This window comes from Nelumbo nucifera, chromosome 8, assembly GCF_055504915.1.
Source record: "Nelumbo nucifera cultivar China Antique chromosome 8, China Antique-T2T, whole genome shotgun sequence".
Taxonomy (NCBI): domain Eukaryota; kingdom Viridiplantae; phylum Streptophyta; class Magnoliopsida; order Proteales; family Nelumbonaceae; genus Nelumbo; species Nelumbo nucifera.
In genome coordinates, this window is record NC_142656.1 from 14,570,091 (window position 1) to 14,641,680 (window position 71,590).

The 71,590-nt window shown below is 37.1% G+C and overlaps 5 protein-coding genes and 2 non-coding genes across 7 annotated transcripts; 1 reads left to right on the forward strand and 6 right to left on the reverse strand.

Annotated features, from left to right (window-relative positions):
* Nucleotides 1-16,590: 16,590 nt before the first annotated feature.
* LOC104592429 (protein BUNDLE SHEATH DEFECTIVE 2, chloroplastic-like) lies at nt 16,591-19,478 on the forward strand. The gene is made up of 5 exons (XM_010251800.3): nt 16,591-16,754; nt 16,855-16,952; nt 17,193-17,256; nt 18,517-18,613; nt 19,241-19,478. Exons 1-5 carry the CDS (start codon nt 16,697-16,699, stop codon nt 19,317-19,319), a joined length of 396 nt encoding a protein of 131 aa, XP_010250102.1. The 5' UTR covers nt 16,591-16,696; the 3' UTR covers nt 19,320-19,478.
* A 604-nt stretch (nt 19,479-20,082) lies between these two features.
* Nucleotides 20,083-20,155, reverse strand: TRNAR-CCU (transfer RNA arginine (anticodon CCU)). The gene has a single exon. It is a non-coding gene; the product is annotated as a tRNA-Arg (tRNA).
* A 1,328-nt stretch (nt 20,156-21,483) lies between these two features.
* On the reverse strand, nt 21,484-23,327 carry LOC104592430 (embryo-specific protein ATS3A-like). The gene is made up of 3 exons (XM_010251801.3): nt 22,326-23,327; nt 22,120-22,227; nt 21,484-21,949 (listed from the first exon to the last, which is right to left on the reverse strand). Exons 1-3 carry the CDS (start codon nt 22,524-22,526, stop codon nt 21,683-21,685), a joined length of 576 nt encoding a protein of 191 aa, XP_010250103.1. The 5' UTR covers nt 22,527-23,327; the 3' UTR covers nt 21,484-21,682.
* A 4,936-nt stretch (nt 23,328-28,263) lies between these two features.
* On the reverse strand, nt 28,264-33,050 carry TED4 (Plant heme oxygenase (decyclizing) family protein). The gene is made up of 4 exons (XM_010251802.3): nt 32,401-33,050; nt 29,351-29,574; nt 28,699-28,806; nt 28,264-28,594 (listed from the first exon to the last, which is right to left on the reverse strand). Exons 1-4 carry the CDS (start codon nt 32,834-32,836, stop codon nt 28,502-28,504), a joined length of 861 nt encoding a protein of 286 aa, XP_010250104.1. The 5' UTR covers nt 32,837-33,050; the 3' UTR covers nt 28,264-28,501.
* Nucleotides 33,051-41,363: 8,313 nt separating this feature from the next.
* TRNAP-AGG (transfer RNA proline (anticodon AGG)) lies at nt 41,364-41,435 on the reverse strand. Its single transcript has one exon. It is a non-coding gene; the product is annotated as a tRNA-Pro (tRNA).
* A 1,781-nt stretch (nt 41,436-43,216) lies between these two features.
* LOC104592432 (peroxidase superfamily protein) lies at nt 43,217-44,926 on the reverse strand. The gene is made up of 4 exons (XM_010251803.2): nt 44,650-44,926; nt 44,191-44,370; nt 43,922-44,084; nt 43,217-43,839 (listed from the first exon to the last, which is right to left on the reverse strand). Exons 1-4 carry the CDS (start codon nt 44,854-44,856, stop codon nt 43,418-43,420), a joined length of 972 nt encoding a protein of 323 aa, XP_010250105.1. The 5' UTR covers nt 44,857-44,926; the 3' UTR covers nt 43,217-43,417.
* Nucleotides 44,927-50,771: 5,845 nt separating this feature from the next.
* Nucleotides 50,772-54,311, reverse strand: LOC104592434 (SPX domain-containing protein 1-like). Its single transcript, XM_010251804.3, has 3 exons — nt 53,810-54,311; nt 53,275-53,401; nt 50,772-51,454 (listed from the first exon to the last, which is right to left on the reverse strand). The coding sequence occupies exons 1-3, from the start codon at nt 54,104-54,106 to the stop codon at nt 51,012-51,014; spliced, it is 867 nt and encodes a 288-aa protein (XP_010250106.1). The 5' UTR covers nt 54,107-54,311; the 3' UTR covers nt 50,772-51,011.
* Between the last annotated feature and the right edge of the window lie 17,279 nt (nt 54,312-71,590).

Sequence of the window (71,590 nt, forward strand, 5' to 3'; positions counted from 1 at the left end):
AGAATAAGATGATCAGTCAATTACCGGCAGCTATGACTGCACCATGTATATTGACATGGCTTGTCGCTTCGATGTGAATTCCGTCAGTGTTGGGGCTAGTTTCTGGAGAGTTGATAAGGAGTTTAGTGAAGTGGATCTTGTTGCTCCACCCAACCTTGATATGGAACTGTGGGCTATTGATGAACTTCAAATTACTAACAAAAACCTCGCTGCAGGAGTAGATACTGAACATCTATCACCCATGGAAAGAAAAATTTGTTAGGTATTTGTATTTTTTTTTTTATAAAAAAATACTGAAGGTGCTACACAAGCTGAGGGATAATACGACCCTAGAAATTAAGTTGGGGTGCATTTGGATTGAGCTATTGTATGAATGAAATTTGGGGTTTAGCCCAAAAGCTTTTGTATGAATGAAATTTTGGATTGAGCCATTTGAAATATGAAACTGGGCCATGCAAAGAAAAACTTGAATGGAGGTTAAACAGCAAAGAGAAGCTTAGGGCCGTCAATGGATTGGGTCTGGGTCAGAATGAGTTAGAACCAAAATCTATCCAACATGAAATATTGAGGGTTTGGAACCGAGCCAAATCTGATAGGGTCTGTATTTTTAGACACAAAACTGAACCAATCGATTCTCGAGACAATCAGATTGAACCCGACTCATACCCATTGACAGCCCTAAAGAAGCTCAATATAGTGATAGATTTCATCTGGGCTTAATAAGCCCACACAAATATTAAGATGAACATGTCCCTTTACTCCTTTTAGGTTTCAGCATTTATCTATTTACTTGTACATGTTTTACATATAAGTTATGGAGTTTGGTACCAACCGTAGGTGCCTGAGTGGTGCATCCCTGAAAAATAAAAGAAAAATAGCATTTTAAAAACAAAAGCAATAGCACTTTTTCACCAAACACTCATAAGCATTTATTCTCTAAATACTTATTTATCCAATAAGCATTCGCAAATGGGAGCTAAAATAGCACAAACATTAAAAAAATATATATATTAAAAATACCGGTTTTGGTTTATTCCTGCAAGACTGGTCCCACCAGTTATAGCCTCGACCGTTTATCCAGCCAGTACCGTCCATCCAAAGGCCATGCACATCTTTGAACGCAAGCCATAAATCGATGTCCTTGCCATTCCACATAACAGGATTCTCTGGGGCCACGATAGTCCCTAAAATCTGGACCCAAAAGGAGTATAAAACTATAATAAACATGAACACTGCCAGCTTTTCTTAAGTTGGTGAGTAGAACTTCGGTTCCATTACCTTAACACCGACAGTTTTAGACTTGCAAGGGCCCTGAAACAGTATGGGCATAAGGAGAAATGTCTTCCCTTCAGGGATGACCATGACAGGGAAACCTGAAGCTTCCCCACAGGCTGCAGTCCATGCCTTTGAGAATGCCTGGAGTTTGCTAGTGAAGATGAGAAACATTCTTGGCAAAAGAGAACCAAATTTGAGTTCGTTTGGCTTGTTGTTTGAATTGGAATCAGAATTAGAATCGGAATAAAAATTAAATCAGTCGAAATGAGATTTCATTCCCAAAGGAGGGTTATATGGGGAAATGCCATTCTACTAAGAATGGGAATGAATGGGAATAGAATTCTGATTCCGTCCAATTAAACAGTTAGAATCGATCATTCAGATTCTGATTCCATTCCAGACCCTTATTTCCACAAACCAAACTGACCCTTAGTTAAGTGCAAGCTGAAATTTACATAGGTATCATCAGCCGTGCCATCGCCAATAGCTCCGTAACTCATAACGTCGAACACAGTCATGGCATCCTTCATTACTCGAGCTGTAACCGAACAAGCAAGGCCAAGAACGACAATAATGGTGAAAATACCCTGCAAAAGAAAAATGGGTTTTGCTTAAAGAAGTGTAAACCGTTTCCTCATGGGGAGTTGCTTCTCTTTTGATCGAGAAAATGAAAGCAAGAAATTGAGATTTTTTTTTTTTGGTTCAGTAAGAGCTTCTCACCATGGTAGCTGTGAACTTTAGAGCTTCTTGATGTCTGTGTATTTGGTCTGATAGCTATCTTTTTATCTCCCTCCGATTTAAATAGGATCTTGATCAAGTTGTTGTGGAAACTTATTAATTATTTGATTTAAGATGATTTTTCCTCATCAATCAAATAAAAATTACTAAAACAAATAAGGGTGACAGATGAATATAAATGGTGTTTTATGATTTGAACTGGAATGGGACTTCCTTTCTCGTTTTGATGGAAGTGAGAAAATGAGGAAGATACGGAACACTATGAAAAAATATAGAAATCAAAAGGGAATTTGTGTGAAGTTGGGGTAATATTGCGAGGTATGCTACTTGGCAAAAATAAGCCTCCCTAATTGACTCTTCCTATTATAGTTACAGACATTTGCTTAAAATGTATTTTCATCATTACCCAATTTTATTTGTGTTAACTCACATTTTCTTATATCCATGTTAAACTTCAATGTTTTGCAAGCTGCCTGTTGAAATGGTTACCATCTAATCATACATTAATTGAATAGCAAATTCACAACCTTTCGTTTGCTGTCAAGTATTCAATATGACAGTAAACCTACAACAATGAGCCTCAGTAGATGAATGTGCCTTCATTAGGATTCTATGGTTGATTTGTTGAAAATGATCCATCATTAATTAGTCTCTTTTGTCTATATTTAATTACTTTAGTTATTTTACAAGTGTAGAAATTGTTATTGTATGGGACTTAACTAATTAAGAGAAGATTGGTTTGGACATAAAAATGATTTAAGCATTTCTATATGGGTCAGTAAGATTGCATATAACATAGGAAAATTATCTAACACCTCCCCTGACTTTTTGATACCTCCAAGCATACCTGAAGATTTTGTGAGTCACATACTTCTTCTTCGAGTTGTTGAAGAAACATGAGCTTTCATGGAAAACCAGCTCCTCCTCTCTCCTAAGGTCAAAGAACTGACACCATTTCATCTACTTTTTGTTGATCACTTTATTCAAATTCATAATACAATAGGGAATCACATTTACCTTTCATTGGTATGCTAAATTGATCAAGACAAACCATTCAATGAACCAAGATCTAGCATATTGTACAGTTTCTAGTGCTCATATGTACATGTGCTTCCCTATCTCTGTGATCGCGATGAAGGTATAAAACCAGAATAACAAAAACACCCATAGTGACACAAAAGCCACCGGGGGCCTGCGATGAGCCTATAATTCATCGCATGCCTGTGATAAGCTCAAAGTTATCACGGACCTGCAGTGGACTTAAGAACCACCGTGCGACTGCAACAAGTCAAAGTCACTCGCGATAAGACATCTAGCAAATTAAGTGAATACGTCAAATTAGCTTTAGCGTCATCCATGCCACGTCAATATAGGAGACTCGTAAGGAGAAATAGCGCACGTGTATCACGAGAATTCTCGGACGAAAAGGAACTTCATCCTAGGAAGATCTCGCGTAACACATGGCAAACCCTAATAGTGTCCTCCTAACAAACCAACACCGTATCAAAGATTTTCTTTCTAAGTAGGAATCAAACCCCCTTTTCTGGTTCCTTCTCTTCAGGGCCTTGAGGTCTCTCCTTATAAAAATGGGGAATAAGGTGTAATCGACACAATTCTATCAACCCTGATACCTCTATCTATTTGTAAGTCACATACTTTACAAATAGTTGAAGAAACATAAGCTTTCAAGGAAAACCAGCCCCTCCTCTCTCCTAGGGTCATAGAACTGTCACCATTTCATCTACAATTTATTGATCACTTATTCAAATTCATAACACAATAGGGAATCACATTTACCTTTCATTGGTATGCAAAATTGATCAAGACCAACCATTCAATGCACCAAGATCTAGCATACTGTACAGCTTTGGTGCTCATATGTAGGGATGTAGGGGTGAGCATTTGGTTTGTTCGATTAAAAATCAAATTTAATAAAGTATAATTTTAAAATCTGAATTTCTAAATGAAAAAACTGAACTGAAATTGAATTCAGTTAAAACCGAATTTCGTATTATTTATTCAATGTATTAATATATATTATAATTATTAATATACATATAATATTATAATATAATATATAATATATAATATATTATAAAATATTATATATAATATTAATGTTATAATGAAATTTGGTTACTTTGTTTTTTTGTTAACTGAAATTTTAAATCTGAAACCAAAATTTAACCAGTTTAAGTAAAAAACTAAAACAATTAAACCAATTTATTCAAAACTGAAATAATTGAACCGAACAAGTCATAATTTCAGTTCGATTTTCAGTTTTAACCAAATAATGCTCACTTCTAATGGATGGGAAAAAGTTTGACTGTTTGGTAACCTTTACCAATGACACCCCACTCATTCCCTTGTTTGTCGTTTTAATTAAAAAATAAATTATAATTACCATTTTACCCCCACCCATGCTAACATGTCATGCACATGAAGCTTTAAAACAATCTTGGCTGTTTTATCCAAATAGCAAAAATTTACATTAGAAAGTCTTTGTATGTATTATGTCTATATATATAATATATATATATATATATATATATATATATGCATGTATGTATACTTTTTTCCCTTTTTGTTTTGATAAACAAAACCTTTCAAACAGTGTAATTTTCAGAAATATAGAAAAGAATGCACAAATTACTATATAATGTTTGATTAACTGAATTTTGAATGTAATTTTCTATTAATACAGGGGCGCTTACTAAATTAGAGCAATGAATTGAAGGTTTTACAGTTCAGGGTCAGATTGGCAGTTCCATCACCGTCCACAGGGAATCACTACACGCCTAAGCCCCATACTTACTTCGTATATACATATACATATATATGCTATCTATAAAAGAGCAAAGCCCCTTCTTTCTGGAATTTTCTATCCCCTTGTCTAAACATATAATGAGCATAAAAAGGGCATATATGTCCTTTATTTTCATTTTAGAAACTGTCCACTTATAACTGTTTAGAAACTGTCTATGAATTATAAATAATTTTGTTTTAGAGATACTGTCATGTGAAAATGTACATACATGTTCGTGTGTGTATATATATGACTCAAACAGTTGATACTTTTATTTGGGATAGGATATGATATGAACTCGGATCAACTTTAAAGTCTCATCTAGGCTACTGGAAGAGTGCAAATGTTGGTTTAGTAAAATTTTAAATGCAACCAAAGTGACAGTTTTTATAAATTTTAAGATTTAAGACATTTGCATTCAAAACGAGAGTAAAATTTTGCATTGAAAGTTGGTCAATGTATAAAAATTGTGGATTCTTGATAAAATTGTTTTAAGAAGGTTCCTACCTAGTCGGTGTGTCCTGATTTTTTTTGCCGATTGTATTGCTTCTGATTTTTCCTTTGCACCAATGGACTTAAAAAAAAATGGTGGATTCTTATCTAAGAATTTATATTTGCGCCCATTACAACAAAAAACCATTTGACAATAAGGTAAATTTATTGCATCTGCATGGATCAGGATGCACTCTGCATACTCTGTACACATTTGTATTAGCACTCTATTTGTATTCTTCCCAAACAGAACCTAATGCTGCAATTGGTGCTTAGGCAGTAAAACAATTGTTATTCGATAATCTGGCTCAGGATCAGAGTTTCTTCTTGACTTTTCTTATAAGTTGCCAAGCATGTATGCATAGGACTCATCTTAGAATTTCATCACTTCATGGAACGAGTTAGATGAATGTTATTGATTCATTCAGAATTTCCAAGTGAATGTGGTTGCTTAAGCAATGAATCTCAGTCAGTCACCAAAACCACAAAGAATTTCATCTTGATTCAATCCCATTGATTCAGAAATTTAAAGGAAAAATTCCAGATTACAACCTTATACTTTAGGAATATTCTTATTTTAGTACCCAATTTTTAAAATGTCACTGCAATAACTCCTAAAAACTGTCAGTTTAGTGCAAAATTGTTAACTGGATAAAAATGCCGTTTGTGTGTCATCTGATTTTTTTATCATCAATCACTCCTATATAAATCAACTTAAACAAATGCTGAAGTCTAAAAGTAAATCCATAAGCCAAAAGGCATAAAAAGGCACTGAAATACATTCCGTCCATACCATAATACACTTTATTTCAGATGGATCATTTTTTTATGAGGAAATCACCGAGCACATTTAAGAATTGTCGCTTTAAGCCGACACTTTATTTCAAAGGACTGATTTTGGATTGGACCCCGTCCAGTCCAAAACCAATTTGAACAGATTGAACAGACCAACGAGACATATTAGATATTGGATAAGCCAATATCTTGTACTTTGATATAAGATAAGAATAGATATATATGTGTCAATAGACCGGGTTTGAATTGAAACTAATCTAAATCAAAATGAATTTAAACAGATTTTACAGTCCAAACATTGAGTTGGACTGGTCCAAAATAGTCTAAAATATTCATTGAATTGGACCTGGTCCATTTACAATAGACTCACATTGGACTGAATCAAATTAGACCAAATCCTGTTCAGTTGACACACCTACCGACAATTCCAGGGATAAAGAAAGTGGAAGTAACAATGGTTGCATAAACCCTCTATAGAATCCCATACCATTTTCCCCTCGAATCTTCTTGATCCTGGAGACTCCATGGTTGGGAATCAGTCTAAGAACCACCCGGCTGGCCGGCCGAAAAGGAATGACATCATCCATCTTCCCCTATCCTTTCAGATGATAAAGAAGAAAAACCCAAACTTTTAACATTTTGAAAGTACCCCATCCAACAGCTCCTGCTAAAGCATCACTTCTTCAATGTTCAGTCAAATAACTTCTTCACTTAAAAGATCAATTCTTCAATGGTCAGTCAAATAACTTCTTCAGTTAAAGAAGAAACACAGTGACCTAATCATACCCCACCGGTAATTAACGCCTGAAGGCCCTAAACTATACATACCTTGGTGATGTTTGGTACTATTTACATTTATTCAGTAAACGTTTATTGATGGTGCCACATAGGCACCATCTCAGCATTTTCTCTTTTTTACTCTTCTGTATACATCAAAAATGTAAAAAGTGAACTTTGGTTTATGTACATGTCAGTCATTTGTAGAAATTATTTTTTGAAGCTTCCACAAACAGCCAGGCGTTTATTCATTGTTACGCTGAAGTGGTGCCTAGTGGCGCCCAGTTGTCATAAACGGTTGTAATTATTGTATTTCTCGATTTTACCAGCAAATAAAGTACAAACATTTATTCAATAAACATAAATGGTACCAAACACATACTTTGTGGTTGTGATCACTCAAGTCACTGATGGTCGTAATAGTATGTCTGTATCACTCACCAATGCTAACATGTCTTCTTTTGAAGAATAATTTTGATATTTTAAAAGTTTTAAGTCGTAGTGACACGTTTTGAAGTTCAGATACAACCTAAAATACAATGTATTAATATGAAATTTTCCCAAAATTACAGACTTGTTTCCAGGTTGTTCAATAGACCAGTGACCAATTACTTGTCATATCTAATGTAGACATACAACTATTAACTTTGTTGTAAACCCAATGAATGACTTCCACGTGTTCTCTGCACACTTAGTGGTCTTCCCATGTGTGTAATGAACAGCCCCTTGTTTAGACGTTAGTAATGGGTATTATTTGCTTTTTTTTTGTTTTCTTTTATTAATTTCTTTACACGCTTATTTCCACCCTTGTTTTTACCTCTTCCTCTTCCTAACCCCTTTTTTCCCCAAACTCTAACTGACTTATTTTGTTACCATACCTAATGGTGCGCGATCTAGATATTCCTAACTGAAAGACGATTCGAATTTCAGTTGCACGACGAGTTGGACCAAACTGCAAAATTGTAGATTAGAGAATTTGGGGTGGTTAACTCGGCAAGGTCGCTCTGATGCTTAAGTCAGTACTATACTGTGGGTACGAGCTGAGTACTTGAGTGCTTGAATGCTAGTGAGTAAATAATCACGCGTACTTTTGCCTTGGGGTTTCATGTCCTTATATAATGGAGTAGTTGTGGGCCTTACGAAAGAGCTTCGGGATCTCCGGGCTGTGCGGATAAGATCTGTTCCATTTTTAAAGGAGAGAAATGTGTTGATAAGGTTTATCATTTACCTCCGATTTAGGCGCAGCTAGGATGAGCCTCGTCGTGATCCGAGAAACTCGGGGTCCGTTGGGGAGGCCTTTGGAGTCGATTACGTGGCGTTTTGGCTCTTTAGCTCCGAACTGGTACTTCGGTTCTTTAGCCCCGAACTAGATTGGCTGTTGAGGTGTCTCTATGCCGAGGTGGTTTTTGGGCCGAGGTGGCTGAACATGCGAGCTCCGAATAGCTTTTGATTGATTCTCCTTCCCTTTGAACCACGCTCAGAAAGGTTTTTTTGTAACTTCGGGCACTTCTTGCTGGTAATGAAGTGCACACTAAACAGGTCGGCAAATTGGGACTAGCTTTTGATGGAGCCCGGCGCGAGGTTCCGATACCAAGTTCGGACTACCCCCCTAAACGTAGTGGAGAAGGACACACACATGCAGGACTCGTCAGCCCCAACTAGGTGCATCTGAGACTACAAGAAATCCACATGATCGTTGAGGTCAAACGACCCGTCATACTTGTCTAATGGGGGCACCTTGAAATCTTTCGGCATCGGAGTCGCCAAGAGCTCGAGAGACAAAGGAGATGACTAGCAAAGTAATGAGGTGCAATCTTCGTAGCCACTGAGCTCACTTCTTCCTTTTCTTTGGCTTGCTCTGCTTGCTGGTCTGGCTTTGCCGGCAGACTATTTTTGGCTGAGGAGTGGCGTGTCTTGCGACGTCGCCGCTGCTGCTTCTTCACCGGCTCGACGTTGGTACTGTTGATTTCGGTCTGGTTTGGTATTTCAGCATCACTACGGACATTATCGCGAGGTAGATCATGGTTCCTTCTTGCCGGGTTCTCTTGGTTGTGGGGTTTGCACTGGCTATCGCGAGGGATGGAGGGGTCCTACCTCGAGTTCGCACCTCGAACTCCGGTCTAGTTATTATATCTCCTCGCGAGCCGTTATTTTCCTGCTAGGAGTGCCGAGGCGGATTAGCCCTGTTGAGCTGACTATCCCCGGACTTGTTTCTAAAATTTCCTTGCGAGACTGAAGGAGTGTGCTGATCGTTTCTCCTCTCACGGGGTGAAACTTGACCCCTGGGAGGAATCGGTACTTGTGAGGTCCCCTCACCCCAATGGGGGGACCGGTTGACGTTCTAGCTGGTTCTAGGTTGATTTGGGTTCTGGCCCTGACGCGACCCTGGGTGCCGGGGTGGAATCGGCTGCTGGTTCGACTGCAGTGGTGGGAACTGCTGCTGATATTGTTGGTACAGATAGTATTGCTGATACTGCTGAAATTGTTGGACCTGCTGCATCTAGATCTGTATTGTCCAGACGCATTGAACAAGGTCATGGAATTGGGAGTGTTCGATTCCAGGAGGGACCGCAGATGGCTCAGAGAAAGTCGCGCCCACTGGGGGAAGCGGGACGCTCACTTGCGTAGTGCCCTGTGGTACAGACAGTAACGAGACTCCTGAAACTGTAAAAGGAATAGTAAACTGGCCAATGCATACCGGAGGACCTGGGGGAAGGTTGATTGCTTATATCACCCCCCGGTGACGTTCATCTCGATACTTTTTTCGGTGTTGCTGGAAGAATCCATTGGGATAAATTGAAAAATAAATTTGCAACTAAAGTTGGGATGACCTTTCGATCGTTTCTCATAGACGGTGCCAATTGATGGTGCGCGATCTTGATACTCCTAGCTAGAAGACGATCCAAACTCCAGTTGCGCGGTGAGCTGGACCAAGCTGCCAAATAGTAGATCAGAGAGCACGGGGTGGCTAACCCGGCAAGGTCGCTCCAATGCTTAAGTCAATACTATACTGTGGATGCAAGGTGAGCACTTGAGTACTTAAATGCTGGTGAGTAAATAATCACGTGTACCTTTGCATTGGGGTTTCATGTCCTTATATAGTAGAGTAGTCATGGGCCTTACGAAAGAGCTCTGGGATCTTCGGGCTGTGTAGATAAGATTTGATCCATTTTTTAAAGAGAACAATGCATTGATAAGGTTTATTGTTTATCTTCGATTTCGGCGGAGCTAAGATGAGTCTTGTCGTGATCCGAGAAATTCAGGGTCTATTGGGGAGGCCTTTGGAGTCGATTACATGGCGTTTCAGCTCTTTATCTCCGAACTAGTACTTCGGTTCTTTAGCCCCGAACTAGATTGGATGTCGAGGTGTCTCTACGCCGAGGTGGTTTTTGGGCCGAAGTGGCTGAACATCTGGTCTCTGAATGTTGCAGGCTGAGTTCGTTTGGCTGAGTTATCACCCCTCAAGCAGATCGCGTCTACGTATCCCCTTCTTACTAGGTCGTGCTAAATCACCCTTCATCAATACCTGAAGCCATGACTTCCTAGAGACAGAATACTAATGCGAATAGGATTCAATCCAAGAAATTCAAGTTTTGTGAACAACAATAATTTCCAGTACAAAGTCTTTCTTTGGGCATGTGAATGATGACTTTTAACATGAATTTCTAGCCGAAGTCACATAAAAGCTTAACACAATCATATAATAATTTATTGTTTTTAATGGATTTAGCTTATATTATTGCAAAAAAACTCATATAAATTATTTGTCATTTGCAAAAACAGGGGAAAATCGTATTTGAATAATCAAATGATTTAACTTATATTGTTGAAATCCACTAGTATTCAAAATAGAATGAAGACTTATACAATGACAAATATCTATACCAGAGTTTGGAGTATGTTGATCCTTCTATGAAGTGTTCAGGTTACATTGAATGTTTGTATAGCAAAAAATCAGTAGATTAAGGTTAAGGGAAGGAAGAGAGGTGAGGAAAAGTGAAAATACGAAGGAAAGAAAAAAGCGTGCAATTTTTTGGCTCATGCATTATAGGCCATATAAATAAATAAAAATAAATAAATATTATTATTAGAATAACCATGGCCTGTGTTTAAGGCATACATGGGCGGGTTTAACTATCATATGGAAAAGATATGATATCTGAAAAACTTTTCATCAGTCAATTGGAATCATAAACGTGGTAGTCAATTAAGTATTATTTACAAAAATTCATGGGTGGATTTTGATTGGTCAAAACTCTTCCCATTCCATATCTTTTCCGCATCATAGATGGAGTATTCGATTGTCACAAAAGTCGGTGAGAAATATGGGGATGGAGTATTCGATTCAAGGCTTACTTAGCAGTCCAGTAATTGAATGAATTTCTCCATGTTGTCCTTGTATGATCGAGCATCGGATTCAGACTAAGCAGGTGGAAGGTTTCGCTTCCCTTCGAGCTCTGCTAGGGAGTTGTTGAGCACCTCACTGTAAGAACAAGGTGGTTTTAATCAGGAGCTGACTTCGGTTACGTTTCTTCTGTTAGTCCTTTGTCTGTGTTCGAATAGAGCGAAAAACGATGGAGATCATAGAAGAAGGAATGGAGAAAGAACAACCAAAAGCACTGATCAAGAACTCTAAGAGAAGGATTGACCTCTATGCAAAGGTAATCTCGGATAAGCTCCTTAATGTATCAGAAGTAATAGAACAAATCAAAAGCATGTGGTGGTGGGTTAAAGGGGAGATATAGATAGAATGAGCAAGTGGCAACCTTTTGTGGATTTTCTTTTTTAGAGAAAAAGATAGAAAGAATGTGTTGAGGGATGAACAGTGGGCAGTAAAAGAGTACCCACTCGTTTTGAAAGAATATATTGATGATACCTTGCCTTTAGATGTAAAGCTAGACACTCTGGATATGTGGGTAATAATTCTAAACGTACCAATGGCCTACAAAACCAAAGAATCTGGAGTTCTATTGGCTTAGACTGCTGGAGAGGTGGTGGACATGAAACCTGAAGAAGATAGAAGGAAAAAAAATAAAGAATAATGGAATAGGGGTTTGAGAGTAAGAGTGAAAATAGACATTACAAAACCACTAGCAGTGGGAGCGAAAGGAATCCTAGAGGACGGGAAAGAAAGTTGGTTCTCATTCCAATATGAGAACTTACCAATCTTCTATTACAAGTGTGTAGTGTTGGGGCACTTGGAAAGAGCTTGCAAAGAAGCTGCAGATACCTGCAAACAAATTGAAGCTTTAACTACAAAGATGAAGGAACAATGCCTGAACGAATCCAAAGCCTTGACTGGGTACGGGCCATGGCTGAGAGTGCAGAATGCAAAAATCTTACCAGAACCCCAGTGAGAAGAAAGCTCTTCAGTGAAGAATATGACAATCAAGAGGGGAAATCCCTCATGGAGAAAACTCACCAGAGTTTCAATGTAGTTTTATCTCCGACGAAGCAGGTCAAGTAGAGAAAAGGTGGCTTGGAAATGAAGCAACATCAATACTTGCTGCACAAGCTTTTCCTTTTCTAGCTGCCTAGGCGGGAAAAGTAAGACAGACATGGTTATTGACCTACACAAAATGGGTAAGACGTGTCTCACTCTGCAATTAATACCAAACTTGGAAGGTGAAAAGGTTTTTGTCGAAAACAGGGGAGAAGGAAGGTTTATTTCTTACAAGAAAATAACAGAGGATGAGCTGGAAGCTTCCTCCGAAATTAATGCAAATACTATAGTCAATACAGACATTAATAGCAGTGCCAATCGAGGAGAGAAAGAATGGGAAGATGAAAGGATGGGCACACACGAGCAACGTGAAACACTGATTACACATAAGAACCTGAACCGTCAAGGTGTGGGATCCCCCTTGACAGTTCGATAAGCAAAAGAGGCCCAAAGGAAAATTTAAGCTTAGGTTGTCTTTTTTTTTGTGAAATAGAGTGTAGTCTCTTAGGTTGTAGAAACAAAGGATTAGAATTGTTGGGGTGTAGATGCCTGGGGTTTGGGATGCAAGCTTAAGCATTCATGTTTTAATAGCAGATAAAAACTTAATTCACACCAAAATTGTTGAGGTTTCTAACTAACCAAGAGTGGAACTGGACCTTTGTTTATGGAGAACCAGATAGAAATAAAATAGTGCAATTTATTGAGAAAATAAACTTCATAGCAGATAGAAACTTAGGGCCTTAGTGTTGCATGGGTGATTTTAATATGATTTTTAACATGGATGATAAAGCGGGGGAAAAGCAATCAATGTGGGGAAGTAAAGAGGAATAGAAATTTTGTTTATAATTGGGGTTTGGAAGAAATTCAAAATTCGGGACCAAAATATACTTGGAATAATAAAAGGGATAAAAAAGCAAATGTCAAAGAGAAGCTAGATAGAGGGCTATGTAATATTCAATGGAAAGAAAGATACCCTGATGCAAAAATCTTTGTCCTCACAAACCATGGCTCAGATCATCTCCTACTATGTTTGGACACAAACCCAGTAAATTTTAAAATAAAAAAACCATTCAGATTTGAAGAAATGTGACTCACCCATAAAAGTTTTGCAGAGCTGATAAAAAATTTTTGGACAAAAAATCGCAATGACCAAATAGTCCCCAATGTTCCAAAAAAATGTGAATTATTAAGTAAAACCCTGAGAAATTGGAACAAGAAAGAATTTGGAAAAATCCAAGTGTGTATAAAGAATCTTAGAAGGGAGTTCACTTTGAAAAGGGAAAAAAAGGGATATAATTATGATCAAGTAAAAGTAAATCAATTGGAACAACAATTAGATGAGTGGTTAAAAAGAGAAGAAATCATGTGGGCTCAAAAATCTAGAATTAACTGGCTAAAGTTTGGGGATAAAAATACAAGTTTCTTCCATAATCAAACAATTATGAGGAGAGTAAAAAACAAAATCTTGAAACTGAAAGATGAAAATGGAGAGTGGATAGAGGGACAAGAAAATATCCAAAAAATCATGGAAAATCACTTTCTAGAAAATTTACACCTCTTATAGGCCTATAGACATGGAAATGGCCCTACAAGGCATCCAAGAAATTTTAAAAGAAACTCATAGAGAAAGTCTAGAAATGGATGTCTCAGAAGAGGAGATTAAGGAAGTCTTGTTCCAAATGGCTCCTAGAAAAGCCCCAGGACCTAATGGTTTTCCGAACTTATTTTTCCAAACTTTCTGGGAGACTGTGAAGGAGGACGTAGTAAAAGATGTCCAAGTTCTTTTTTTTTTTTTAAATCAAGAGAAATGAATAGAAATCCTAATTCAAATTTCATAGCACTAATTCCGAAGGCCAAAAATTTAGAAGAAGCTTCTCAGTTCAGACCAATCAGTCTGTGCAATACTGTTTACAAAATAATTGCAAAAATTTTGGTAAATAAGATGAAACCTATTCTAAATGAATTAATATCAGAAAACCAGAGTGCCTTTATCCCTGGGAGAGCTATAACTGATAATATCTTAATTGCCCATGAAGTAATGCACTACATGACTTATACAAAAGCAAAACAAGGTTTCATGCTAGCTAAGTTGGATATGAACAAGGCTTATGATAGAGTTGAATGGGATTTTCTGAAGTTAACCTTGCAAAGGATGGGTTTTGGTAATAAATTTATTGATTGGATCATGAAGTGTGTATCCATAGTTTCCTATTAGATTTTAAAAAATGGATCCCCATCAAGGAAAATTTACCCTCAATGGGGTCTAAAGTAGGGAGACCCCTTGTCACCTTACCTTTTCCTGCTGTGCTCAGAAGTCTTTTCATCTATAATAAAGGAAAAAGTGACCGAGAAGGAGCTCTCTGGAATTAAAATATGCAACTTAGCTCCAATAATATCTTATTTGTTTTTTGCAGATGATAGTTACTTTTTCTCTAAAGAAAATCCCAAGGAAGCTAGTGCCCTGCTGGAAGCCATCTCCCTCTTTGAAAGAGCCTTTGGGCAACATGTGAATTATCAAAAATCTGAAGTTTTCTATAGCAAAAACATGCATCCTAAGTTCAAACAGATGGTTTCAAAATTTCTTAAAGTTTAAAAAATAGAAAAACCCTCTATTTATTTGGAATCTCATCCTCTTGTCAATAGGAAAAATAATCAAAATTTTGAATATATCTCAGAGAGGGTAGCAAACAAAGCCCTCAGTCTGGGAAAGACTCATATGGAAAAATTAGCAGACACTACTCATGTTTTATAGAGCATTTGGAAAGATAGAAATTTGTTTTATTTTGAAAATGAAAATCCAAATCCCCTTGTTGTCATCTCTCAAATTTGCAAGTCAATAGTGGAGAGATATCATCTCTGGTAGCAGAGATCAGAAAGCTCTTCCAAGACTAGTCTAAACAAAAAGGATGTTTTTTGGATTCCACTAGATCAGGACTGCATGAAAGTCAATATTGATGGTGGTTTTTTAGAATCTTCTAGACAGTCTTCTTTTGGATTCATTATCAGAGACCATTTGGGTGTTGCTGGGGTGCGGGTTTTGGGAAATCAAAAGTTTTGTCTCCATTGAAATCAGAAGCGCAAGCCCTTCTAAAGGCAATCACTTTTGCAAATAAAATGAACAAATCTGATCTCATTTTTTAATATGATTGCAAATATTTAGTTGATTGGATAAATGATGCTAATGGCTGTGAAGACTAGGAAATCCTCTTTTGTTGCAGGGATATTAAAGAAATTACTTCTAGAAGAAATTTCACAGTTCAATTCTGTCCGAGAGAAGCTAACCAAGTAGCTCACACAACGGCCAAATATGGTTTTTCAAGAGATTTCAAATCTAATCTTTTGTGTGTCTCCACTATAGTAAATTTAGACTTGGTTTTCTGTAATATTTTGTAGTTTTTTTTTTTTTTTTTTGTCTCTTGTTTTGTTTTTGCTTGTTGTTTTTTTTTGGGTTTTCCTTATGCCGGTCAATGTTTGTAGTTGTTGTTTTCTTCTTGAATGAGATTATCGGGTTCCTACCAAAAAAAAAAAAGATTTTCCCTACACCCACCACGTATGCAAAGAATAGTAGCGTTCATTCATTAGGTTTACAGCAAAGTCAATAGCCCTAGGTCTACAGTAAATTAGGGGTACATGTGCGAGAAAAATTGAAAAATCAAATCAAGCCAAAAACTAAACTAAATCGAATAAAAAATTCAATTAACTGAATCCGTTGATTTGATATTTTTAAAAAATTGAAGATACCAATTCCGTTTTGATTAACTAATATAGAAAACGAATAGTTAACCGAATCAATGAGTACATATATTTTTATATATTTTATATTTTTTATATATTATAAATTAATAAATATGCATTATATAAATGTATATATTTATAATATAATATTATTTTTTATTTAAAATACAATATTTTATATAAAATTGAGTAGCCGAACCAACGGTTAATTAAATCGATTCACCGATTAATCGATCGGCCTCGATTAACGGTTTTTCAGAAACCAGTAATACCGGTTCGGTTTAAAAAATAGGCGTGGTGGGCACCCCTGGCCCTGAGCAAATCTCGAGTGAGAGAGGAAGAGAGAATTCGATGACAGAGACCCCGGATTTAACTCTCTCCTTCCTCCCCCTTCCCTGGAATAATATCGATTTACTGAAATACCCATAGTCTCTAACAGAAATTACAGTAGTGTATTTTCATGTGTCTTCGTCAATGGAACATACTAATAAGGGGTATTTTAATATTTTTGCACCAGTTTGTCCAAACTCTAAACGCGGGAGAGAGCCTTATCTGATACCACCACCACCACCACCTAAATTTTGGAAGCTCGTAACTCACTTGAAGAGTAACCAAAAGTACTTAGAAACTCTGAAATGGCGAACGCTATCTATTTCTCACCTGTAAATACCTTCAAGCCTCCAAATAAACCAGGTATTCCCTCACTTTATCCTTTCAATCCTACCCCCAAAACCTACAAGTGTTATATCAGTATTAATTCCTCTTCTGGTGTTTAAATCTGTGAATCTTTTAGGGCTTTTAATAGGTGCATCTAGTGGCCGAAGTGTTCTTCGGGTCGACCAGGTGTTTCCAAACTCTCAAACTGCTAGGTTTCAATCCATTGAAGCCAAGGTTCGTGGTTTTTCCTCTTTTTCTATTTTCTGTTCTTTCTAGTGAGTTCGTGGTTTTCACATGGTTTATTTTCTTCGGTATTATTGTTTCGGAGTTGTGAGTGTTTTGTTTCTGTTATTATGTAGATAGTGTTGCACTTTGTTTCTTTTTTTTTTTTAATTTTCTTTTCTGTTCTTTCTTTCAGTTATCACCAGATTTTATTTTTCTTTTTCTTCTGAATTTATATGATTTGTTTGGTAGGCTGCAGACAGTAATGAGAGCACGAAATCAAACAGCCTATTATGTGCTGATTGTGATGGAAATGGTAAGCAGTTTAAGTAATTTGTTGTAGTTGTTTGTGTTTTTACCCGAAATTTGATTCTCATGTATTCTTTGCACTATGGAAATTATATAATGTTCTTGATAGTTCTTTTGGTGACCTCTCGATTATGTATCTATTTATTTTTCTGTTAACTGCTTATCGATATTGAGTTAATACGTGATGCCAAATGCAAATCCTAGAAGAATTGGAGGATGCTTGTTATATTTTGGCATGAAAATGAATTCTAAAGCATATGCTTTAGTTATACATTTTCACAGGAAACTTGCATGAACTACAATTAAGAATCAGATTACATCTTAATGTTTCTACTTCTGGAGTACCATCTGTGGCATTGGTAATTGTAGGATCTAACCACCATGGTAAGCAAAAAGTTTGATTCAGTGGGATAGAAACAGGAATAACTCATATAGCGCATTGGATACAGACATAACTTCTGGCATTTCTTTTGCACAAAGTGGCTGCTCTCAGTCTCAGACTCAAAGCCATGTTCTCACATTTGTCAGCCTGAGATTTTCTCGTTACACCAAGCAATGGTAGTGGATGTGGTTACCATAACTACTAAATGATTGTAAACTACATTGTTTAGTAGATATGGGACATTGTTATATCCAATCCTTGTTTTTTCTCATTAATTCACATAGCATCTTGCCTGAGCAAATACATTTTCTATGTAGGTGTGGAATCTCTACGTATTGTATCCACCCAAAAATAAATAAAAACAAATAAAAAAAATAGGGATAAATCTGAGATAAGCCACATTTAGCTTATGCTCTCATCCTATATAGCTTGTTATTCTTCTGCCTTTAATTCATTCATTTGTATGCCAATCTCCAATGTTGAATCTTTGTGCCAGCTGATGGGAGTGCATGTAATTTGTACCAATCTTCTTCTGACTCTCTAATTAGATTTTCTTAGTTTTCTAGTTACATTCTTCACAGGATTTCTTTTTAAAATGGAATTATCTTTTTCATCCTTCCTGGCTTAGGGTTTGTCATAATAAGTGCTTTGTGTATCCTGCCAATTAAACTAGCTCCTGCAAACGTTCCTGATCGATTTCATGGAGTACAAGCAACTTAATTTGTTCAGTGAAAAGATATTTCTTTCATCATTTACATACATTGAAAGATAACTCGAGCAAGAAAAAAGCACACATTGAAGATGATCATACTTTATTCCTTTTCTTTATTTATTTTTTAAATAATGTTGGATAACTGAGATTGATACCTTTCCATTTAACTATAGGTGCAGTTTTGTGTTCACAATGCAAAGGTACTGGGGTAAATTCTGTTGACCACTTCAATGGCCAGTTTAAAGCTGGGGGTTTATGTTGGCTCTGCAGGTATTACCATCAACTATTTGGAAGTTGTTGCAACCTCTATTGTAATTAGTGTTACTCATCATTTTAACAACTATTATATTGAAATTAAAGGAGAATGTAAATGAGGGTTTTTGGATAAAAAACCTTCTTGTCTTAATAAATAAGGAGGTTGTCTATGTGCCTATTGCATATAATTGATCAACGCACACATGCCAGATGTACCAAAGAAATGTATTACTGCTGTTAACAAGGTGATCTTAAAGGTCAAAAATAAAAATTTCATAGATGGTTGTAACCGTCTGATATGTAAAATTTTCCTTCTTGACTGTTGCCAAACTTTTCTGTCTGAATGTATCTGCTTGATTGGATGGCTTTAGCTATCTATCATGCTGATACATAGACTGAAAGATTTCCTTGTAAGACTTCATTAAATGGTGGGCCGCTCACCTCTCCCATCGCAAACATTTACAGAAAGGCATGGCAGACAACTTTTTGCCATTTTCTTACCACAGTGTAATCCTACTGTCATAAGTACATTGGTCATTAACTGGCTTCCAACCTGGCAAATTTTCACCATAATGGGGAAATTGATATGATTTCCTGCTAATCATAGCACTCATGTGATGCTTTGAATAATTTTTCTTGCAGAGGAAAAAGGGATATTTTATGTGGGAACTGCAATGGAGCTGGCTTTGTGGGTGGCTTTATGAGCAGTTTTGATGATTAAGAATGTGTACAAATCAGATTTGGTAATTGAATCTGTGTTGGTTGTCATGAATCAGCAAGAACTTAACCGATATAAAAGTCAATGATTCATTTAGGTTGGTCCCTGTATTGTATTTATGGGAATTGCCTTCTTTTCATGATATGCAATTGGTTTTCCTAATCTTCTCCATATAGTTCTCAAATCAACAAAGGGAATTCTGCTAGGTTCTAATTTTAGTTCATTATGGTTTCTGATAAACGGAAGTAGTAATGCAACCACTAGCCCTTCTCTGCAGACAAATTGTTCTCTTAGTATCGATGCATGAACTCTCAATCTCTCATCTGTTGCTGGAGTAGGCTGAGTTGCCTCGGGCTCTGGATGAAACATGTTTACATGTACATTGAGTCAGGTGACTCATTCAGCCTTTCAGAAAATCCAAAGCTACCAAATTAATTTGTGCTGCTGTAAACTGTTGCCATCCAACCTTTGACTGCTTTGCTAAGGATTATGGTGCCATCCCAAGATTACATGCAATGTACTTATTGACCCTTCTGACAGGCTAAGTAGTAAGTAGCCATATTGTTCATCGGCCATATGGCCCATATCTCTCCTGGTCCTCTTCTCACTTCCAAAATAAGGGTGAGAAAATGTTCCTCCCACTTCTGATTCTGAAATAGTTCCAGGATTTGCAACAACTAAAATGTAACACAATCATCATAGGCAGGATTTGCAACTGTGCTGTGCAAGGATTTTATATACGTGTTTTTATTGGAAAAACATTAAACGCGCCAGGTAGGGGTCGAACCTACGACTTTCTGCTTAGGAAACAGACGCTCTATCCACTGAGCTACAGGCGCCTCACATTATTTTATGTCAGATTTGATTCATTTGAGCAAATTAATAGGCTGTTTAGTATTTGCGATGGTAAAACAACACGAAAAAACTGCAAATACAACCCGTAACCCTCGTCATTTGGTATTTGTAATGAAAGAAAAAAATAAAACGCGCCAGGTAGGGGTCGAAGGTACGATTTTCTACTTAGGAAACAGACGCTCTATCCACTGAAACTTTATATCAAAATCAAATATTATCACAATGTAAAGAAAAAGGAAACCGACCACTCAAAACCATATAACCTTCAAAAACAATCACCCAGCTTATGGCCCTCCAGTAATATATGATTTGTCTAGACGCAGCCGGTAGGCTGATATGGTCACTAGTCACGACAGTAGAGGAAAATGCTTGAAATTTGGACACAAGTTCACAATATGTTATTCGGAGGTTGTCAGTTGTCACTAATGTTTTTTGGTAAATCTTCCGTTTATTCACTTTGTATTTGGTAGAACTTTTATTTCTATTTGAATTATTTATAAAATTGAGAAAAATAATAATAAAATTATTTATTGATAACTAGGTGCCATTAGGCATTATATCAGTTTCATTTTAACAATGAAACATTAAAATGAAATTTCTCCAAACAATAAAAGTGAATATAAAAGACCAGCTTTTGTGCGTCTATAATATTGAAAAAACGCTCACGGTTTCAAATATAGTTTTTAAAACCAAACTGGATCAGACGGTCAAACCGGAAAAACCAGAAACTGGTCCCATTTTTTCTCAAAACCATTTTTTTCCTAAAATTATTGATTTTGATCAACAAACCACTGAACCGGCCCGGCCGATTAACCATTCAAATGGTTTTAACCATTTTTCAAAATTTTTAATTTTTTTATCAGAATAGGCCAGTCATTTGGGTCAAACGGTCAGACCGTTCAAACCAGTAACCAGACCTCTGACCGATTCGATCACCGGTTCGGTTTTAAAAACCATGGTTCCAAACACCACCCTTGTCATTGGGATCTCGCAACTAGGCCGCAAGGGAGTGCTGAGACCATGGTCGCAGTCGCAACATATTACTTTGGGTGCTGCATTCACCAGCTATTTCTTCTCGTCCTGTCGTTCCTTCTTGTTTCATATTTCCTTCCCAGAAGGCCAGAAGGCTTATGTGTCAAATAGTCAATACTCTTATCAAATACCCGTGTTTCCAGTTTCCACATTATCAGTTACCACCCCCCACCATTACCACCCAAAGGCTAAAAGTTGCTTTTGGACAAAGGAGCTCGTCCTTTCTTTCAATGCAGGTCTCCTCGTAGATCACGTTAGCAACCCGACCACAAATTGAAAATTAGAAAGAGGCAAACCCCAATTTTGGATTTCGGCAATCAATTACATCATCATCATCATCACCAAGCAAAAAAGGGACGAAAAGTGGAAAACCAGAGGAGATAAGTGTACCCAATAGCTCGAACAGTGTAAAATAGTCACTCATAGAAAGTAGAAACCCAGAAATTACATAAATAAAAATCGTATGCTCTCTGACCGTCTCACATCGCCGCAGTGGTCGATAGGTCGTTGCAGAGGTTGAATCCGAACCAAACACCGTTGGGAAGGAAGGTGTTATAGTAAAACGTGATGGTGTTAACGTAGGGGCTGCTGATCTTCACGGACTCCGGCTTCCACCCATCATATCCCGTCCTCAGCAGGTACACATAACAGATCTGGTAGGTGCATGGCCCGCTTATCTTGTACGTATCCGTCGAACACCTTTCGAACGTCCCCGTCGATGGATCGTCCAGCCTCGGCGCGTACACCTGGTCAATGATTTTTACCCATTAAGAACAGACTAGGGAAACATATACCCATGATTAGGAATCAAGTTTTCTTTACTGGGTTGATCTTAGTTCCTATTTTTTTTTTTTTGAGATAAAACAAAAAGAAAAGGTAAAAATGAAGGGATTGAAGGCTGATCGGCTGTACGGACCTGGTTACCGTAAGCGTCCCCGAACGCGAGACTGATTCTATCTCGGGTGTATGATGTTGAGGAGCAGCTGGTTCTTATGGTCACTGTGTAAGAACAGCTCCTTACATTCTGCAGGGAAAAACAATTGAGGTTGGGAAGAAAGGGGGAAGGAAATTAAGAGATGAAAACTCAACTCAAAAGGGTCTTTCGAGTTTGGTATTAGTTACCTGGTGGGTGCTCTGGTTGTCCTGGATCTTGAACGAGCTGGAGGGCTGAGGATGTTGAACGATGGATTTAGCTTGTGAGGAGGCGATAATGAAGAGGAAGAAGAAGAAAGGGAGAAAGGAGAATGATTTGACCATCTTCCCGGAGAAAGGAAACCGATCAGTCTGGTATTCTGATGTGTCGCTTGGTGGAAATGGAAGCATTTATGGGTGCGAGGACGAGGACATTGACCCACTAGCGACGGGCCAGGCACAGAGACACTTGATTCATGTGCACTGCCCCGAGCGGAGCACTGGAGGCTGGAGCAGGGCGTGGCTCACACGGTTATCAACGCTAGAGATTTAATTGAAAATGTAAAACCTTCCTTGCCTTTACTGGACTGTCTTGCCCACCGTCTTGTCAGCAATAATATTATATTCCGTCAAAGATGGGTGACGGGATCGGCTCCTCACAAATGAGCGCCTCACATGCACATCCACCGTGAGATGTTCTCAATGAATGATAGGTGTGCGTGTGAGGCGCCAAGTGTGAGGTGCAGATTCGATCTCCAAAGATGGCAGCATACAGAAAAATGCAAAATCACTACTGTACATCAACCATACTTCCATAGTGTGTGTTGGCTTCACGTCCAGACCACAATGCGAAAAATCTAATCCTTAACCCATCTCCCTACAATTTTTATTCCATCTAGTAAGGGAGAGAAATTTTTTCCCAAAAAAAATCTTTCTGCAATTTATCCATTTATTTTAGATATTCTTTTAGAATTCTAAAGTTAGTGAAATAAATTGGGGGAAGAATCGATTTTAGGAGCAGAAATTTTGTTCCTAATTAGAATAAACTATTTCTCCAACTTTGGAGTTGTTATCTTTCATTTTGAAGATAACCTTCGCCACTCTTCCTCTAATAATTGGGGCCCCTAAGTATTTATTACCCTTCCCTTGTATTGGAATTCTCATGATGTTTGAAAGGAATCTCTGATGTCTTCTATGCATATTTTTTGAAAATTCCATGGTTGATTTGTTGTAATTTCTTGATGCCTCCATTTTCATCTAATTACATGTCAAAATGGTTGCTTTTGAGTAATTATTTGAAAATTGCAAAATTGGCACTAATGACCCATCTTTGGAGGCTTTGATGCCTAGGCTATTTTTCATGATCCTCATTCTTTTATAACATTATTATGGGGGCCAATTATTCATCACATAAAACAAAGAATGTACGAAAGTAGGGGGGTCTCTTTGCCTTATACCTCTTGAAAGAATAATCTTTTGGGTTGAGCATCCACTGATAAGGACTTTGTAATAGACTGACTCACCACTCTATTATTGAATTATTCCATTTTGGGGAGAAATCACATTTTTGCAAAACCCTCCTAATATAATGCAATTCTAAACTCATCATATTCTTTTTTTTTTTTCTTCTCATATCTATTTTATAGGATATCACTCCTTTTTTTTCAAAGAGTTACATAATTTGTGGACTATAACAATACTATCCATTTTTTGATGTATATAGGCTGTGTTTGGTTGCAATGCAAATAAATTTGCACTGATGCAAAACTGTGGCAGTACAAATGATTTGAGTGTAAATTCTGACTTATTTTTGTCTCAAATTTTAGCTTATTTTGTTTGATTGCAGTATAAGTACAAATGAAATAAAATAAGATTTGAATCAGAATAAAATAAAACCCAAAACAAAATTAAATGAGAATTTGCATTTTTTTTTGCACTCCCTCCATTTGTATATATGTAAATAAAATTACACCTACAACCAAACACAGCCTTAGCCACAAAAGCACTATAGAAAGGAGCAACCAGATTTCCCATAATAGGTTACAACCTATTTACTAAAATTTTTACAATAAGTTTACACATTACATTGCATAAACTTATCAACATATACTGATCTACCCTCTTTTCTTTTAATTCAACTGATGGGCTCAATTCACTGTCGCGAATGAATGACTTATCTAAAACCATATAAACCGTGTGATTAATTGTAATTTTATTTTATTTTTCTTATAAAAAAAAGGAAAAAATGATGTATCATGACCGAGTAGGCCCATCTGAGTACTGAAATTATGGGCTATTGATACTATTTCATCATGTGCCATGGCTATCTGAGTTTTTATTTAAGACTTCCAACTGTTTCACACTGAAACTCATCTTGGGTTCTCGGACTTTCTCAGGAGACAGTACAATATGGAAGTTGATGTCACCCTCCCTCACATTTATTAACTCCACTTATCTAACAGCTTTGGCTGTATATTGCAATTTGGCAAGCGTATGCATTAAAGTTTAAAACCCAAATGAAGATAATACAAAAAAGAAGATATATTGATGGTTTGATCAGATCAAAGGAGTTTGGAGCAGATGAGAGTATTGGGTAGCTTTAGCTTTTCTACTTTTATGACTAAGTAACTAAGGATAAGGCTATCATTGTGATTAACATTGCCCCAGAGAATTGATGAAGTTGAAACTAGGCTGCTGCCATTGGATCCAGTCTGGTCCATGTCAGGGTAGAACCAGTCCCGACCCAAATCCTCCAGTGTTTGTTCCTTGTAGATAATAGAGCCAGAATCGACCCTATTACATGGGATATTTGGATAATACTTTTTTATTTGTTTGTAAATCTCACATGAAGTATGAGAAACATGTAGTCTTGAAGGTTATCCATGTCGTGTAAGTATATTTTACACTAGGTTTAGGTCTTAATTAGATTGCACCACTTAAACCAATCCCAACCTTATTGTTGAATATCGATTTGGTTAGGGAACTGATCTTATTATAAGTACAGGGGAGAAGGACCAAAAAATCGAAATGCAGACTAGAACCTTATTTGCACTGGCTTGGGTCTATCAAAATGTGATGGGATTTTCTGCAAACAAAAATTCTATACACACTCTAAAAGCATAGGAGTCCAGTTGCACATTGGGAACATTTTTCCATGCATGTATGAGAGATATTCCCAATGTGCAACTGGATTATATAACAATTAGCATTACTATATGCCATTTCTAATAACCAAATTTGCTTAACTAAATGACTTAGTGCTTTGTGTTACGGTGGATAAAATACTAAAATGATGAAATAATGAAATATTCTAAGTATACAGTAATCTACCCAACTTCAAGCAGGAGCCCACAACCTCCTAACTTCAATCGCTTCATCTCTTAAATTAGGGCTCGGATCTGCTACCCACTAGTTATCCCCACATCCATATCCATAGGATATAAGAATATATCTCTTTTCATTCATGGGGAGATGTTCCTAATACACGGTGGTGGTGTTCCTTGGATAGTACGGGTGCAACTTGGGCGAGCCCAACCCAAAATTTTATACAAGCTGTGCTTTGATTTTCAATCCTCGGATTGAGTTCGGGCCCAAGAAATCAGATATTTTTATTTTTCAGGCCAAGACTGGGCCTAACCTTTAGGTAACCCAAACCCAGCCCAACTATATGCATTTATACCACATATATATAATTTTAGAGTTGGTTCATTGACTAACCCAAGCCCAACCTGAGTGCATCAAATTACAGGGCGAGCTAGGCTCAGGTTGGGAAGATCAAGCTTAACCTCGGGCTTGGTTCAAGCTTGGGCCTTCAAGCCAAAATTTAGGGATGGGCCCAGGTTGACCATAAACCCAGCCCAACTCACCTGAGATGTGAGAACATTTCATAAGTAACAGATCCAGAGTGGTTAAACTCTGCATCTGGATCGATCCCTTGGTGGGTTAATAACCATCAGTTGTCTATTGAAAATGTTAAAACTACCCTTCAAAAGAAGACATGGTTCATTTTATTCTACCTTTAGACTGAACGGTTGAGATGTTTGAGATTCTGAACTGAGTACAACTCATGAGATTAACAAAAAAACGATAACAAAACGTGAAACAAAGAAATCAGGCAACCCCATTAGTTGTTAATCATGGGTATTATAGAGATCGGCTCAATAGATCTTCATTGTCGCCTCTAACAGCCATAGGAAGTCATAGGTGAGAATATGGATGTTACCTGAATTGGTTTGTGGCCTGAAATGAGCTGTTGCGGAAGGGGAGATATAGTTTTGCTTCATGTCGAACAGGCTTCCTGAACAACGATGTCGGTCAACTCTTTCAATCAGAGGTTTGTTGGGTTTTGTTTGGAACCGAAAAAGGGAAGTTCATGACTAGAGACTGTTATGTTTGATCTTGCTCAAATGGTGAAGATGAAGAACGAGGGAGACCAGTGAGGGGTTGGGAGACCGGAATGTTGAATTAAGTAGAGGGGGTGGCAGTCGTTGAAGATGAAATAGGGAGGAGGTGGTTCTAACCTGTTGGTTTCGTCTAAATCTGCCCCTGCAAAAGGGACGAAAAGAACAGGGGAGTGGAGAGGGAAAACGGGACAAGGAAAGACAAAATGAGGAAGAAAGATGGTTAGGAGAGATGGTGAAGAGTGATCGGAGGAAGGGGAGTATTGCCGCTTCTCTGTTCAGTGTCGAGAGGAAAAAGATGAACAGTTAAAATTTCCGCCCCCTTAAACTTGAAACTTAGTTTTGAATTTATAATAAAGCATAGTCCATAATCTCTTAAACAGTTATGTTTTCAGGGTTTCCTCTCAAGATTAATCTCATGAGTTATACCCAGTCCAAAATCTCAAACACCTGAACTGATTTAGTCTCAAATTAGAAGACAATAAATAATGTCTTCTTTTGAAAGACAATTTTGGTAATTGACAGTTGATTAACAGCAAGAACCACTTTGACACTTTTCGAAAGTTTAAATACTGCAGTGACACGTTTAAAAGTTCGGATACTGATTTGACACTACCCCAAAGTTCAGGCTATTAAAGTGAAATTTACCTTAAAAAAACAGAAAAAAGGGTGTGCAAACATAGGAAAAATGCCAACATCAATGCACAACCAGGAAGCACATAAAGCGAAAACTAAATCACAAATTCAAAGACTACAGAGTAAACAGGACCCAGGACTCCAAGCGCAAGATTCTTGGCTTAGAGTTTAGCTTTGAGTCAATTGCAATTTCTATTATAGTGATGAACTGGCGATCCAATGAACAGAGAACAGTTTGAACAGTCGAAGCAAAATGAAAGAATTTAAATCAAGTGACTCCCGAACGCACCTTGTGCCAATTGGTACATACAATACCAAATTCATGGGTCATGGCTGCCCGTAGGGGTGTCGACTGGTTTTGGATTCGACCCCTCCAAATCAAAATCAATTTAGACGTTTAGACGGATTGGACAAACCAATAAGACATATTGAATTGAACCAGTCCAGACTTGGTCCAAAGTACTTAAAATTGGACCATCTGTTATGGATTTATATTGGATTGAGTTGGATTAATATCCAGTCCATTGAGAGAAGAAAGTGTCAACAGACCAGGTTTGGGTTAGAACCAATCTAAATTAAAATCAGTTTGTTCAAAATATTCATTAGATTGGATTGGATCTAATGGACTCAAATTGGACCAGATCAGATTGGACCAAATCCGGTCCAATTGACACCCACAAATGATTAAAAATTCAAACTAATTGATAGAACCATCCTCTTACAAGGACACATTTGGTTATGCATAGATGTCAAAGAGTCGGAGATGGATCAAAAAAGACATAGGTTGACATAGCAAGAAATGATTTGAAGGCCTATAACCTAACCATGGGCATGGAACTGAATAGAAAGGAATGTCAAAACAGGATTCACTTACTGTGGTTTGGTCTGAGTTGGGCTACAAGATCACAATTCACTTCCTGTGCTTGGGAACATTTGGCTTCAGTCAGACAGGCTTAAACTGCATCCAGAAGTGTGCAAAATTTGGTCAATTGCTCCTCTTGATGAATTATGCCAACAGAACCCCAGAGGACAAGACACGCTCCCAGGTTGGATAAATGATTGAAATCACTACTACATCTATGCCTATAATAATGTATCCCATAAAAAATGAATGCCCACAAAACACAGATGATTTATCATCTTATTATCAGTGCCTCGTGGCCATGAGAATCAAATCTACAATTTCATTGTTCTACATATAATGCACAGAAGGGTAGATTTCCTGCTTACACAAACTAAAATTGAAAGGAGGAAGTTAAAAGCATATAGACAGAGTGTTAAAGCTTGCGCCATCATATTCCATACACATAATCATATGGGGATAGCAGAAATGCAGCAAAGCTTTGCAGATCACGACAATATCAAGCGAAGGATCTCCCCTGAGTACTTGAACGATTTTTCCGTTTCTTCCAAACAATGGTTCTTCTCTTCTCTAGACCAGCTCTGGTGAAACCATAAACATTCATAAATGTATTGCATTAGAATTATCTATGACTTGTCCAGTTTGCTATTAAAAAAATTCTGAAGCATTATAACTAGAAACTTGCCTCAGCAACTTTGTTGAGTTTGTCTCTCACATTCTGCAAAAGCACGGATAATTCACCATCCCACTTATAGAACTCCAACTCTTTGTTATTAAGTATCTTCTCGGTCACCTAGAAAAAATGGATGAAAAAGAAAGTTAGCACAAGAACATAATCTTTCATCTAGTTAAAAGGCCAGTATTGATGCTAAAAGTTATTTTCTGAAATGGTAAATTTACTTACAGAAAGATGAAAAAAGAACTATTGACTATGGCCCAAGAGAATTTTAAATGGGGAAGGAAGTGGGAGGGAGGGGGAAGACAATTATGGGAAAAAATTATTTTCCTTGTAGATGCAGCAATTGGATAGTTTTTCTGCCATATTGATGGGTGGTGACATGACAGATCCAAAACATTCAGCCTCATCAGACATTCCATTTACATTTTGCTAACGTATAATAGCTATTAATTTCTATAACTTTATTAATGGCATTGGTGAAGAAAAAGGACTCCCTTTATGAAGTGGCAAAGGGTCATTGGGCTGAAACATTCCAAAAATAGAAAGTGGGAGCGGGGAGAAACAAGCAACCCATTTCGGAAAGCCACTTCAACTTCCATGTGTTCATGGGGAGGCATGCCTACATGTCTGCATGCTTGATACTTTTCTCTTGACTTACCTTTCTGCCAATCATCCTTCCCCCAGCAGAATGGGCAAAGTAGATATTGTAAAAGTGACAGAGGAAGGCTTGAGGATCCTTCTCTGATAAGTCTTCAAGATAATGAGCATAAGATACCCCAGGAGATGATGGTTCTGGAATGATATGGCCTTGCCCCTTGAACCACTCCAAATCCTTGGTTAATTTCTCAGACCTTTCCAAACCAGTATTTCTGAACTCGGCATCTGAAACAAAGCATCAAGAAGGCTTAGTTATGTGACAAATTGTTGAATCAAAAGGCTTAGAGACACAAGAAATATATGGTACTTAAATTTAACAAGTTTCAAGAATTGGAGTATCTTCTTGAAGAGATAAATTCCCTACATAGATCAGACGACATCATTCACCCCCAGCCTTACCAGGTAAAGCAAGTTGCAACTTGTAAATGGAATTTTGTAGTTAATGGCGTGCTACCAATATTAATTTTTTTTTAGAGACGTAGTTCACCTGAACCAAAGCTAATACTAGGTCATCCTTCTAAACTAGACAAAGAGAGTTATTTTATTGATGCAACCCAACTATAGCTATCTATTCTGCAGATCTCTAAAGTGTTAGGAAAAAATTGAGGTGGGGAGGGTGAATGTGGGATTCAATCCCAGGTTAGTAGGAAATACCTCTTATGACCTTACCAGATGAGCCAGCTGCACCTTCACAATCAGAAAAATCATTCATGAAACCTAGGTAAAGATAACTTAATTTGGCACTTTCATTCCAAAAGTGTTTTGAACAACTGGAGTTCTAGGCAAATTAACTACTATCAAACTTGTGAGACCAAAACGAGTCAAGGAAATGTCCAATTACAACCCTTTGGATAAACTACTGATTGCTTATGCTAATATTTGACTAAATGTTCAGAAGCTGTACAAACAGGATAATTGCTAATCCCTTGATGACTTAAACCTTGGAATCTACATGACAGCTTCTAGCTACATCATACATGCACGTGTATTTATGCCGCCATAGTTGTCAGTATCAAGAAAACAAACTACCAAAGATACCACGTATTTGAATGAGCTTCTTTTACCAAATAATACAGAAACCTCTGACCTTATTGACAAGCCTCACAATTATCTCCTTCAGGACTCTATCATTTGCCTCCTCTAAGTCAATCAAAATCATGTGAAGATCCTTTCAGTTCTCTCTAAATTTCTGAATCAAGCAATGAATTTAAAAAGCTGTGTTGAAATGGTTTCTAGGTGCACTCAAATTACCCATTGAACATTTACTCTCTCTCTCTCTCTCTCTCTCTCAAGGTTTCAAAATATGGAAATTAGCCATGAACATTGATGCAAAGCCTATATATTTCCTCCATTGTTTTACAATTGCCATGGAGCTTTCTCTGTTCACTTAACATTTCCTTTGTCCATGTGATCTAAGTGCACTCATGCATTTCCGATCCTTCATCGAAATATCAAATCCATGTAGTCTACACATATCAATGTATAAATTCCAGAGTTGAAAGAAACTGTAGTAACAGGGCATGAGTAGGGGTATGTTGTATGAGGTATGTGTTGGATCAGGTATACCAATTCATCAGGATTCGGAGAATGCATCTACAGAATAACTTCAACCAGTCTTCAATATGAGGGTTTCCATAAAAATCTATTGTTCTAATAATAAAATATCATTTCAGCTTCAGCTATAAGCTTTAAGGTTTGGAATCTGTAGACTGCCTCTTTTGCATTGCAACATCAGCTATAAGCACTGGACAGTTATTTTTCAAAGCTCTGGGGTAAGTGGATGCATGCCAGAATCGGTTGAGTCTTATTATTCAGAAGCTGGTATGTTTGTTCTCTCAGCAACTGAGGCAAGCTTTTTTGGGGAATTTGCCCCGCTGCAATAATTTGGGCCACCTGGGGTAAAAGGAATTCTTACATTTTTGAGAACAAAGACAAGCTCCAAATATGTCGTACCGATCATAAAACTGTTTCAGGGAGTTTCATACAGCTTTTTTGTACGTGGGCTGATGTATCTATTTTCATTTTGCAATTCAATACCTTAAAAAAAACGTCATACAGAGAAGAGAAAGAAGTATGCAGGCAGTACACCGTACACGAGCTTTGAGGCCCAAGCATCAACAAATGACCCTTCTGACCTTGTTATAACATCACAATCAAGAATAAAGACCGTAGCCACCATGGCCTAGACATATCTACCTTCCCCGCCAAGATCTTACTCCACAAGCCCTCAAAAACGTCCTGAACAAGTAAACACCTATTCTGTAATAAAAATTTGTTGTATAGGCCACAAGAAAGTTTAGACCATTTTGTAACACATCTACACTGAAAACACAGCAAAATTAATATAAGTTATTGAAACAACTGCCACAACGAGCTACAAACTACCAGGAAAAGAGATTCAGCACTGATATGCTACAACAAGCTGCTCGCCATCAAATTCATTATTAATATAGCCACGACAAAATAATGTTTTTCCATATATGCAGATTCAATTATCTTCCTTTCTCTCTATGCAATAAATGAAAAAAAAAATCTAAACTCAAAATCCAAAAGTACCAAGCACCTATCAATGCGTAATAAGAAGAGAGGAGGAAAAAATAGAGAAAAAAAGTATCTAATATTTGAAAACTGAAGAGAAATGGAAAGAAGAAGAGCAAAACAGGGATAGTTGCAAAAAAGGAAACGAAAGGAAGAATATTCCAATAAGCAATCCAACAGCTGGTCGAAACGTCTGTCATATGTTGACCTATGAAATACTAAAATTGCTAATGGACACCAACACCAGACCTCAATCCATTAACCATGACTTGAGCAAAACCCAGAACTCCAAATATATTTTATAAACAAGTGAAGTACATCAAAAGAATTCTGTAAAAGGCGCCAACAGGAATCGCAATTAGCCCAAAACGATCTCTCTTAACACTCCGACAAAACCCAGTTATGCAGTCAGATGTCAGAGCCAATCTAAAAGCATACACACTCAATACAGATTAATCGAAAATAAGAGATGGGTCACTCAGCAAATTCCAGGAAAACAGTTATACAGCTTACATGAAGGATATGCAGCCTTCTGTACGATGGACTCCAGCGTATCATAAACGAATTTGCTATCCACAAGAAACCTGAGATACCCTTCGATGGAAGGTTCCCATTTGGCTATGGGCTTACCCTCCGGCTCCTTCTCTCCTTCTTTTGCTTGATCCTTGGTATGCAATTTCATGGCGACAAACCGCATTTCCTCCACAAATCCCTTCGTCTCTCCCGGGTATCGTTTTTTCGGCTTCTCAGCCGTGGTTGCGGAAACAACAACACTCTTAAAGGGCATCTTTGCTCGCCCACGACCACAACTCCTCCGACTTAGAACCTTGGATTGAAAAAAGGTGTTCTTGAGAGAAACAGACGCGAAACTGGTCTGAACTCTCCCGGCTCTCAAATGGGTTTCATTCAAAAAGGGCTGAGATTGAGATATGCGTATTGCATAAGCCATGGGAGAGATTTGGATTGGTAGAGAGATTCTGGGTGCTCACGAAATCAAATAAACAAAGACTTTTAGCTATCTATATGATTACAAGGAACAGAAGCCAGAGAGAGAGAGGAGACGTGTTTGTCTTCAATGTCCAAGTTCACTTACTCTTTCAACTTGAAGACGAAGGGATAAACGAGAAATGAGAAATAAAGTATTCAGTGAACCGGCTTTCTCTTTGGATTTCTTCCCGATCTTCTGTTTAAACGTTGCAATCAACGCACTATTCTCTCTTTTTTTTTTTGCTTCACACTTTCCTCTCTTATTAATCTGGATTATGATACAAAGTAATCTCATAAATGATAAAACTCCTCGGTTCTCTGCTCGTTAGATTGGGATCTGCATAATATAATACCCATGATGACACGAGCCCCCCATGATTTTGTTCCATTTGTCCAGTAAAATTCCATGTGGGCACTTATCACATAGTGGCCCGATTCTTTCTTCCCATGGTCTCGCTGGGTCCCACGGTACGGGTGGTGGAGCAGGGAGGGTAGCCATGGACCATCGGATAAGCGTAGGCCAAAATACATGTGTTAATGGATTCTAATGGAACGAAGAAAATCAAGAAATAATAAGTTGTCTCAACTGGACACCTGTCAGGAGTGGTCTAAATTTATTCTACGTGGCAGTCGGAAGACGACCCAATTCAAAGAAAGCCAGAGCATGACCATCCGTATTAAGTACGGACAGGTATACTGATCAATTATTTTGACACTTATTATCTATATTATAAATTTAGTTAACTAAATTAGGCCTATCCGTTGTTTTTCGAATTTTTATTTGATATTTTTAAAATAAATTTTATTTAATTTAAGAGATTTAAATCAAATTATATTTAAAAATAATAATTAGGGAGGAAGGCAACGGAGCAGGTTTTTGGAGGATTTGTAAATTGTAGAGCCTTATACCCCATCTCAAAACTTGTAAGTTATAACAGCTTGGATTTTATGAATCCAAACCTTTCTTATACGTAAAAATGCAAAAAAAAATCCCATCTTACTCTTCTTTTACTGCATTAAAGGGTAAAGCAGGTTAGGTTTAAAATCAGTATCTGATTTTTTATTATTGAGTATTTATATTTAAATAGTAAATAAGTAAAATAATATAAATAAATAACAAAATTTTTAATTATTTGATTAAGACATGTAAAATATACAATGTTTTCAAATTGTCATTGACCTGGCCGACCCAACACAAGAACCGCCCAGACGGTTCTCTTTTACTCCAAACGTGATCCTTAAGCAAAAATGATTGAATTGGTCAATGATTCATTGACCCAAGTGATTGAACCGTTGACTCGTTCAACCTGTTCAATAATTTTTAGCTGTTTTATATTTTAATTATTTTTGATGTGGAGTGATTTGACCCGACCTCCTAACCAGGGGGCACGTGGACATGATTCGACGTAAATGACAGCTCAACATGATAGCTTGGCCACAACTCGGCGTAATGAGCTCGTTGAAAATCCAGCATGAACAGCTCGCTACAGCTCGTTGCAAAACGACTTGTCTGGCGGCGCAGCACCTACCAGTCCAGAGGACTGCGCCCACGTCTCATGTCAGGTGGTGTCGTGCACGCCAGCTCGGCATAACGTCTCTCAACTAACAGGACCGTACTCTGCGACGATTACCTGCACTAGTCAAATCAGTATGGCGAATAACGGCTGTAGCAGAGAATCAAAGGCGATTACACCCGATTTGACAGAGCATCAGTATATAAAGGCCCCGATTTCCAAGGGGCAAAGGTAATTTAAAAATCGCGCATCTTCACTCTTAGCATTTATTACTTCGCAACTCTCTTAGTTTTTCTGCCGAATTCTAACTTAAGCATCGGAGTGTTCCCGCCGGGCGAGCTCCCCAGGAATCCTTCGTTTTCTTCTCCTTCTCAGGTGTTGTCCGTTGCCAGATAGGAGCGAGGCCCTCTCCAGCTAGGAGTGACCAGATCACGCTACGTCAATTTTTTTTTTTTTTATTTTTTTGTTAAAATGGGCCGCCTATTTAAACAGTCAACCCAAAAGCTAGTGGTCATAACGGTTTCGATTCTAGATCGATTTTTAAAACATTGAAAAAATACATAAAATATCAATTATTATACACATAAAATTCAAAACTCATTCCCACCCAAACAATATGCAAGTTGGAGAGTGTCAGCTTTAGCCTGATATGGTAACCCTACCCATACCTGTACAGCTTGTAAATTCCCAAAAGTCATCCCCACCCAAAATCCATCTTTCAAGTCAAAAAACCCACCCAATCAGGGCAGGTAGGGGTGGGGGTGGGTGCCCATCGGGTAGAGTAAAAATTGCCACCCTAATAATAACCTATTTTATCGATCCTACATAATTTGAATTGTTTTTTTTTTATTTAATAGAATTAATTACTATTAATCTTATTTAAAGTAGAAGTAACTACCATTTGAAGCTCGTTTTTTTTATTATTTTAAATTTGAGAATGATAGATAAATGTCTAAAGAAGAATGCTTCTATTTGAGTAGGAATAACCACTCTTTTGATACTCTTTTAAAAAAGTATGACGCACTTGTCTAAAGGAAAAGCCCATTAATAGATAAGATCCTATTCAATTTTGAATATCAACAAATCAATTTTGGGTAATACCTATGATCTATCATCCATTTGCACCCTACCCCAAATAATAAAATCTTTTTCATGTTTCCATCAATACCACATGCATACAACAGGATGCAAAATGTGGTGTGGCTATACAAAATTAAATCACCCGTTGATATAGGCATGCCAAATTGAATCACCTTTAGTGTGCCCATATCAAATTAAATTGCCCAATGTTCACTTTTAGACATACACACTTACATGGACACACATAGGGGTGTTAATGGATTAGTTTAGGGTTGGACCTTGTCCAAATCAAAATCAATTTAGATGGATTGAACAGACCAATAAGACATATTGAATTGGACCATTCCAGACTTAAGTCCAGAATATTTATTGGATTGGATTGGACCTTGTCTATCCATAATGGTTTTATATTAGATTGGGCCAAATTGAATCAATATCCAATCCATTGATAAAAGATAAGAATGCAGATGTCAATGGACCAGATCTGGGTTGGAACCAATCTAAAACAAAACCAATTTGAAGAGATTTGATGGTCCAGACATCAAATTGTATCAGCCCAAATTATTTATCATATTGGATTGGACCTGGTCCATCTGAAATGGACTCATATTGACCCGGATCAAATTGGACCAAACCCAATCCCATTGACACCCTATATGTCGATAAATAGATAGATAGATATAACACTTTTAAGTAGGGATGATCATGTATGACCTTCTTGCCCTGCCCAGGTAACTAGCCCGGGCATCTATCAAGGCCTAGGTCCAGCCAGCCAGAAATTGTTTATGTATACAATATACATAGTGGATATTTTATACATTTGGTTTAAAATCTTACATATGTGTATACGTACATGTTATAATATATTAACAAATATAGCATAAAACTTTAGATATATTTTTTGTTGCAATTTTGATTATAAAATAAATTAAAAATTTAATTTCTAATAGATAGATAGAACCATTTTTCCCTGAGTCATGGATCACTAGTTCAATCAAATGGGTTGAATTAATCAACACATATATGTATATATGTGTGTAATATGCATACTAATATTAATTATATACTTATATTAAAAATAATTAATTATTTTTGCATATAAAATTAATAATATCTTTTATTTTAGTTTTAAACTTTATACTAAAACTTATGATTTGGAGCAAAAAAAAAAAAAAAAAAACTTTTTTGGCAAAAATAGTGAGGCAAGGCACCTTCAGTCCTTGGGATACATAGATCAAGAAAAAGTACTCAAATAGAAGAGATCACTCCAATTGGATAATCAAGTGCAAAGTCATGGCCTCCAAAACTTAGGATATAAGTTTAAAAATGAATAAAAACCAGCCATTCTTTATCACCTCTTGATTTTTAGGACATGATCAAACTAGAAAATGGATTGATTCATATTTTTTTCAGCCAAATCTGCCAATTCGATTTGGTTCTATAAACATTGATAGATACTATTAATTATATATATATATATATATATATATATATATATATATATATATATATATATATATATATATATATATATATATATATTACATAAGCATGTATGCTTGTTTGTAAAAATGCAGTTGTGCATGATAAATCTATCATTGCATACATGTATTTTTGTATATATGTATGTATTTATTTTTTTTGTATATTTGTATATGTATATATGTATGCATGGTTTTCAAAATTAGACCAGAATGGATGGTCGGACCAAAACAATCAGGAATTGATCAAGTAACCAGTTTCGTTTTACCATAAAACCACTTTTTTGCCAAAAACCATTGATTTGATCTGCTGACCTGGGCAGTCAAACTATTGACCCAGAAAATGGTTTTGGCCATTTTTTATTTTTTTATATTTTAAGTCAAAATGGGTTGTCCATCCAAACCAGATGATCACACCATTTGACCTGAGAACTGGTCCCCAGAACTGTTCCCTATCTGATCCAGTTTTGAAAACCTTGTATGTAATACGTATGTATCCATCATATGTGTGATTATTTATAAGTATGTTAGGTAAAATTTATCTAATTAAAGCATGGCAATTCTGTCATTTTATATATAATGTCAAAATTAAATTCACCACTACCCTTTCATTTTTGGAAAAAAGAACATTTGACAGATAGAAGTAGAGAAGTTGGGCCAACATGAACGTAGCCAAGTGCAACTCAAACCCAGACCGATCCTAACTTCAGGTTAGGTAGGGTTATATTTGGGGGGGTCAACAACTCAGGTTGGGTTAGGGTCATGTTTCGGAGTGTTCAACAACTAAAGTTGGATTAGGGTTGACCTCAACCCGATCTAACCTGGGGTGAATGTGGGGCCAACCTAGGGGTTAAGTGGTAAACCAGCATTCACCCAACCCCTAGGTTAACCTTCAACGGGCTTTGGGTCGGGTTTGGATTTTAGCCTTTAGGTGGCTCCATGCTGAACACAACCCATTGCCGTTGTGCATTGAAAATTTTGTAAATATAAGCTTTGTTTACTCTAGGTGCTGGGATGAAGAGGGTTGGGTTCGATATCCTCTCTTTATTTGGCTGGGTCAGGTCATGTTTTGGTTAAGGTTGTAATGGGTTGAGGCAAATTTGTGTTGAACCTGACCATTGACATCGTAAGAGAGTATAAATAAGATCTAGGATTGTTAAATAAAGAATGAATTCAATATCTTATATTTATATAAATTTATTACCATATGAATTAAACTTATTATTTTTTAATTTTAATGACAATAAAATAGATTCAAATTAAATCCAAATATAATCCAAACACAATTTTAGACATTCAAAAAACATGTTCAAGAAAATAAGTGTAACAGAAATGCATATAGTGAGATGGATGAATGTAAAAAATAAAAGGGATGTGGTTATAACTAAAGTAATTAATTTGAAATAACTTATAAATAGCTCTAATAAGTGATAAAATGAGAAAAAACAAATCTAGTCATATGCATAGAAGACGATCTACAATACACCCATAAGAAGAAGAGTTAGAGGCAAACCAAAAAAGTCATATATTCAACTAATAAGAAACAATTTAAATGCTCATAATTTAACAATGGATATGCTACCAACCTGAATGAAATGACGAAATAGGATTCATACGGCCAAAACCATATAAGTTGGGTTGGGGCTTTAGATGATGACGATGTGAATTTAGAGTTTCAATAATAAAATTGGATTCAAATGTGATTGGACCGATCCAAATCCAACTAGATTAAATCCCTAATCGGATCCATTACAAACATTAGCCTGGCATGCATTATTTGTTCAAGTGCTTGACATTATATGTTGTATTTATATGAGATTCATATTTCATCAAACATTGCTAAAAAGGGGGGAATTTTTACCGAAACCCACCCAACAAATTTTATTTTATTGTACATTTATAATAATTTAAAACTTATGATACCCCATTTATGATATTATACCCCTTTGTATTGGCATCAATTCTGCCATTATCATTGTTTTCAACTGTATGGTGAATTAAAGATTTGTAAAACGGGTAAACAAAGAAAGTAAAAGAGTACAGGTAATGTAGTCAACAAGGATCACCATTTAGAGTATTTTTTATCCCTTAAGCAATAACCACCGTTTAGAGTTTTGAGGAATTGGCACGTGAAATCATTGTCAACAATGGGATTACAGAAAAATCTAGTCCAATAGAGAAGCTATCTTCACTTCACGATTAGAGAAACAACAAACATTTGAATCTAATTAAGGGTGATTTGGCCCGACCTAGTAAAAAGGGGACATGTGGACACGACATGACTAAGAGATGACAGTTTAGCCTGATATGCCTAGTTCGCAACAGTTGAGCTCGGATATTCAACCACCTTGGCACAAGGTCACCTCGGGGCAAGGTCACTTTGGCACAAGGTTACTTCGGGACAAGGTCACATCAGGATAAAGTCACCTTGGCATTCAATCCAGTTCGGAACTAAAAAGTATCAGCTCAGGGATATCGACCCGGACCACTACGTGGCGATCCCGGAAATCCCTCCAACAGGCCCCGAACCTCACGGGATCACACCGCGTAACGGCAAGCCTTATCTTCTCTCCACTCGGTTCGGGTGGAACTTATAAGTTTTATTAGTTGATAACGTTATCTCCCAATTAAAGCGGAAACGGATTCCATCGTGATGAAGATCCCAGAACCGATCCGCAAAACCGCGAGGATTCAACTATATAAAGGCTCCGACCCTAGTGACACAAGGTACACGTGATTTTTCTGCTTTCTAGCTCTCTAGCTCTCTAAACTTTCAAAGCTCTTCAGTTAACATCAGATTACTAATTTAAGCATCGGAACAACCTCGTTGGGTTAACCACCCCAGGTTCTTTGATCTTGTCTTATAGATTTACCTGGCTCGTTGTCTGATTGGAAACCAAATCACCTTCCAGCAGGGAGTAGTCAGATCGTGCTACATCAGAACCCATTTGTATTTTACAACCAGATAAGAAAACTGAGAAGCTGCACTCTAGGCAATCATCAAGGGTTTGAGGAAGTTACTTTCAATTGGAATTTCACGAGCTATTCTCTTTTCAGATGCTTTAATTGTTCTTGGTAAGATCAAAGGAACCATGGGAGTGAACAAGCCCTTTTATATTCAGTATCTCATCCCTTTTTTTTTGTAGAATTAAGACCCCATTTGGTTCACGGAAATAAGGGTTTGGAATCGGATTTCGATTCCAACTGTTTGGTTGGGTGGAATTGGAATCCCATTCCATTCCTAATGGAATGGCCTTTCCCCATTTGAGGGAATGACTATTCTCTCTCCCTCCCTTGGGAATAAAATCCCATTTCTGCTGATTTCAATTCCCATTCCTGTCTGAATCAAATAGACTATGGGAATAGACCGTTCCAGTTGTGGTTCCAATCCTGATTCTAACTGTGAACCAAACAGATCCTAAGATAGTTTACGTAAGTAGAACTGATTATGTAAAAAAACGCACATATAATGGCTAGATTTGCTGGATGTAAGCGATCTTTTGTTGTTATACCCCCTTTTAAGTTCTCATTCTTTTTGTTGTACAAGGGGACTGTTGATGTCCTTAATGTTTTGAGTGGATCCTTTACATCACAACCCTGCATTTGGAGCATCTTCTCATGAATGATAAAATCAAATCAAATATTAAAGAGGTTCTCAATACATGCTCAAAATACTATGAGGTTGGTTGAGAATCCGGATTTGTACCCTGATGGGAAGGCCTAATCAAGTCAACAGGGATTAGAGTGAGTTGAAAAAGAAGGGAGACCCGATCTTTATTAAGAAACCCAAGTGGTGTTAAATAAGACAGAGACCACAGTAAAACTAGTGGAAGAAGAAGAAGAAGAAACCTGAATAATTGTGTATAAATCCATGTAAGTCGCAACCAAAACCGTGCAAGGCACGCCCACTGCTCCAGCTGAGCAACCCAATGGAGTGAAGAAATGGGCTACCACCAATACCAGACCGGATTCCCAAATCCCACGTTAACAAGAGATCGGTAATGGAATATGGACCGCCTAATTTAAGTATATTAATTTATATTTAATATTTATTCCTGAAAGTGAGTGGCGCTACAATTCGACCGACCAGTCCAGACATCCAATCAATTCGTCTCTATGATCCCATCAATTTCTTTCTTTCTTTTTTTTTTTTTTTTAATTTTTTCCTTACATTTTTTTCGCCACTGATGAAAGTGATGGTCTCATCCAAGTTGGTGGGAATGATGCTTTCATTGAGGTTGAAAATAAAAATAAAAAAGCAGAAAAAAAGTCTTGCCTTCAACTTGAAATAAACATTCCACCGTCTATGACTATCTGTACAAAATAAGTTAAAATAAAATATTTCAGTTTGGAATGTTTTAAAGACAATGGCAACGTTCAATGATGGAAAAAAGAGACGTTAATACATTCAAAGGGGGCATTCCGAGAATTGAACTCGGGACCTCTCGCACCCTAAGCGAGAATCATACCACTAGACCAAATGCCCTTGCTTGGTGATACTTAACTATTGTTAATAATGAAATAAAATTTGTCCAAGAAGAAACTTGGAGACATTCAGTGCCCACAATCGATAAAGGAAATAAAAATTGCAAAATATATTACGATATTTATATTTACTATATTCAATACTTTAATTATGAAAAAATCCGTTTCAATTTAGAAGATTCTCCCAAAATCATCTCAAGTTGTTCAGCCAAACAAGCCACTTTAGCCAGAACATATATGTGCTTTATTGAGGATCAGCATGAGACTATTTTTCTCTTCTTTTTCTCAAGGAAAATATGTGATACAAAGAATGCCTATTTTATCTATAACCATTAGTACGTTTGTCTACCCACAAAAATAAATAAATAAGCACTTTCTAAAGTAATATCAGTGTATTTTGAAGAAGCATGAATCAGTATTTTGAGGGCCGGATCAGGCCGGCCATATTTTATCCCTAATTCCACTTTGATAGCAACCATATCCACATACAAGATTTCCGACTACCCATTTCCTTTGAGGTTTATACTTGACACCGGGGATTTGTAATTAAGAATCTGAATGCAAATTAGGTTATATCTGTGTTGAGTTACATTCTTTGCGATATTATCAACGAATTTTGATCAATAGAGTGGTAAAGGAATCAAGGATGTTATGATGATTGCAGAGAATTGCATAATTATTGATGAAGGAAGATTTGGCCCGACCTTGTAATCACTCGACACGTGGCGAAGGCAACAACTCAGCACGACAGCACACCCAAGACGCGAGCTCCGAAACGAGGAACCAGTGGTCGGAACTCCCTACAAGGAGCCCGAACTCCCCGTAAGGAGCCCGAGCTCTCCCTTAAACCCCAAGCCTTGCAAGCACAAAGGGCAACGACCCGAACTGGCCTGCCCCATGGCAGTTCGGGACACACCTCTATCCGAACTCAAGACTTCACCTCGCTCACCACTCCAGCACTTCACCTCCAGGACGCCAAACTGAACAAACCGTACCACACATGACACCGAGGAAGTCCGTACCTAGGGGCAGTGCACTTGACTGACTTGGGATCTGACGCTTGACAGCCGCACTCCAACGACCACCTGCCACCGCCACCTGCTACCGCCACCTGCTACCGCCATCTCCAGTTGCAGAGACGGCTCTGACAAAGAGAGCAGTGGCGGTTCTGTCCCAGCAGAGGTGATGATACCCGAACTGGTAGGAGCGCAGGGATAATCATACCCGACCTGACAGAAGCTTAGGAGTAAGTGCGCGAGGTGGTTTTAAAAGGCTCCCTACCCCCCAAGAACGAGGTATGTGAACTTTGCGCCATCTGGTTTTATCTTGCCTTCGAGAATACTAACTTGAGCTTTGGAGATTCCCCACCTTTTTCTCCGTTTCAGGCCCCCTGTTGCTCTAGTCAGAGGCAAGGTCATTGACAGCTAGGACCGGCCGGATTGCACACCATTAATTACCATAATAGAATCTATGTTATTACTTTGAAAGCATTTGTCATCTTGTGCAATAGTAGAGTGAGTTGGTTCAGGTTTGAGGCCAACCCAATTTACAGACTCAAGCTGTGGCCCAGCCTAGCCTGAGGGCCTATTGGGAGCCCAAAAAGAAAGAAAGCCCAAGTGCCCGACTGGCACAAAAGCTCTGGTTTAGGTCAATTGGTTGAAGTTGGCAGGTCTCAAGTGAAAATAATCTTACAAGGTGTCATGCATGAGACAGATCAAGAAGGTTCTCATCTACCAAGTGAAAGAACAGAAGAATACTCGGCACATTCTTTCTCTATTGAAATTTTTATCTAGTAAATATGGCTTAAAATTGGGATAAAATCTTTTCACCCATGTCTCCATTCCCATTCAAGTTTCAACTATATATAATCAGTAAGCTTGAGCTAAACTTCTACTGATACATAGTATTCTTTACATTCTAAGCAAACAGACTCAACACCCAGAAGGCTACTCTTTTAACACCATTTCATAGCTTTTACTTGGATCAATTGAACTTGGAGCAAATTTTCCTGATCTCTCCTTGGGTTCCAGTCTTCACTTCGATGCTACTCATCTTGATCATAGCTTTCGGAAACTCAAAATCAAATCTCAACCCCAGCAATCCTCTTATGTTCCCTGCATAATTTTGCACGATGGTACATGTTGCAGAATCCCCCCAAAGCCTCTGGTCCGACTCTAGTACTCCATTGCCATCCTGCACGTTCTTGAAGAAACTAACGTCGAATTTGGTCTGGCTGTCTTTGTCCAGTGCTACACGCTTGGAGCCATCGCCGTTCTGGGGACACAAGGCTTGTAGTTGCGCTAAGAATGCCTGGTTTATGGTTGGGTCTGCATTGCCGGTCGCCGTGAAATTGTACAGACGGTACCGGAAAAACAAACAATCAGTTTGTCCAATTGTATGTCCTCCTGTGCATATAGATTATATATCAATTAACGTGGTACGTACACATAAAAGGATTGACAGAGAGAGAGAGAGGGAGAGTTGTACCAACTAGAGTGACAAGATCATGGTCGTCTAAGCCTTTAGTAGCAAACTTCTGCGTCTGGGTAGCAATGGGATCGGCCGGAGATGGTAAATTGGCAGCTTCAGATGAAGAAGAGATCCTACCATCTCTTCTTCCGGTCGGTACTGACCAACTTGGACCATCGCTCTACATATGTAACAAGAACAACCCTTTAATTAGCAATTTCTATAGGGGTAGAATCTCTTGACCAGAGAGAGAGAGAGAGAGAGAGAGAGACGAATTGCTGTTTTACCAAGTCGACAGCATCACGAGCAGCTAACGCCAGTATATCAGCGCAGGAGACCACATCAGGGCACAGGGCCTCCAGTTGTGTCTTTGCATCATCAATGACTTCAAAGCCTCTCAACCCCAGATTTGGCAATGCGTTCCTCTCTGCAGAAGCCCCCGTGATCAAAACTGATCCATCGCAGCCCTGTGCAAAGCATATATCATTTAATTAATTCGTATAGCTTTAGCCTTAGCATATTATATATAACATCTACACTTGTAGGTTGGACCGGCTAATTATCGGTGCTTGCCCGACAGTTGGTCCAACCAGATAGAACCATCTGCCCCACTGCCACTGACTGGGTCAATCTCAAAAATTTATTGTGTGTGAATATTCATGGTTTAAGTGCATGAAAACAATAATCAAATTACTATATATTCCTCCCCAATGGCAAGTAGAGAGAGAGAGAGAGAGAGAGAGAACCTGAACAAAACAATCATGGAAGTGTAGCCTTAGCATGCCAGCTGCAATGGTGGGATCCCTGTTAAAATGTGTTTCAACAGTGGACCTAACTATGGCCTCAGCCCTTGGGCAAGTGGAAGAATAAAAGTCTGCTTTCAAGCCTCCTTGGCCTTGGGCTGACAAACCCATAAACAAAATCGTTACAGAAACCAAAACGATGAGTGTCATTTGCTCTAATTACGTACTTGCGGCTTTTCTCTCTTTGAGTCTTGGCCTGATACCTCATTACCAACAACTCTATCGACCTAGTATTTATACTGATCAGCTTGCTTGGTCACTTAACCTCCTTTATCTTCTTTATTTCATTCAATATTGGTCTCGTCACCTTCCCCTTGTAACTAGTGGAGACGTGTGGGCCATTTGTTGATGGTATATAGTGATCCTTCTTTTGACTTCGTTGTTATAGATTGAAGAGTTGGAGTTGGATCTCCCTCTTAGTAGAGTTTTAATTTCAAGAGATTATTTATATATTGGTGGCCTCTCTCACCTTTTATCTTTTGATTTCCATAGCTTTATTCCTTTATATATACGCGTAAAGGGTCCAGTTTTTCTATCTTTTCTATGCTGTGTTCATACCAACTTTAACTTCATGAACTCGCAGAGGAGTTTATGATGACACACGCATGCAGATATTAGATCAGGAAATAACTAAAGCTTGAGAGTTGAGAATACTACTTCCAATATGAATTCAAGCTGTGAGCTTTGTTGGTCATGGCACCAAAGCCAGACAGCTCGCATTCTCATTGTTGAACTCTTATTTGTTTGATAAAGCCTCTCTTCTTTAACAAGGCACAATTCAATAAATTCATGCAGATCAACCAGATATATACATGGAGACAAATACCTAACTCGATCTTGTTTGAGAAAAAAAATCCCCATCAACTTTTGAGCGGAAAAGAAAGAAGATCCTCATCAAAACTGATTGGGTGATCAATGAATTTCGACAGTACTGAGAGGTCACAAGCAATTAAACAAACCCATATAATATGGAGTTGGTTAAAGCAAAGTGCATTAGTTCACTGTCCATTCTAACAAGTTGACACCAAGCCGGCCGGTCTAGAGTCACTAGACCCTGTTCATGGGCCGGTTGAGGTTTTGCCAAAATTTGAATGGGCCCGGCTCAAAGCCCACCCAAAGCAGTGTAAAATGTTCATGGGCAAAAATTTTATGGCAGCTGCTTTGGGTGGGCTTTGTCAATTATATCTCTCTTGTCCCTATCCAATTGTGCACCTATTTATTTGAAAGACAAGAACTTTTTCCACAACCCAATACCTGAAAATCCTCCATCCCCCAATCTTCTCTTTTGTTCTCTACACAGTATGAATTACGAACCACAACAGAGGACAGGGGATATAGGCATAAAATAACCAAGATCTCAAGCCACCACTCTGGACAGCTCTGCCAAGGTCAGCAATAGGTCCAACACTTTCACAGAGAACAACAATTTGCAGCAATAACTCAATGAAAAAGAGAACAAAAAACTCGAACAACATTTCTTATTGAGTCCCACTTCAATAGCACTCAATTTGCAATAACTCATTAACCAAACACTGAAAATTATAACAACCAGGAGAGAAAAATATAATCTCAGAAATTATCTTAACAAAGAACAGGAAAAGCAAACCTCTTCTGCTCTGATTACCATGTCATATGTCAAATATTACTAAAGAAACCTCAAGGAGACAAGAAAAAATAGAAAATGTCAGCCTTTTGTTACCAAAAAATATTGGCATATCATGGTGAAAAATTTCTTCACTTGTGCTGTTTAGATTAATCTCATTTTAGTGAAAATTTAGGTTTCAAGTACATGACAACAACATATGAAAAATGTCAGGTGGATTTGTTTTTGACAAAATTTCAAAATATTTTCCCTTAGCTCTGTTTGTTTGATCTGAATCAAATACAAATTTTACACCCAGTTCAGAGTTGCATACGTTTATTGTAAATTGTCACCATGATTTGCACTTCTATCTGATGCAAAATTTGCATTTTTTCTGTCAAATATGTACTCATTTGAAGTGAAAATTTTGCATCCTCCTACCTAAATTTTCTCTCATATAAAGTGGAGATCACATTGTTTTACTCCTTATTTTAATCCTCCCAAACAAAAACCTTTCTCTACTTTCAATATCATTAAAGTAAAATAGGGTACCACATCGTTCTATTTTCCGTTTTACTCCAGACACAAAAAATAAAAAAAGTCTAACTTGAGACGAAATTAAACAAGAATTTACATTCCCATGTTTGGGATTCATCAAAATTTCGGGTATAATATTAAAACAATAAAATCAATAATATATAACATATTAGCAAAATAGTTATAATATATAAAACTTTCACCCAAAATTCTGAAATTTTAAATCTTCCAAATCAAATATCAAAATGGCTAATTTTTCAGATGGAGAAAAAATTGGGATGCTTTATTAGGGCTAACAATTTTATGAGATAAAAAATAGAAGAAATATTTAGGGAGAAACAATTAAGAATGTTTTTGTTTTTTGGGTAAATACAGTTATTGTCTGCATTAGCTTCAATGACATCTACCTTAGTTCCCATAGTTTAAAATTTAACATCTTCCAATTTAAGATTTAGGCTCCGTTCACTTTTCGCTAAGTTATTTACCTGGGTAAGTGCATTTACTCATGTTCTTTTATTTCTCAGGTAAATAAATGAATAACTATTTAGCCATAAAAATCTATTATTAAAAGGGGCATTTTTGTCCCATCCAAGTGTTGGCAACTTTCCCCCATGTGGGAAAGTTATTTAACCACCTGGGAGATCGATATCACTTACCCAAGAAAATAAATTTTTCCTATTCCCCACATAAATCTGAAAAAAGAACATAGGTTTTTTGGACCTACTTTCCCGCTTTTAAAATAAAAAAAAGAACGCCCTCTTAATACTATATTCCAACCAAAGTTCAAAATTTGTCACGTATTGTTATGCATGTTACGCATCGGCTGAAGCTTTGGAGGTTTGACTTATTATGAGGGTAGACAGGCCTAAGGCCCACCCCTGCCCTGACCTATTTTTGAAAAAAAAAAAGAACTAAGGCTATGCTTGGTTTGAAGGAAAAAGTAAGGAAAGGATGGGAATAAAGACAGGAAAATCAACACAAGATTTGTATAGGTTTCCCTACCTTTCCCTTTCTTTCCTTACATTTTCCTTCGAACCAAACATAGCCTAAAAGAAATGATGGATGCAAGATTCTAAATACTGATATACACTTTGCGTAGTACAGGACATGAATATATCAATACTTTGGACCTCGATTGCAACTAATTACAAATATAGTTATTTACCTTATAGTGTGCTTCCTACAGTATATTTCAGTGCATTTATATATCTCCCGTATTTGTTACGGGGAGATATTCCTAATACACAGTTAGGATGTGCTGTAGAGTATGCTATGTGGGAGCCAATGCCATCCTGAATGTGACATGAGGCAAATCTTTTGAGTTAGGCTGTTGACTGAGATGCCAAATGAAAGATTCCGATTTTACCTAATGTTTCAGTAGGTTATCAATTCATCATATCATTTATCTTAGGTTTCAGAGCACATCTACACCAATCTGCAACCATGGTCGCAGCACTCCCTTGTGACCCCAATGAAACACGAACAGGTCATCAGGTGAATGGCTTTTAATTTCCATTGCTATCGTGCCCATGTTTCATTCGGGGGTCGCAGGGAGTAGTGAGACCACGATTGCAGCAGATGTGAATTCGTCCGAAAGCCGAGTAGTGACTAGTGAATGATGCCCTAATGCTAAGACACACAGCTAGAAAAAAATGGGACAAGTTTAATGAATCTATTGCTACATTTGAAAAAGATGCAAATAAGTGTGAATGTAAATATGTAGTGTAAAATGGTTCATATAAATTGTAATATTGGGTTAGTTTTGCATTGACAAATTTACCTTTTATCAAACAGACTTTTAGTTGTAATGGATGCAAACATGAATTTCAATAAAGCATATGCTTTTTTTTAATCAAAATCCCACTTGAATGCAAATTTACTTCTTTTTTATTGATGTACTTTTGGCTGCATTTGGAAACGATGCAAATAGAGTGTAAATCCCGGTTCAGGGTAAATTTGCACTCTGGTTCACTTTTACTTGTATTTGGCAACATTACATTTATTTATTGACAAATGACGGACCATACATATTTACATTGATAATAAGATATAAAAGTACATCAATAAAAAAGAAGTAAATTTGTGTTCAAGTGGACTTTTGATAAAAAGAAAGCATATGCTTTATTGGAATTTATATGAAGGTAAATTTGTCAGTGCAAAACTAATCCAATTTTGCAATTTATATGAATTGTTTTACTCTCTACATATTTGCATTCACACTTATTTGCATCATTTCCAAACGCAGCCTTTATACATTATTATTAATGTAAATATGCATTGGTCTGTCATTTACCAATGCATAGATGTAATATTTCCAAACACAGACAAAAGTGAACCAGAGTACAAATTTAAACTCCATTTCCATCGTTTCCAAATGCAGCCTTTTATGTTCTGTGTATTCTTCTAGTTGAATATATGTATTTTTTGATAAAATTCTATTTTGAAAACCGAGTGCATATAATGCAGAAAGCATACATCTTAATGCTGCTTTTGGGTTGCTACAATCAACATGGAATAACCATGGGACCAGTGATTATTCTAGTAGCAAGGGAAAAAGCTTAATTGAGGGTATATAAGAGAGGAAATAGGTCCAAGAATTGGATCACTTAGATTTCAGTGGACTGTGGATGAGTCCAGCAATAACGATAAGGTGATCCCAATTCCTAACTGTCTATTCAATAACGATAAGGTGATCCCAATTCCCAACTGTCTATTCAATAACGATAAGTTGATCCATTTGGACTGCCTCTTCCTTATTCTCATCATCATCTATAGGGTAAGGGTTATCCCATTAATACAATCATTACATAAGGTTAGGTTTCAAACATCGAATTACATATGTTCAGTCATTTTCTGGCTATATTGTAAGGCTATTTCAGTTAATACAAGATAATTAGGGATATATTCATAAAAAAGCTTATGAATAAATTGTAGGTTGATGTGGGTGGAGAGAGGATTTTTTTCCTTGAGGTTGTTTCTGGAGGAAGGAGGGTATCTGTGAAGGAAGAAGAGAGAAGTGGAAGGGAGGGGGCGGGGGAAGAGATTTGGAGGATGAAAAACGAAAATGATACATGAAAACCCATTAAATGGATTTATTTCTATTAAAAACTCAGGAAATTTGGCTTATAATATTAAAATAATGAAAAGTCAATAATATGTAAATACTACATATAATATAAAATATTAACAAAATATCTAATTAAAATATATTAAAAAATTCACTGGAAAGTTTGAAATTTTGAAAAATTTTATTTTGGATTAAGTTTACAAAGAATTGTACAGATCCCATACTGATTGGTTACTCAGCCAGGTTCACACATTTGTGCTCGTAGCAGATCCTGTCACATTTCAAAAATGGCTGAGATTTGTTCAAATTTAAAATAAAGAGAAATTTGGGAGATGCTATTAGGGGATACAAGGTTTAGGGGAGAGAAAAATGAAAGAAAGATACATTTAAGAATGCTTATATAGCTTCGATTATATCCACCTCACATATTGATGACTCTTTTAACTCCGAAGTGATCTTAATAGTATACAGTTATACACAGACACACAAACAGACAGTAGATAAATAGGTATGGACAATGTGACGATTAAGAGTAATCCTTTTGTGGCTGTTGGTTGAGATGCCAAATGAAAATGAAAGGCCAGCATTTTAGACTTTTGGTTGAAGACAATTTATAGGTTGGATTGACCATGCATGTCTTCATGCTGCTAAATATGCTACACATTGCGACAGTAGACCACCAGAGTTTAGTTTAGTCCTTCCAATTCAATTGATTCAAGTTGTGTTACTATCCAATTTTGGATATTTAATACACCTGAGAGTTCAGTCGTTCCAGACTTCCGATTGGCTTGGGGAATCGTTAAACCATGACCACAACCAATGCAGGGCATCCAGAAAACAGCTTTATGAATTTTAGAACTGCTTGCTGAGTTGTTCATGTATACAAATGCCAAATCTCACACAGAAATTATCTACTATTGAAGTTTAGTCGAGTTGTAATTTGAACATTTACAGCAGCTCTGTGTTAGCACCTAATACATGTAACCAGACGTATTACAGGTAAAGAAAAGGGGAAAAAAGCTCAATTAGCAATTGAGATACTTCCCTCACCCAAGCAAATTTAAAGAAAAAAAAGTAAGAAAAGCATATCCATCCCCTAGTTTTTCCCTCTATTCGCGGCTATTTCGCAGCTTGCTCCAAAACAGGAATTTTTTTCCAGGTTTCCTCCAACCCATTATTTTGTAATGGCGGCAACGAGAACACACTTACAGTAGAACTTCCACTTCTAATCTCCTTCAAGATCCGAAGGGCTGAAATGCTGCTCTTCATGTACAAGCTCTCCATATACTCAATCTCTGCAAGTTCCTTGGGTCCTAAAAGCAGTTTGCCTTTCTGGGTTTCAGCTGGCTTTGAGTCACAATCTTCAACCACATCAGTACCTTCACTTGGTACAGATGGCTCATTCTTGGGGAAGAGGTGATCCAGCATTATCTCGCATTCTTTCACCAGCTTGTAAAGCAAGTCTGTGGTGAAGAATGGCTGTTGCAAGACTTTCTGGATGAAGGGCAATCGGATAAGAGCACCAGTTCTCTTGTCGTACTTCTTGAGGATCTTTACCAATCCTGTTTTATACAAATTAAAACAAAACTCGTGAATATGGATATTTAATCAAAGTAAAGCCCTTTGCATATAACGTTTTATCTCATAACATTCCAAACCCAAAGCATCAGGCAAAGTTAAATCAATCTGGTGAAATTAATAGTAAAAGGGGTAAAAAATATGTTGAGTACATTCCTTTGAAATCCTAAAATGGACTCATTTTCATTTAGCATTCTAATAATGTTTCTGGTTAGATTTTAGACAACAAAGAAGACACAGTAAAATGCAAGAAAAAGAGAAAGAAATCATTTTATTCTATCTAATTCCAAACAACCCTCTAATAACTATGCCCATTGCCCAAGGATCATTAGTTCTACCTGGGAAGAAACCAAGTACTGATCAGGCATGAAAGTAAATTGTTCTACTATTTGAGATCCATGTCAAACCGAATTGGAATAGTATCTGGATCATGATTCAATCCATGATAGCCTACAATCCACAAAGTTCCAATTCTTATTCTTAGCCCACTGAAAAGGATGGGAGATTGAAGACATTATTGTAAATTCACGTGATGACAATCACAGAATACCCACGACGTGGGTGCACTATCTTTAACACCCTGAGGTCTCAACATACCACTTGTATCCCCTAAAATATTCTCCATCGTGGTGGTAATGTTTTTTTTTTTTGAGAAATTTTTATTGTCTCCTATGTCCATTTATTGCACGTTGAGCCAAGCATCAGTCCTTGTATGTATCATAGTGGAAAGTTAGTGCTACAACATAGCCAATGATCAGCTTTGGTATACGACAGTTAGGGGGCGTTTGGTTTTTCTTTCTTCTGATTTACGTGCATATATGTAGTCTGAAGCCAAGACTTAACTCCATCAGAATCTACTAATAACATTGTATTGGTCGATTCAATTGCTAAAAACCGACCTACATAGAACAGTACTTTGGTAATGACTAATTCAAACCACCCCACCCCCAATGTGGATGATAGAACTCATAGAAGTAGGGAATCTATTGATCACTTTTGACTATTCATTTAGTTTCAGTTGGCCATCGAATTGAGTACCTTAAATCACTAAATAAAATACTTGTAGCAAAGGATTCGACCCGAGGGAAATTTTCTCTGCGGCAAAGGATGTGAAGGAGATGGGACCCATCATAGTTGTTACCTCTATTCCCTACGCCTCTTGTTTTTTCTTTTAATTCACACCTCATGTTTGGAACCCACTTGTAACCAATAATTCTTCCTCTAATAATAACAACTCTAGGTCTACCCTCACAAGGAACAATATAAAAAGAAGAGAAAAGAAAAAGTCTCCACGACTCCGGAAAGTGTTAAAAAAAGAAAATTATATTCTATTCTAGGAGATAAAAGAAAGTTCCACTTGTCTTCAGTCATCATCTATCTGTTAAAATGGTCTCTACACGCATATATGCAAGTGGTTGTCATACAGGGTGAGGGTCTCAATTGTTGGACCATTTCAGAAACCTATCATGAGTCATGAAGTTCCACTAATCCATGCCACAATTGATAAAGACAAAAGGCCGTAATTTATACTCATGGTTAGGGGTATCTTTGTCCATACGAAGAAAGAAGGGATTTGTGTAGTTCAGGGCGCTGTAAAGACAAAAGGCCACAATTTATACTCATGTTGAGCAATCTCTTACCGGTGTAGTTCAGGGCGCTGTAATTTATACTCATGGTTAGGGGTATCTTTGTCCATACGAAGAAAGAAGGGATTTGTGTAGTTCAGGGCGCTGTAATTTGTGTAGTTCAGGGCGCTGTAAAGACAAAAGGCCACAATTTATACTCATGTTGAGCAATCTCTTACCGGTGTAGTTCAGGGCGCTGTAATTCTCCAACAAGACCATCTCGCCGTGGAAATCAACGATCTCCTTGCGTACTTTAATCATCTCTTCATTCGAATCCTTTGCCTTTCCTACTCTATCCTGCAACTCCTGCAAACAACAAACAAATCCAAAAATCTGTCAAGTCCACTATCGGCTAACATGCTGCATCGTTTACAGAGTAATCGTTAAATCCCCGAGAGGGCATTAAAATTTCCGACCGAACATAGGAAGGTGCACATCGGTCCATCCGGAAGACCACAACAAGCCAATATGCACGATCCAAGTGCCAGATCTTCCCCCAAAACAATTTGAAGGTTTTGATTAGAGAGAGATTTGGTTCAGGTAATTTAACGTTCATGATGCGCTACGGTGAAGACAAATTGGAGCATAGAACGATAAATAAAAACATTTTCAAAACAATTTCCAGAATAGTAATAAACAACAACTCGATAATTTCTTAAATTTTGCATATAAGGGAGAAGGGAGGGGGGAGGAGGTAAGAGACAGAAAAAGTACCTTTAATCTAATAATGTATTCTTCCTCCTTCTCAACGAAAAATGAATTAAACTTCTCGAGCTCGTCTTCTAACAAATAGATGAAATCCCTCTCCTCTTTAGTCATCACGCTCGCTTCCTTCTCTCCGGCATCGGTAGAATCCACGGCTGTAAATTTCTGCCGCTTACTACTCTTCTCACCACCTTTCGAATCAATTAGCTTCAGACGCTTCTTCAATTCCTTGTACGAAAGAAACTTATCTCTCCACTCAGGCAACGTCTCCTCGATCTGATTGCTCAGGCTCTTCCCGAACTTCATCTCTCTCCTACTTCTCCTTCCGCGTTATTTCCAGTAAATACAGAGAATGTGCCGAATTGGAACAGCTCCCGGCGAAAAGCTGACGGAACCTTTCAGAAGAATGGACGACTATCGGACGGCGATAATGGAGGGGAGGGAGAGCGGGGGGAGGAGGAAGGAGTCATATAAGAGATTGATCAGAATATTCGGCGCGAATATCCCATCATTCGTAAAGACGAAAAAGAGGATATTTCGGGTTTTATTCCATTCGGTGTGACCGCTGGAGTTGGGTTGAGTCATGAGTGAACTTCTTTACTATATGCGCCTTCGGACTACCCACGTGGCAAGTCTTTTTTTTTGTTGGCTCGAACCCGAGCCGCTGGCTCGTGGGTGACAGAGAAAAATGTTGAGAAAGCAAGAAGCTGTGTGAGGTATTTTATACACGTATAAAACAACAAGGCTGGAAGCCCACGGGAAACATGAATCGGTTGGCTAGTAGTTGCAAAAGGACAAAGGGCCCCACTAGGTAGATGGAAATCTAGACGGTTCATTTGATATGATCTGCTGTATTACTTTCGTCCGCAAAGGAAGGCATCTGTGAGATATTCTGTGATCTATTACAAGTTGGATTTTTTTTTATTTATTTCAAATGATAAATAAATAAATAAATAAATAATTTATCCGTGTTGCCCACTTCATTAACCAGAAAGAAGAACGAAGAATGAGAAACTGAAATTAATTCTTCCACGAACCAAGCACAAAAATGGAGGTCCCATGGCACACCTTGGCAATAGCAACTATCTATCGGTCTAAGTTCAATGTTTGTAGTCTAGTTTAGGCATTACTTGGTAGGATAGTCAATAAGCTATCGCTCTTGTAAGCTTCCCTTTTGTGAGAGTTGACCTCAAGATGCTGGTTTAGGTGTTTTTGGAGAATTTCATATGAATTATTCAAAGGAGATGAAGCAAATAGCAACCCTTTGAATGATTAAAGTGGTGTTTGGAAGCGTGATTATCTGGTAAGGCAGACTGTCTCGGTCCACACCACGATAGGTTGCAGTGTGACCATTCCCTATTGTGGATTGGTCCACATTATATCGCATTGTATCATCCATGGTAAAAACTTGAGGTGCAAAATAGCAGCTGTGAATCTATGCTTCTCATTTACCCTATTTTTAATTATTAGGGTCAATTAATTTTGTATAGTTTTTATTATATAATTTTATATAATGTTTTGTTACTTTATTTTTTATTAATTAGTTTTAAAAATAAGATTTTTAATTTTTTAATTCCTCCAATAATTTTTATTAATTATATATCTTATTATTATAATTTTATAATTAGTTTTAAAATAAAATCCTTAATTTTTATTATTTAACTGTAAAATTAAAACTTTTAATGTTTTGCAATTATTATTAAATAGTTTTATTATTGATCAACAATGTAAATCATCTCACATGTTGTATATAAGATGCATGAAACCAAAACACATAATATAGGCTGAACTATATCACACATTGCATTATGGAGTGTGATGTGATTCAATCGTTTTGTCCATAGTGTAGAATAGCCCTTCTGTTGTGACATGGTGTAGAATACACCGCCCAATTTCTTATTTATATTACATAACACCCCTTAATTAACAATTAATTTAAAACATGGCACATCGGTTTTTGTCTTTCTAAGATGGATCTTAAAATTATTTTTGGTGAAAAACATGAAAAATCAAAAATACTCTTTCATTTAATCATTTTTTTGGGTGAAATTGGTTTTATTAACTTCTTCAAAGCAAGGTTCAAAGTATCGATCTGTATCGGTGCTTTTTTTTTATGTTTTATTTATTTTTTTCAAAATTGATCTAGAGGGGTCGGTTTAAGTCCCAACTACCCTCTGAACCAAGGTCTGACCCGATACAACCCTTAAAAGGACGCATTAGGAAGCCATCGGCATGATACTATCGACCAATACGAGTTGATACATGTCGATACTTTGAACTTTGCTTCAAAGCAACTGAGTAAAAAGCATCTCAATCAAAATTGAAGTTGAAGCCATCTGGTCTCAACTTTGAAAGTTTGAGCGGGCTCCAATTGGGAAGCTGCATTGCTTTGTGCTATGCTTCCTATTCACGTATGCAATATGAATCTCCAAAACAATCACAATAACAGAGAAATGAGACACATTTAGGCTATGTTTGATTTGAAGGAAAAGGTAAGGAAAGAAAGAGAAAAACAAGGAAACCAATACAATGATTGTAAAGGTTTCCCTACCTTTTCCTTCCTTTCCCTATATTATCCTTCAAACCAAACATAGCTTAAATGTGTCTCATTTCCCTGTTATTGTGATTGTTTTGGAGTTTCATACGTGGATAGGAAGCATAGCACAAAAGCAATGCAGAGCCAGTTCAAGCTTTCAAAGTTGAGACCAGAGAGAGAGTCAGAGACTACTGCCTCTGCTGTAAGTGAATGGAATCTCAGACTGAATTGTGGGTCCCAATCCAAAGGTACAGACCACAGAGCACGTGCATCTAAGTTTTCTTGGGCCCAGTAGCCTACTTGATGCGGCACAATTCTCTTATAAGCCCACTGAGGAAACTGCTGAGTTTCATTACAACGTGTACATACGTGTCCATGCATTTTGATTCTTAATTATATAGTGAAACAAACCTAAGTTAACCAGGGCTTGACCGGGTTCAACCGGAAGTCAGGCCTTTCCAGTTCCTTTATATATATATATGAACCACCTGGAATATGGTAAAACCAGGACTTAACTAGTTGAATTAGCAATCTTTCATATTTCGTATTTCTTAATCCAACCAAACCGGTTGAACCGCTTTTCGAGCAGCAGCTGTATAGTGTGATTTCACACAATGACTACGTTCATATGTTCCATTCTTCCAAATTCCAACGGTCTACAGCACGTGTTACGAAACATGGAGCTGCGTAAATCTTACGGCTATCCAGATTCCAGAAGCAGCTGAGCTGGGCAGCCACGGCTCGAAGCTAGCCAAAAGACGAGCCAGAAAATTTGAGAAACTGCTCAGCGGTCAGCGCGCTATTAGGTCCAGCTATGGCCCATGGGTGGTCGCTTATAATAATGGGCTAACTGGGAATATGCTGTGGTTTCTTCCAAATATCCGCCTTCACAAGTCCCAACGCATGGACCTTTGATGTAACAACGCTATCGTTGTCCCTGTCTTACGATGGGACGTCCTTAACTTAAAGCCGTTAAAACAGAATCTTCTGTTGCCTGGGCTCTACCGTTGGGATTGTCGTTTCTATCGCCCACTTACAAGAAAATTGGATCCAACAGGCTCTGTATCTGGGCTGCAATCTTGACCATGTAGCCTCTGTCTATTCTATCAGTTTCAAAAAACAGAAGATCCAGATCTTCTTTATTGCTTTAGGAATATCCTATTCTGTCACAACGTATATTCTTGTTCTTGGTGGAAATTAAATTTCGAGATGAGATGGAATAAGAAGCAAAGGAAGACATGTAAATATGGAACTCTGTTGCTTCTTTTCCTTGCAGCGGAACGATGACTGTGATGCAAAAGAGTGACTGAAACAACTATGGCACATGGTAGCAGGACAACGATAGATGGTGATGTGGGTTTTCTTACTTAGAATGATTTGAGGGCTTTTCTCAAAGGATTCACTGATATTTACCATTGGTTTTACACTTTTCATTACATTTTTTTGGTTCAAATTTTGTGTTTATTTTCTACTTTTATTTTTTTTTTCCAAGTGTTGGGAGTTGTTTTTGTTTTCAAAAGTAAAACCATATACTCACTGATAAGTTGAGTATTTTCTAGTTGTTAGGAGGACATGTGAATGCAGTAGCTTCATGATTTTTAGAAATTAAATGAACTTGTTTTGATTTTTTTTTTTTAAATTCCTCATCACAGATGCCATCTAAATATATTGATTGGTTTCATATATAAAATCCAATGAATGCTAGATAAGCATAAGGTTCTTTACACTATCAGAAATGTTACTACGTTGTGGCAATATGTGCATTCATGTTTTAAAGTTTTTTTTCGTAAATGTTGTTACTTTTATTATTTAAAGAAAATTAAAAATGGTGATACCAATTATTCCTAAAAATCATCCTTTTTTTTGAAGTTGTGTAAATACTGATTTGAGTTAATATTCAGATTTTATAAAGTTTTTAGCTTTCTAATAATGTGCAAAAATGCATTATGGTTAAATATATTTTGTAAGTTTTCCTGTGTATGCTCCAAATATTTAGCCTTTTCAAGTGGAAAAGTATATCTTACAAATTGTAAATATTTTGTAATATTTTGGTGTTCCAGTGGGCTTAAAAATTACATTTCAAAATATCTTTTGTACGCTTTTATTTCTTATTTTTAACTTAAACTTCAAGTTTTTTTTTGTTTAATTTTTGTTGGGTATTGTTACAGTATGTTTTCTGTTTTTTTTTTTTTCCTTCCAATTAGAATTACACTTTTCATTTTAAAAGGGTATGCTTTAAGGTCTTGTCAAAATTTGTAAGATTTTAGATTTCAAATAAGGTAAAAAAAATACATTTTCAAAATTTCTTGTATAAACATTCCTACAAATTTTCCTATTAGGGGGATGAAGTCCTTTGTGGCATCTTTTTACTTTTCTCTTTCACTAAGATTTTAGTGTGCAATTTTATCTAAAAATTGTGGATTTATTAGTTCAATAATATAAATTTTGTGAAAAAAAAATTATTATTTTTACCTTTTAATTCCAGTTTTGGATCCTAGATACATGTCATTCCAAAAGCCTTTGCCTGATGCCAATTTTGCAACCAAGTAAAGAAATGTGGCGCCGTGACAACGTGTGAATGATACATTATCGTTTTCGTTGCCAAGCCGGAGCCTTTGCCAGTTTTAGGACACATTGGAGCTAGCCGTGGCGCCGCCGTTGCACTATGGAAGCTTAGGTTAAGGGGAAATGTATTTTATTTAAGCTACCATCGCACTATAAGCTTAAAAAGTGTATTTCTCCACATGTTGTATTTCTTTTGAATAGACTGGTAATTTAAAAAGAAAAGCACTGGAACCTATTTTTTTTTTGTAAATATTTTATTCCTTTTTAATGATTTTGAACTTTGAACTGCACATGGAAATATCTAAATTTTCTTTGTAAATAAAATAAAATTGACAAGAGTCAAGCATCTAATCTCAAGCAATGGAAGCTTGGAGCCTAACTTGTTATTTTAAATTAAAAAGCAAATCATTTACAAAGAATGGTCAAACAAATGGCTGATTACCCACTTTTTTTAATCCCTTAGCTCATGCTCTTATAACTTTCACTTTTTTTTCTTATATGGGGTCATTATTTAATTATTTAGAGGTCGAGTAGAGGTCGGGAAGTTAAAATTAGTGTTCAGATACCCAAATTAGACCATTTGGACCAAAAAAATCTAAATAGATATTTAGTTTGACTTAGAAAACACCCCCATTTTTAAAATCAATAATAGCAATAGCAACAACATCAACAGCAACAACAACAACAACAACAACAACAACAACAACAACAACAACAACAATAACAATAACGATAATAATAATAATAATAAAATATTTATTATTATTATTATTATTATTATTATTATTACTATTATTATTATTATAAAAGAGGCTAATCCCATGTGATTCATTGAAGATAAAGCAAAGTCATGGGATTAGAAAAAGAGAAGGAAAGGAACTTGGTTACAAGTTTTAGGTTCTGCAAAGTAGTTAAAATATATGGTTCATCTTGTTAGTAATTTCTACTTAAGCTCCATTTATTTCAATTAAAATGGATGGATTTTTTGTCACATTGGAATATATGAGCTAAATATTTGACCCTTTTAAAATGAATTTTTTTTCCCTTGCCATTTACATATAAACGAATTAGAGTGGAACAGAAAACATTTTTTTATCTATAAGCAGATAGAAATTAATAACAGTTGAAATATTTTTTCCTACAAAATTTTTTACCCATTTTAAGAGAAGCAAATGCATCCTCATGAACCAGTGTGGCTGAATAATCTAATATTTTTTGTTATGTAAAATAAAACAAACTAAGTCATTTTTCCATTTGTTATGAGAGAACAGATTAAATATTTTTAGTTTAAAAAAACATGTTTTTTTTTATGAGGGCATTCAAGGTTCATATTCTGTAGGAAAAAAAAAGACTAAAAATGAAATGGTTTCTTTTCAGGTGGAATCCAAAAATCTCCAATGATTTTATTTAAAATAGAATGCACTTTAGTAGCTCAGAACAAGTTTACTAAGATAATTTTACAAAATAAAGTCTTACATAGTTGTCAGGCACAAGTTTATTGTAAAAAAAAAGTCTTGGTTTTATTTAAGCCATGGTAGCTACTCGGTAAGAGTGTAAGACATCCTTTTCAGCTAAAAATTATATAATCCCTTGGAGAAGTGAATGGGGCCATTAAGATATGGAAAATTTGCTCTAAGTTGATTATATATAGATAAACCAAAGATTTGAAAAAGAGAAGCACTTGATAATTTTAATGAGTTCAATTATTATCTTTGAATTCTTTTAATGAATTTGGACAACACATGGGAATATCCAAGATTGATGCTCATGCATCTTTTTCTCAGAGCGCTGAAAGCTTGGATATCTGGTATTACTTTTCATGGGAGCAAGGAATTAATATTTCAAAGGTGGGTGGACAAGCGGCATATTCTCTCCTGGGTTCCTTTGCTTGCGTTAGGTTCGATCTTCGATGCACAACGTGCTTATCTCATGGCCCATCTTCCTTAACCTCTACTCTTGTAAAGCTCACTGCAGCTCACCCATTTCATAATTATTATAGACAGTCAATTCTTTCCTTAGAGAAAGAAAAGAATTAAAGAATGGCGAAGATGATAAAATATCAAGAACCCGGACCGTTTTAGCACCATTAGAGATTATTTAATCCAGCAACACTTGTCGATCGAGAAGGGGGATAAATTCATCAGCTTTCTCTGACTGTTCGTATTATGGGTTTTCTTGTTTTCTGTGAGAATCCTGGGTTCTGGCCCCATGGATGTAAGCAATATGGAGAAGTACGGAAACACCCATGAAGAATTCTGAATTCCAGCTCCCCCTACTACTAGCCTTTTCCCCCTATAAGCATATCCTGTCCGTGAATTTAGTATTAATTTACGGTCAGATGCATTTCCCTGTACAGACTATAAAATTCTGATATGGGCTGATTGATCATTCTTCCGCAATAAGCAATATACACGTTCCCACATCCCAACTCCTGATTATTTTTTCATGCAGAATTCAATGAATTCATCAGTCTGGACTCCAGAGGCGACTGCAGTTTGACGTATCCCCAGCTTTCATGAGACTGTGGAAGTAATCCATTTTCAATCTCCAGCTCTCCCTTCTAAGTCTGTCAATGGCACCAGAACAGAACAGAACAACTTCGTGTGGAACCTATCTACGAGTTTTTCTCTTCTTTCACATCAAACATGAAGAGCATCATCCTATTCAAGTAGTGATTTTTGGGCTCTGACTATTATTTTTTGGGACAGTCTCCTGTTTGATGGAGATTTAAAGTGATTTTCACCACTGTTTTCAAAATCGAACCGAATCGGACGGTCGGACCGGAAAAGGGAACCGGTTTCGTTTTCTTCCAAAATCGCTTTTTTTTTTTTTAAACAGTCAGACCGTTTGAACTGATAACCGGACCCCTGACCGATTCGGCCACCGGTTCGTTTTTAAAAACCATGATTTTCACTGACCATGGGGAAACAAGTGATTGTGGTCATCCCGGGAGGGATGAATACATTTTCTTTTGGTAGATAGGGACAAATAGGTTGGTTACACATTCACTAGGTGGGTCTGAACCCATATCAAACACTTTGTCGTCTGAAATCTCTCATGTTTGAGTCCTTTTCCTTTATTTTTATTTTATATTTTATTGGGTGGGGGTAAAAGTTGTCTAAGAATCTAATGCTTGATAGATCATTTCATCGTTTACTGGAGATATTTTGTAATGAAAAGGCCACCAAATTGACCTTCAAAGTTAAATCCACTTTAATAAACTGACAAACAAGATTGTAAAAGGGAGATTTATCATCTCTTCCTTAAGCAGTTTCTTATTTTGTTTCATGTTCTGCATTTTATTTTAGGGTTATTTATTATATAGATTTACTTCTATACTTTGCATTTTATTAAAACACTCCTTATAATTTATAATATATTTACTTAATCAACTTTTCGTTAATAATTATTTATTGAACTGGCATCGTCTGTCCCCTAGGACAGAAAACTTTCTGTTGCAACCATCTGCCATCTTGCGGTTGAAACTTGTCAACTGAGCTGGGTACCAGAGTAAAAGATGACCCTAAAACCCGAGCTTCACCGCTGCTGCCATCTTGCCGTTGAAACTTGTCAACTGAGCCGAGTCCCAGAGAGTAAAAGGCGACCTTGCAAATCGAGCTAGCTCCATCGCCACTACCAACTTGCCGTTGAAACTTGTCAACTGAGCCGGGTCTCGGAGTAAAAGACGACCCTACAAACCAAGCTCCACTTTCGTTGCCATCTTGCCATTGAAACCCTGTAACTGAGGCGCATGCTGTAGTTAAAGACGAAGTAGACATATTTCAGTTAATTATGGAATATTTCAGTTAATCTGATCTGGGGGACTCCATTATTTCTAATATATTAAACCTGAAATTTGAACTGGTATATCTGTGATTTGAAACTCACCAAATTCAATTTTTAGGCTTCCTAACTAAAGATCCATTGTTAAGGCCTACCAAAGAAGCTACTTTTTTTACAAAATTTGGAACATGAGGCCATGAACTGTAGTGTTTATTCCAAAATCCTAAAAATTCAAGTAACCGAACCATTATTTTGAAAACTACTGATGGTTTAGTTACTTGAATTTGGGGAAATCATGCTTTTCTTGCATCATTATATAATTTGGTTACAAAGATTTATGATTGGTTCAGACCGTGTTCTCTTCTTTTAAAGGATTTCACTCTTTTTTGAGACTTTATAAATGTTCTATTGACTTTATTTTTATGACTGGGACTGTTGGACTCCTTCAAAACTTTTGCAAATTTCATTAGCCCTAATTTATCTAGTGCATCTTGGTCATGATGATGATGATGATGATGATGAAGCACATCATTTAGAGCAAAAGACCATGAGCGCTATCCTCACTTTGAACAATTCCCTTGTATCCTCACTTTGAATAATTCCCTTGTATGAGGTTTCTCCATCACTGCTTCTCCGAACAAATTTAACATCGTAAAGGCTCAGAGTCCTTGACCTTTGAATGTTCAAATATGACCTTAACGTACGAGATGGAGCTACCTCACTCCTCTCTTCATCTCTTTATTTTGTTACTGTTACTGTATACCAGGTGGCTGAATTACTGCTATTTGAGTAAGATTGAACGATTTGAATGATCTAGAAGCTGATTGAACAATTGAATGATCCAAAATTTCTATTCGTCAGATTTCCCACATATCAGGCTTCTAACTGATCCGAAATTACTGTATTCAAATACTCAAGGAAATTGACTAGTCCAATTATTCAAGGAAATAAATCATGTTCATTGTCCATTTCTTCGGGCGTTGCAAGTAACATGTTCATTGTCCATTCCTTCGGGTTCTACAAGCAACATGTTTGATGATGGAAAAGTGAAAGTCAAATCCAAGTTTTGAACCAAATGATTTCGTTGATTATCCAAGTTTCTTGTTTCAATATAATCTATTAACATGAATGAAACCTCTAGAGGATGAAGACAAAACTAAGTCCACCCCATATACACCAAACCAAAATAAACTATCTTATTTAACTGCACCACACCACACCACACTGACAATTCATATAACACCTCCACTAGCTTCAGGGTCATGTTTCACTATGGGAATTGGGAACAGGCTCAGTTGCAGCTCAACGGGGCAAGATGGCAGAGGCGATGGAGCTCGATTGTAGGGTTGTCTTTAACTATGGCATGCGGCTCAGTTGCAGGTTTCCAACAGCAAGATTGGAAAGGCAATGGATCTCGGGGTGCAAGGTCATCTTTTACTCCGGGACTTGGCTCAGTTGACAAGTTTCAACGGCAAGATGGCAGCGGCAGTGGAACTCGGTTTGCAGGGTCGTCTTTTACTCTGGGACCCGTTTCAGTTTACAAGTTTCATCGACAAGATGGAAGCGGCAATGGAGCTCGACTTGCAGGGTCGTCTTTTACTCCGGGACCCGGCTCAGTTGACAAGTTTCAACGGCAAGATGGCAGTGGCGGTGGAGCTCGGGTTACAAGGTTGTCTTTTACTCTGGGACCCAGCTCAGTCGACAAGTTTCAACGGCAAAACAGCAGATGGTTGTAGGGTTTTTATGGCAAGATGGCAGTGGCGAAGGGGTTTCTCATGCTATTGATATTGGTGAGGGTGATGGGGGCGGTAGGGAGGGAGGGGAAGAGAATAGGAGGGAGGGAAAGAGTGCAGCTCACAGTGGAGAGGATATTTGGCTTCATATAATTGTTTTTTATAACTTTTGGCGTCCATCTTGCCGTTCGAGGGTTTTCTTCTGTCAGTTTCAAATTCGGGTGTGAAGGCGACGTGTTACAATTAGATTAGTCGGGACAGAGATGCGAGCTCCTATTTGTTTTGTCCTATGAAAATAGTAATATAATTACGTGAAAAATGTTTAAGGGCATGAATCCATGCTGTTTATTTCAAAAGTACCCCTAAATTGAGTAGAACGAATCTATAATCGTTTGTTTTAAAAGCATTCTTGACACATTTTGGTATAGAAAAAAATGATGAAATTGAGAAAAGTAGAGTGTTTGTCCATTTTTTACTAGGGAAAAAATGGAAATTTTTTTTTTTTTATTGATTTTTTGATTAAATGTTTAAGGGTAAATTTTTTAAAATACCCTCATGATTTAGCTAATTGACTAACTACACTCCTATCCTATTGTTGATTATTGTCTAACACTACCCCTATTACTTTTGATAATCGACTAATCTTTTTTTTTGTCATTAACATGCGCCAACAAAATATGAAAAAGATTATTTTACCCTCCACTTTCTTTAAATTTTCAAAAACTATACCTCTTCCTCTCCCACCCATTCTCTTCTTGGGAACCGCCAAAACCACCGAAACTGTAGATTTCTTAGATCTCTCTCTTTATCTCTCTCTCTCCCTCTCGTTCTCTTCTCAAGAACTGTTAGAACCATCGGAACTGTAGATTTCTTAGATCTCTCTCTTTCTCTCTCTCTCTCTCTCTCCCTCTCGTTCTCTTCTCAAGAACTGTTAGAACCATCGGAACTGTAGATTTCTCAGATCTCTCCCTCTCCCTCTCGTTCTCTTCTCTGGAACCGCTGGAACCATCGGATTTGTAGACCTCTCAAATCTCTTCCTCTCCCTCTCGTTCTCTTCTTCGGAACTACAGGAACTGTCAGATATGTAGATTTGTTAGATCTCTTCCTCTCTTCCTTGTTCTCTTCTCTGGAACCGCCAAAACTGTAGATCTCTCAGATATCTCCTTCTCCCTCTCATTCTCTTCTCTGGAACCTGTCGAAACAGAGATCTACACTTGTTCTCTTCGTCGGAATTAAAATTGACATCTCTGTAGATCTCTCCCTCTCCCTCTCGTTCTCTTCTCTAGAACCTGTCGGAACTGAGATCTACACTCGTTTTCTTCACTGGAATTGAGATCGACATCTCTGTAGATTTCTCCTTCTCCCTCTCGTTCTCTTCTCTAAAACCTGTCGGAACTGAGATCTACACTCTCGTTCTCTTCACCGGAATTGAGATCGACATCTCTGTAGATTTCTCCCTCTCCCTCTTGTTCTCTTCTCTTTGGCGCTTGTTAGACAAGATTTGGTTCTAAAAGGAATTTGATCTGATTCGTTTGCAGCCAAAACCAGAGGGAGTACACACCCCCCCTCTCTCTCTCTCTCAGCAAAGCACCACCACTTTCTATTAACCCATCTTCAATGTTTTTTGTTTTTGAAATGAGGGGGTACTGCATGATTCTTGGGTTTTCGCCGGAGTTGAGGATGTTGGAACTAAAATCTCAGCCTTAGTATAGATCTTGGTTCCTAGGTTTTCTCCGGAACTATGGATGTTGGAACTGATCTCTTCGCCGGAACTGAGATCTATTCCGCACACTAGCTACGTTAGAAGCCTTTGAGTTTTAGAATGTTGGAATGATGAAGAAGAAAGCCTTCAGATGAAACTGAGATGGAGACTCCAAGATGGAGGTCGAAGGATATTTTAGGATTTTTTGGTAAATATATCATTTACGTGATGGCACATGTAATGGAAAGGTATCAGATGCTAACGGTAAATTAGTCAATTGTCAAAAAACAGTTAGACAATAGTCAAACAGTAAATGTATACTTAGTCAATTAGCTAAACCATAAGGGTAGTTTAAGAAATTTGTCCGATACTTAAATTTATTTGTGTGTAGGTTAGTGTTAACATTGTAATTTTCAACTTTCATCTATAAATTGATTGCAAATTACAGAGGATGTTTTAATAAAATACAAACTATAAGGTAGATTTTAGTAAATTCATAAAAATATAGGGAGCATTTTAGTAAATGATCGTTTATTTTATTTTGGGAAATTATCCAAAACTCACCATGACTTCACAAATTCTCTTAAACTCACCATAACTAAATGCAAGTTTCATGACCAAACTGCCCCTGAATAGTGAGTCAGCTTGTTAAACAATTTTTTTGATTGAAGTGCCCTTAAGTGCCCAAACTTCTTTCATATATAAGATTTCTGCTTGTTGAGATGAAAGTCTTTCTTGCTCTCAACATCCAAGGATGAGTCTTTGCTCTCAACGTCCAACGAACCTCTAATTAGTTATTTTACATTCATTTTTTTTTCCGTTTTTGCTTAATTAGGGCACTCGTTTTTTCATTTAGCATGGGGGTGGTTTTTTGTTCCGAAACCACATGTTACTAGTTCCCTAACTAGAAGCGGCTGATGAACACATAGAAACAACAAAATTTCTAGAGCACCCATCACCCACTAAATTCTAAAACGAACAACTTAATTGATTGGGTCTCCATTAGAATATTTTCGTTATTTCTTCCTTTTGAAAAAAATGTGGTGGAGAAATTTCATGTTTCAGGACTGAGGAGTGAGTGGATTCCTTTTGGAATGAACATGAATTTGATGTTGTGGTGGGATATATAACAATCATAGCAAATCGATCATTGTATGTGGATTTTATATTGCCTTGCACTAAATCAAGACAAGCTATGGTGATGCCAATCAAAGATGATCATAGGAAGAATACTTGAATTTTTTTTCCCAAGCCTTTGACTTGAGATTTGTAGCCTTCATCTTTATTGGAATTGTGGTTTGGGTTCTTGAACACCGAATAAACACAGAGTTCAGGGGATCACCCGGACAACAACTTGGAATGATATGTTGGTTCTCCTTCTCTCTCTCACTAAAGATTGCCAATTAACTATAAAATCTGAAGATGGAGTTGGGTCTAATATGCTGAAAAAATATGATCTAAAATTAACAGCTAAATAAAGAGCATCATTCTTCTGATCTATATTGGTTTGGCCACATCATCATTCCATGTGGATGAAGCAGGAAAAGTTTTGTAGAAAAGAAACTTAAAGTTTCTAGATAATTCTTTTCTCGTTGTCTCTAACAGTATTAAACAAAAGAACTAAGATTGGTATGCTCCTGTAAATCTCTTTAATCAATCACTTATGTTGAAACCGTCTTTAATTAGTTTCATTCATACCCAAACACTGATCAGACAACCGCCACTGAAGGTCTCAGCGGCAATGGTTTTCCCTTTCTCAAATGGTGGAAAAAGCAACGGAAATCGTTTTCACATTCTCAGACGGTGGAAGGATCAATGACAATTGTTTTTTTTCTTGGATGAGAGAAGAAGCAGTAGCAAATGGTAATGGTTTTCCCTTACTCAAATGGTGGAAGAAGCAGCGACAATGGTGTACTCTTCCGTTCAAACTATCAGGGTTTTGGGCTGAAAATGATGGGGGTAATTTTGGGATATTGTAAAATGGGTTGAACATAAGAGAGGGTAAAATAGTAAATTAGCAACATCTGTTAATCAAGTTAATGTTCTTACTAACACGGTGAGTTTTGGATGTTTTAAAAAGTTATGGTGAGTTTAAGAGAATTCTTGAAAAATCATGATGAGTTTTAGACAATTTCCCTTTTATTTTAATTTCCATAACTAATTAATGAATATAAATCTGAAGGATGGCTCTTAAATGTGGGTTGGTGGAATAATGATTTGTTTTGGTTAAAATTGAAGGGTCCATTTGATTCACAGTTGGAATGGAAATAAAAATCCCTTGGAATTGGATTTGGAATGATCCATATTTTATAGCCTGTTTGGTTCATATGGGAATCGGAATCAAAATTGGAATAATCTGGAATTTGAATCTCATTCCCAAGGAAGGTGGAGGGAATGACCATTTCCTCAAATGGGGGAATGCTGTTCCACCAGAAATGAGAATGGGATTCTAATTCTGCCTAACCAAATGATTGAAATCAAAATAGGGCATTCCGATTCCGATTCTAGATCCCTATTCCCATGAATCAAATGGACCTTAAAATTTTATCTGAAAATTTGGGATTTTGAATACAATATTAAAATAATACAAATTTGACAATATAAACATAAGATGCAAATAACATAATTATTGCACTCATCACGACTGCGTGTGCAAGTTGGGTGGGTTGGGTCGGGTTTAAGATCAACCCAGGCCCAACCCTAAGTATTGGGCCTAAGGCCTGGGCCTGAGGTCAAGTCTGATTTGTCTAACCCATGCAGGTCACCCTTGAATTTGATTCATTCAGGCTAGGCTTTGACCCAAGCCTGAGTTAAGTTGGTCAATCAGCGTAAACTGAAAATTGACATAAATGTATGTATGTAATTGGGTTGTATGTATGATGTATGCATGTATGCATGCATGTATGTATGTATGTATGTATGTATGTATGTATGTATGTATGTATGTATGTATGTATGTAATTGTGTTGGGCTCAAGTTGTGATAAAGTCATGCTGGGTTTGGGCCAGGTTTAGACTACCTCATAGTTAGGCCTGGGCCCAACCCAGGGAGGACTGAAAACCCATGCTCATCCCATGTAAAATTGAAGGCTGGGTCAGTCTGGGCATGGATTGGGCCGGTCCAACCCTTTTTAATAATGGATTTTTATGGCTAAAATGGTCATTACCTTATTTACCTAGAAAATAAAAGAGTATGGGTAAATGCACTTACCCGGATTAGTGTTTCCCAAAAAAAAAATTGTCCAAATAATTGCATTTACCCAGATAAATAACTTACCGAAAAACAAACGGAACCTAAATTTTAATAAAGAAACCTGAATAGAGTTCAATTTGTTTCCCTATGCACCTTTGTTTTCCAAAATCAGGTTCGAGTATAATGCTGGAAAGATACCGGAAAACTAACATCCAATTAAGTGGTATCATAAAAGAGGTGACCAATAAGGTGGTGTTTATCACAATTTCAGTGCTGCTTTGATTGGTCAAAACTCATCCGGTACCAATGCATTTCTGGTATCATAGATTTTTCTTTTTCTTGTCCAAATTAAACACTAAAAAGTGAAATAAAAATAAAGTTGGTCAATTCATTTTCTTCTTTTGGCAAGATTCAGAATTTTGTAATGTCTTACATATAGGGATTTAGGGAGGTTCTTTATGTTTAAGCACTAGAACCCCTCTTAACATATTTATTGGACCTTTGAATTGCGTGATATGCAATTTTTGTGTATAGCAGTGTCAATGCTTTGAACCATGATTTGTATAATAAGCTTTTATTTTTAGACTTTTGGAAAGTCAAAGTAAAAAACTAAGGGGGCTTTTTACCACATCAAGGTTTAAAATATTAATACACTCAATAATGCTGGTATAGGCGTATCGGGCGAATTGATACCTTTTTCTTTTACGTTTTTTTTTTAATTTTTTTTTTCGAAACAGGTTCAGGGGGGCCGGTTTAGGTCTCCTCTACACCCTGAACTGGTCAGACCTCCGATACACCCACTATAGGGGTATATCGGAGAGGTCCCGGAATGATACGTATTGATTGATATGGGCTGATACTTTGAACCTTGCACATGAATGCTTTTGTTTTCATTTGTTTTTAAAATTTCCACATCAGCAAAAAAAAAATAAAAACATGTTCTTGAATTCTGTTTTTGACTTTTTATTTTCAAAGTAAAAAAAACAAGTTGATTTTGATTTAAAAAACAATACATGTTTTTGGAACCAACAAAATGATGGCTTTTAAAATAAAAAAAATGTTTTCTAATATAAAAATTTGATTTGTGGAATATGATGTCAAATAATCAGGCAAAAACATGTTTCTAAAAGCAGATTCACAGATTCAAGAACATGTTTCTGTTTCAGTTTTGAAAATTAAACAAGAAAAACACACACATACAATCAAGAACATGTTTTTTGTGTTTTTATATTTTAAGAAACAATCTATTTTCAAATAAATAATTTTGATTTGTTTTTGGACTCGCAAGAAGAAATGTTATAAAACACCTCCTGAGATTTTCAAACTATAGGCTGTTTGTAGTTACAATATGCTTGTGCTTAATTAGCGTACATATATCAACATTTTATTGGATCTTATGTTGCACACAAGAGTTTGTTTACCTTGTCCAATCCCGTTTTCATATTTGTTGTCGGCAAATGAAAAAGTAAAATAGAAAGCCAAAGCCAAACAAAAAAAATTCCAGAACCAAAAGCTTATCCAAACATCTCCCCTAATTTTTTTTTACGTTACAAAGCTTTTCCATCCTTTTTCTCGAAAGAAATAGACCTCTGAATATAATAAAACGTAGAACCTCTAGTTCAATAACCACAGTTCCCCTCAGAAAGGTTTAGCTCTTGATGTCTTTAATTCAAATGGCTGTACAATGATAAACATGCATTTGGCCATCCAGGTTTCTACCAAACATTTCTTTTATTGGCTTTGCCATATCTTGTTTAAGCGGAAGTTATCACAACGAATTAAGATCTGTTCCTCACAGAATGCATCTCACACCAACCTCACAGCAACATCCCCCCTTATAATAGAAACATCTCCCATGAATAATAAATTCAAGTATGTGAGGTGTTTTCGAAGTGAGGCCAAGACATGATATGAGGTCGGTGTGAGGCGCGCACCTGAATCAACTGAAGGCATTTGCATGAAAACCCTACCAAGAGACAGTCAGTATTGAACCCTTAGGCTGAACAGTGTGAAAACATGACTTGGACCTGCTAGAAACGATGGGGTGCTCACCGTGCACTCCCATTACAATCACAATCCTGCACTTGGCCTGGTGCATGCTGAGGTGCACTCCCAATCACAATCCTACACATCAAAGTTTGCACGGCTCCTCAGCTCAAATGTGCCATAAACAGCAAGAGCAGGGATTCAGAGAAACTTTGGTGATGTTTGGCATTCATGATGATTTCTTTAAAATCACTGTTATGTTGGAGCCATGTTGGCATTAGGGGAATCGGCAT

Coding starts and splice junctions, on each gene's coding strand:
- LOC104592430 (XM_010251801.3), bottom strand. CDS start 22,526: ATGCTTCCATTTCCACCAAGCGACACATCAGAATACCAGACTGATCGG. Junction 22,228..22,325: donor ACAACCAGAGCACCCACCAG/GTAACTAATACC, acceptor TTTTCCCTGCAG/AATGTAAGGAGCTGTTCTTA. Junction 21,950..22,119: donor GGGACGCTTACGGTAACCAG/GTCCGTACAGCC, acceptor ATCATTGACCAG/GTGTACGCGCCGAGGCTGGA.
- LOC104592434 (XM_010251804.3), bottom strand. CDS start 54,106: ATGAAGTTCGGGAAGAGCCTGAGCAATCAGATCGAGGAGACGTTGCCT. Junction 53,402..53,809: donor AATACATTATTAGATTAAAG/GTACTTTTTCTG, acceptor TGTTGTTTGCAG/GAGTTGCAGGATAGAGTAGG. Junction 51,455..53,274: donor CAGCGCCCTGAACTACACCG/GTAAGAGATTGC, acceptor TGTATAAAACAG/GATTGGTAAAGATCCTCAAG.
- LOC104592429 (XM_010251800.3), top strand. CDS start 16,697: ATGGCGAACGCTATCTATTTCTCACCTGTAAATACCTTCAAGCCTCCA. Junction 16,755..16,854: donor CAAGCCTCCAAATAAACCAG/GTATTCCCTCAC, acceptor TGAATCTTTTAG/GGCTTTTAATAGGTGCATCT. Junction 18,614..19,240: donor GGTTTATGTTGGCTCTGCAG/GTATTACCATCA, acceptor TTTTTCTTGCAG/AGGAAAAAGGGATATTTTAT.
- TED4 (XM_010251802.3), bottom strand. CDS start 32,836: ATGGCTTATGCAATACGCATATCTCAATCTCAGCCCTTTTTGAATGAA. Junction 28,807..29,350: donor GAAGGATGATTGGCAGAAAG/GTAAGTCAAGAG, acceptor CATTTTTTCTAG/GTGACCGAGAAGATACTTAA. Junction 28,595..28,698: donor AACTCAACAAAGTTGCTGAG/GCAAGTTTCTAG, acceptor TGGTTTCACCAG/AGCTGGTCTAGAGAAGAGAA.
- LOC104592432 (XM_010251803.2), bottom strand. CDS start 44,856: ATGACACTCATCGTTTTGGTTTCTGTAACGATTTTGTTTATGGGTTTG. Junction 44,371..44,649: donor TCCATGATTGTTTTGTTCAG/GTTCTCTCTCTC, acceptor TGCTTTGCACAG/GGCTGCGATGGATCAGTTTT. Junction 44,085..44,190: donor CTCGTGATGCTGTCGACTTG/GTAAAACAGCAA, acceptor TTACATATGTAG/AGCGATGGTCCAAGTTGGTC.